At 42.6% G+C, this 71503-nt stretch overlaps 4 protein-coding genes and 1 long non-coding RNA gene across 5 annotated transcripts in view; 4 read left to right on the top strand and 1 right to left on the bottom strand.

Annotated features, from left to right (window-relative positions):
* Positions 1–3674, top strand: part of LOC308384716 (uncharacterized protein) — a 4970-nt gene extending 1296 nt beyond the window's left edge. Inside the window, exons 2-7 of the mRNA XM_080863305.1 lie at positions 1–58; positions 621–710; positions 796–858; positions 1114–1253; positions 1730–1836; positions 2565–3674. The exon at positions 1–58 is cut by the window's left edge and continues 59 nt beyond it. Coding sequence (XP_080719431.1) covers positions 1–58; positions 621–710; positions 796–858; positions 1114–1253; positions 1730–1836; positions 2565–2685 — 579 coding nt within the window. The 3' untranslated portion in view covers positions 2686–3674. The remainder of the gene's footprint in view (positions 59–620; positions 711–795; positions 859–1113; positions 1254–1729; positions 1837–2564) is intronic.
* A 15086-nt stretch (positions 3675–18760) lies between these two features.
* LOC308384722 (snaclec coagulation factor IX-binding protein subunit A-like) lies at positions 18761–21547 on the top strand. The gene is made up of 6 exons (XM_080863312.1): positions 18761–18889; positions 19100–19210; positions 19290–19394; positions 19650–19789; positions 20266–20372; positions 21101–21547. The coding sequence occupies exons 1-6, from the start codon at positions 18832–18834 to the stop codon at positions 21219–21221; spliced, it is 642 nt and encodes a 213-aa protein (XP_080719438.1). The 5' UTR covers positions 18761–18831; the 3' UTR covers positions 21222–21547.
* Positions 21548–45679: 24132 nt separating this feature from the next.
* Positions 45680–46466, bottom strand: LOC308384724. The gene is made up of 3 exons (XR_013969377.1): positions 46248–46466; positions 46004–46174; positions 45680–45924 (listed from the first exon to the last, which is right to left on the bottom strand). It is a non-coding gene; the product is annotated as an uncharacterized lncRNA (long non-coding RNA).
* A 7632-nt stretch (positions 46467–54098) lies between these two features.
* LOC308384715 (CD209 antigen-like protein C) lies at positions 54099–61641 on the top strand (the record flags this gene model as incomplete). Its single annotated transcript, XM_080863304.1, has 7 exons — positions 54099–54255; positions 54581–54697; positions 57627–57665; positions 57746–57850; positions 58782–58921; positions 60408–60514; positions 61243–61641. 7 exons carry the CDS (start codon positions 54099–54101, stop codon positions 61361–61363), a joined length of 786 nt encoding a protein of 261 aa, XP_080719430.1. The 3' UTR covers positions 61364–61641.
* A 2357-nt stretch (positions 61642–63998) lies between these two features.
* LOC308384719 (C-type lectin domain family 4 member E-like) lies at positions 63999–70609 on the top strand (the record flags this gene model as incomplete). The annotated part of the gene is made up of 7 exons (XM_080863309.1): positions 63999–64143; positions 64723–64833; positions 67749–67796; positions 67919–67972; positions 68066–68205; positions 68682–68788; positions 69517–70609. The coding sequence occupies 7 exons, from the start codon at positions 63999–64001 to the stop codon at positions 69635–69637; spliced, it is 726 nt and encodes a 241-aa protein (XP_080719435.1). The 3' UTR covers positions 69638–70609.
* Positions 70610–71503: the final 894 nt, after the last annotated feature.

Here is a 71503-nt window from a genome sequence, read left to right as displayed (position 1 = left end):
GGTCTAAGAGTGCTGTGCCTCCTGATGTTAGCTGGGATCATCATCCTGTCCATATGCTGTAAGATAAGATACAACCTCTGAACTTCTCCTGCAAATGAATGTATGACTGATACTGAATCCCAGCAGCCAACAAACATGCAGCTTCACAACCAGAACGTGTCCTTCTGCCACAGCAAATACAGGAAGTACCTGATCACATGGAAACACCTTTGATATGAGGAAGTGTTGAAGCCTCAGAGCAGCTTTGACTGAATGTAAAAAGACATATTTTCAGTGAGAACAGGCACATGTCACATGAGTCAGAATCTATTCTTTCAAAGCATGTAGATAACATCTCTGACTACAGGTGTAGAAATGCTGTTTGACTCTTCACCTTCTTCCTCCACACTGAAGCACAATTATTCTGAATCTTGTCAGTGGTTTTTGTTCACAGTTGATACGTATTTAGCTCATCAGATTTCCTGTAGTTCTAACACCTCCACCCACAGGACATGTTAAAGAGCAATGGCTGCAAGTTTCTGACTTATTGATATTTGACAAAGCAGAGGAAGAAGATTATTTCTGTTCAACGTTTCACTCATTTTATTTTATTTTATTTTGCTTTCACTGAAATATTTCAGATGCTTTGAACAAGAGTGAATTCAACAAACTTCACTTCAAACACAATAAACTGAACCACAGTTACAACGAGCTACAGACTGAACATCAAGGTAGGAAAGTATTTAAAATTAACAAGAAAATACTAATGTCAGATAAAATTTATATTTACATTTTTTAACATGTTTTTTTCTACAGAGACAAAACGACTCAACAGTCAGCTACAGGAAGAAGTGAAGAAGCTGAAGGAGAAGATAGAAGGTAATAAAGTTTGAATAACTGATAGAAAACATCAGTGTTACACAGTGATAACCTGATTGTGTCTTTGTTTTGAATCCTACATGTTTGATGCTGTGTAACAGTTTCTCTGTATAAATGTAAGTTTCAGTTCATTATGAATAAGAGAGAAAACCTGAGTTTAAATGAAGCATTTACAGGGAAAATGACAGGAACCAAAGATTAATGTGATACAACAGGACACAAAGTCTGTCTTTAAAACATGTGTTTGACTTTAAGAGAAGTGTCCTGATCGATGGAGGAGATTTGGAAGCAGCTGTTACTTTAAATCCACTGAGAAGAAAACTTGGTCTGAGAGTCAAAACCACTGTAAGACCAAAGGAGCTGATCTGGTGATGATAAACAGCAAAGAGGAACAGGTGGGTGTGTTTGTTCATATCTGTGTGATCTTTGATGGAGCTGACAGTCATCTGTTACTTGTGTCTGTGACCTGCTGTCAGTCTGTGACCTGCTTCCTGTCTCCACTCTGATGGATTTCTTGGATTCTCCTTTTTTGTTGCAGACACATTCAAACGTAAAGTTTTTACACATTTGACAAACATTTAATTTACACAGAAATGTTATAAAATGAGAGAAATCCTCATAATCCAGATTATTTTTCTGATTCAATCCAACTGAATCAAATGATTTGTTAACACTGATTCCACTGCAACACTGACTGAGCTACAGGAGGAGCTGATATTCATTGATTCTTTGGCTCTTTCTGATTTCTGCACAATGGAAGAAAAGTTTCATCACAGTTATTCTTCCTTCAGACATGTTCACAAGATGATGTCACTACAACAGAAGTGCTGAATTATGACTGGAGACAATATTTGTGTCTCTTCTCAAACAGGAATTTGTCAGTAATTTCAGAGGACACTCTTGGATTGGTCTGAGAGCCAACCAGACATCAGGAGGATATAAATGGGAATGGGTGGACGGATCAGCGCTGACAGAAACGTGAGACATTAGTTTGTTTCTATTCCAGAGTTATTATTTAGAAGTGAAACACTGATGTTTTGGAAGATAGATCAGCAATACATGAGTTGAGCTATTTTCCAACAGCCCCACAAACTGAATGTAAAGAAAAGCAGAAATCCTCCTTTGAATGAACAGCTGTGCTTGAACTCTCTTCATCTGCAGTCTGTGATGACGTTCAGTTACAACAAGTCAGTTTGAAGGAATCAGGATTGAAACATGTTCAAAGCAGCGACCGACACATTTCACTTTGTTCAATTTGTCTTCATGTTTTTGTGCTGTAATGTTTCTTTTCTCACAGAACAAAAAGTGTTTCAGAGAATTCCTGTCTCTTCTTCTTTGGTGTTTGTAAAACTTCAGAACATATGAAGGAAGAAGCTTCAGTAAATATGACCTGATAGACACACATTTCAAAGTGATGTCTGTAAACAGCTGACAAAACAGTTTCAAACAGCAGAAAGTCAGCTCTGACTTCTTTTTATTCTCCATTTTTACAGCAGGAAGATTTCATATTCATCAAAGCTTGAAAGCTGTTTTAGTGTGCATGATGATTCTCAGAGAAAAGTCTAAAGGAGGGAAAGTGGGCGAGAAACCTGGGAAAGAAATACAGCAAATATTGGAAATATTCCAAAAGAGACGCATATTTATATGAATGTGACAATAGTTATGAGTTTAGTCCAGTTTCATATCAGATTTGATCTCTCTGACAGGTTCTGGGCAGAAGGACCGCAAGAGCCATCGTCAGATGACCAAGCAGTTTACTGTAGTTATGACGGGAAATGCAATCTGTACGTTTCTTATGAATCAAAGACCTTCATCTGTGAGAAATGAGTTTGGTGCTTTGATGTAAATGTTTGAATAATCCAACCAAAGACACCTCACTATGAAATGTCCTGCATGAGCCTCAGACTCAGCTTACAGTCTTTACTTGTTCATTCTGCATCATATATTGATTACATATATTGTCCCTCTGTGCTCTGTGCTGTACAGTAAGGTTGGAAGTCATCCACACAAAACCTTGAAGTACTTCATTACTCTGTAGTTCCAGCAAATTGTTCTAATAAAAGTCAAAGTGCAGCTTGTCTTTACTTTGCTTTACTTGGTTTATTCATCAGCCTGTTGGTCCTAAAACTTCAGTAAATGTCTTCTTCAGTTTCTCTCAAACAGCTGAAAGTTGCTGCTTCTTACTTTTAGCTACAAATCAGGAACCAAGAGACTGAAACCAGCACAAATTCAGTTTGTCAAACTTACAACGTGTGAATAAGTGAAGATGAATCCGTTTAAAACAACTTTCCTTCTTCTTCTTCACTTACATCAAAACACAACTTTACCTTCCTGCTTAGTTTGCAGCGAGCTGCCTGCACAGCGTTAACACACTGAAGGTCAAAGTTCATTTCAGCATGGCAGAAAGGAAAAGTCCAGAAACAACAACCCTCACAGTGGACACGGTTAAAGTCTGTTGATGACTCTGAACGTGACTCGGGTCTTTTTGTAATGTGGGCCTTAGTCGTCTTCATGAATCAGACAGTTTCAGAGCCAGTTTCCATGTGACACACTTCCTGCTTTGGACCCTTTACCTGCAGCCTGTATGTGTCCACATGTGATTGGTGCAAAGCTTTTAACTAATGACCACAGACCCTGGTTGTGTTTCGCTTCAGATGATTTTCAGCATTTCATTGAATTCTAACTGCATCAAAGACATTTCAGCGTTTCAATTCATCAAAATGACTTCAGATCTTGTTGCATGCTGTTAGTTTCTCTGCTGGTAAACTCGAAATAACTGAAGTTCACACTGACGCCATATTTCCTGCATCAGAAACATTCGCTCATTACTAACATTATATATTGTGTGATGACAGCAGCTTCTGAGAAAGCTATTTTTAAGTTGCTGCTGCTAAGTTCAAGCTCAGTGTCTGTGCATTATGACAAACATTTCAAATACATTTGTGTCTTTGCTTGTATTGGTGTACAAGTATCTATGTATTAATGCATGTAATGGAAAAGTTTTCCAAATAAATGGAGAAAAGTATTTAAGCTGTCTGTGTTTGTGCTTTATTCTGCTGTTCGTTTCTGACTCGTTCACATTTGTAATTAATCACAACGGCATCAATGAAATCTCAGTAATTAAACTGATAAATCTGAACTTCAGGTCTTGTTGAAATCTGTTTGTTTGTCTGTTTCCAACTGGAGACGGTGACAGTGACAGAGCGAACCTCTGCAACGCCGTGACGCCCCGTTAGCTTAGTTCACACCGACGTCATATTTCCTGTGTCACAAACTCTTCTTCTCTCTTCTCATTCTGTGGACTTACAACATGTAGAAACTCATGAAAGCAGCATCTAACAAAGGCATTGATGTGCATGTTGCTGCTGCTGAGTTCAGCCTCAGTGTCTCTGAGATATTCAGACAGGAAATGTTCAGAATGTTCTGGAAGTGTTTTAATGACTTTTTGAAGTCTTTGTTGTGTTCGTGGTTTGTTCTGCTGTTTCTGACTCGTTCACATTTGTCATCAATTAAAACTGCATCAGTCAAAGTTTTGCATTTGAAGTGAACTGAACTTCAGATCTTGTTGGATGCTGTTAGTGCTCATAAATAACTCAGCGTTTCACACATCATGACGTGACAGGAAAACTGTGGCTCTCTTCTGGTTTGACTTCCTGGATATTTTCAGTTCAAAGCTGCCTGACTCAAAGAAACAGGCAGACAGTGACGGACGGTCAAATATCTTCTTAGCTTAAGATGTCGACACAAACTCAAGGTGTCCATGACTCCAGGGTGAAATACAGCAGAGGGACCCATGAGGATGGAAGAGGAAGAGAGCAAATCGAGGTGGAGATGTTAGACGATGGAGAGCAGAACCCTGCTGGTGGATTACAAGAAGCTGGTAAGTAGGAACGAACTAAAAATACAAACTACAGATAATAAAAGGGAGGAAGAAGAAGGAGCTCCAGAGCCCCTCATTAGTGCTCCATGAATGGACTCTTTGTGTATTTTCTCTGTAGATGAACACACCCAGAGAAAGCTTCCAGCTGTGGACAGCAGCTGTTTCAGAGCGTTTGAAGTGACCCTGGGAGTGCTGTATCTGCTGATTCTGGCTGGAATCTTAACACGCTGTGAGCAACTTTATTTATCATGTTAGATTTGTGATTTTTTAACATTTTAAGGGAAATTATTTGATGTTGTTGACCTGATTCTGTTCACTTCCTGTTCTCTCTTCATGTTACAGTTAGAAACAATCACTCTGCAGAGTTTTCTTATATATGTTACACTACTGCTGAAATATGTTCACTACCTACAGACTGGTTACAAATGTGCTGGGGCCCAGCTAACTGATGAGATCTACACTAAAGTAAATTAACTTAATACAAGGCTGTCGAGGCTATCGAGGCTATCGTGGCTCAAGAGTTAGGAGTTTGCCTTGTAATCGGAAGGTTGCCAGTTCGAGCCCTGGCTTGGACAGTCTTGGTTGTTGTGTCCTTGGGCAAGACACTTCCCTCTGGTGGTCAGAGGGCCTGGTGGCGCTAGTATCCGGCAGCCTCACCTCTGTCAGTGCGCCCCAGGGTGGCTGTGGCTTCAATGTAGCTGCCATCACCAGTGTGCGAATGTGTGTGTGAATGACTGGTTGTGTAAAGCGCTTTGGGGTCCTTAGGGACTAGTAAAGCGCTATACAAATACAGGCCATTTACCATAACCCTTTAACGTTAGTAGGGATGGGTATCGGTTGGGTTTTATCCGATACCAGTACCAAACTGGTACTTTTGAAACCGGTGCTTAAACGGTGCTTAAAGAATGGAGAACACAAAATATGTCCAAAAACCTCTCATGTTTAACTGTTTCCCTCTTTTTCTTTGGTCATCCTTTTTGGCCAGGGTGAAGGGAGTATCTGCCATCAAACAAGAAGACAGCCGCATGTAGCTATGATGATGTTTGCTAGTTCACCTTACATGCATTAATGTAATAACGTGGTTAGCCTACTCAACGTAAATTACACACGAACAACATTAAGCTACTCACGCAGAGAAGAACGGCTGCTGCTGCATCATCATCCTCATCATTTCTGCTACACTGGCAGGGCTAGGGGCCAGGACTCTCCTCTTCGGGTTCTTGGGGGATGTTGCTAACTCCGGGTCCGATAACAGGCACCACACCCGCAGTAGATGTGCACGGTGTGAGCTCTCGCAGCAAGTGTCATGGTCCTGGGTCATTTTGGCCCAGCGTTTTGTGTTTCCTTGAAGTTCATTTTTGTGCTTTGTGTTTATTCTGATTTTGTATTGGTTTAGGGTTGAACCTGTAGTTTGGTGTGTGTATTCAGCCCTACCTGTGTCTGTCCTTGGTGCTCTGTTCATGTCCCCGTGTTGTGTTGTAAATCAGTCTGTGTGTTCCTGCTTTACTTTGAAGGCTCATGTTCTGGATTTCCTATTCTATTTTGAAGGTCTGTGTCTGTTGTCATTGTGTTCAGCTTGTGTCCTCCGGTCCTCATGTGTATTAGGTTCAGCTGTTCTTCCCTCCTGTGTGTGATTACCTGATTACCTTGTGTGTGTATATTTAGTGGGTGTCGGTCTGTGTTCATTGTCGGCTCGTCTGCATTCATCCGTCTACCTCTGCGTTCTATGGTGTTCCTGTCTCTGCGTCTCTCTGCCCCGCACCCCTTTTGTATGGTCTCAGGTTTGTCACTTAGTTTCTCCCAGTTTAGGTTTCCGTTTGTAAAGTACTCATACCTCGTTGCCTGTTTTTGTCACCACCACCTTTGTAAATAAAACATCACTCGTATCATCAGTTTGCTGCATCTTGGGTCCTCCTTTTCCTCCACACCACACGGCTCCCTCCGCCAGCCGTGACAGTACGAGCCGACCAAACATGGACCCAGCAGCATCCGCACCTTCCCAGGAGTTTCGGGAGGAATTAATTGACTCCGTTTCAAGGTTGGTCAACCTATGGCTCGAGCATGAGGGGGAAGAGTGTCTCCGCGCTGTAGAAGCCAGGCTACAGCAGCTCATCTCTGCTCACTCCTGGCTGCTCGGCTCTCTTCACCCGCTCGCACAGGACTTCATTCTTCATGAACTGCACCTTCACCCTCCAGCTGCTACCGCTTCCCAACCCAGCCCGCCGGAGGTTTTGCCCGGCCCGCCGGAGGTTTTGCCCGGCCCGCCGGAGGTTTTGCCCGGGAGGAAGCGACGATCGCGCCGTCGGCGCGTCTCCACACAGCCGGGGAATAGGACTTCGGTACTGCCGGCTGTGGTGAGTGGGAAAGACGCGCCATCTGTTTCGCCAGCTCGTATGACTGTTTATTCCGGGGCTGTGTTTGTTGAGTCAGCTGCCCAGCAGTCGCTAACTCAGTTAGCCGCTCACTCGTCACCTCCATTACAGTCACAGCCAGACCTATTAGACACTATGTTACAGTCCATAGCCCAGTCAATAGCTCAGTTGGTAGAAGACTCATCAGCCTTATTATCAGCTCAGCCGTCATCTTCACCTACTCCTCCGATACTTCAAGTTAAGTCCATCCAACCTGAAAAGAATTATTTTTCACCTGTTCATGTCAAGCAGAGAGACACACCACATAATGCAGTAGTCAGTCCCCAACAGCTGGCCAGTACAGAGACTGTCACGCACTCCAGGGCCTCCCCAGAGGCTGGGTTCCAGCCCCCAGCCGACTCGGGACCCCTGGAGGTTAAGAAGCCAGCTGAGGACTGCACCGGACTATCGCTGCCTGAGCTGAGTCACTGCTCTGTGCAGCCGCAGTCCGCTTTGTGTTCGCCAGAGGCCCGTGTGCCTGCTGGTTCCGACCTGTCCCTGCCAGAGGCCCGTGCGCCTGCTGGTTCCGACCTGTCCCTGCCAGAGGCCCGTGTGCCTGCTGGTTCTGTTGCGTCCCTGCCAGAGGTCTCCGTGCCTGCTGGTTCTGTTGCGTCCCTGCCAGAGGCCCGCGTGCCTGCTGGTTCTGTTGCGTTCCTGCCAGAGGCCCGTGTGCCTGCTGGTTCTGTTCTGTGTGTGCCAGGGGCTCCAGTGCCCACTGGGTCTGAGACTGTTTTTGCTGGGGGGCCCGAGGAGCCCGTCCAGCCACCAGCTGCAGTCTCATCACCAGCTGCAGTCTCATCACCAGCTGCAGTCTCATCACCCTCGCCTGCTGCGGCCTCAGAGTCTTCGGCCTCGCCTGGTCCGGTTTCAGCATCTGCTTTGGCTTCATCCGGTCCAGCCTCTGCATCCTCATCATCTTCGTCTGGTCCGGCCTCTGCATCCTCATCATCTTCGTCTGGTCCGGCCTCTGCATCCTCATCATCTTCGTCTGGTCCGGCCTCTGCACCCTCCTCGTCTGGTCCGGCCTCTGCACCCTCCTCGTCTGGTCCGGCCTCTGCACCCTCCTCGTCTGGTCCGGCCTTCGTGTCGTCGTCCACGCCTGGTCCGGCCTTCGTGTCGTCGTCCACGCCTGGTCCGGCCTCCGTGTCGTCATCCACGCCGCCGCCTGGTCCGGCCTCGGCTCCGCCTTCGTCTGATCCTGCGGTTGCCACACCGCCGTCGGAGCCAGCTCGACCCGTTCTGCCTCGCCTCTGCCGGCCGTTTTCCGGGCCTCTAAGATGGCATCACGGCCTTCGGGGGCGGCCTCCGGAAAGAGTTCGTCGCCGCCGCTGGCATCGCGGCCGTCCTCCGGACCTGCTCGGTGGCCACCACTACCTTCCAAGTGGTCGGCCTCCAGAATTGTTTGCCCGTCGCCGCCGTTGCCGTGTGCACGGTCGGTCCCCAGAACTGTTTGCCCGTTGCCGTGTGCACGGTCGGTCCCCAGAACTGTTTGCCCGTCGCCGCCGTTGCCGTGTGCACGGTCGGCCCCCTGAACTGCCTCCACTCCGCCACCGCTGCCTTCCGCTCGGTCGGCTTTTGGATCTGTGTCAGCCTCCGGGCCGGCCTCCTGAACTGTGTTTTGTCCTTGTGCTCCGGCATGTGTGTTTGTTTTGGACAGGTCACTTGGTTCGCTGGGGCTTGTTTTTGTTCGGTGTTGGTCCCTCCGTCCTGGGCCCCCGCCGCCCGCCCTGGGTTGGTCATCTGTTTTTGTTTTGGGCTGTCTGGAGTCAGCCCTTGGAGGGGGGGTACTGTCATGGTCCTGGGTCATTTTGGCCCAGCGTTTTGTGTTTCCTTGAAGTTCATTTTTGTGCTTTGTGTTTATTCTGATTTTGTATTGGTTTAGGGTTGAACCTGTAGTTTGGTGTGTGTATTCAGCCCTACCTGTGTCTGTCCTTGGTGCTCTGTTCATGTCCCCGTGTTGTGTTGTAAATCAGTCTGTGTGTTCCTGCTTTACTTTGAAGGCTCATGTTCTGGATTTCCTATTCTATTTTGAAGGTCTGTGTCTGTTGTCATTGTGTTCAGCTTGTGTCCTCCGGTCCTCATGTGTATTAGGTTCAGCTGTTCTTCCCTCCTGTGTGTGATTACCTGATTACCTTGTGTGTGTGTGTATATTTAGTGGGTGTCGGTCTGTGTTCATTGTCGGCTCGTCTGCATTCATCCGTCTACCTCTGCGTTCTATGGTGTTCCTGTCTCTGCGTCTCTCTGCCCCGCACCCCTTTTGTATGGTCTCAGGTTTGTCACTTAGTTTCTCCCAGTTTAGGTTTCCGTTTGTAAAGTACTCATACCTCGTTGCCTGTTTTTGTCACCACCACCTTTGTAAATAAAACATCACTCGTATCATCAGTTTGCTGCATCTTGGGTCCTCCTTTTCCTCCACACCACACGGCTCCCTCCGCCAGCCGTGACAGCAAGCTATCAAATATGGCGCATTTCTCGGCTTTTAACAAAACGCTATGCGTCGCCAGGTGTTTCATTGGATTTGAGGTGTTACCTCCTTTGACAGTATCACAGTATCAGCTTAAAGCACTTGTTGCAGGCTGCTGAGTTTGCATCTTTTGCTGTGAAGTACAGCCAGACTTATGACCGCTTCGCTTTGGGCATTTTTAATCTGTAGCTCTGCTCTAAAAGAACCGACGTACCTGAGCGCGCCTACTATCCTCGGAAACGTAAAATGATTGGCTAGAATCCAAAGTGTATGACATCTTAGGAAAAAAAAGCACCAAAATAAAGCACCGAAATGTGCGCTCCATTTCGTTCTGGTTACTACTGTTTATGTCAGAACTGGTGCCATATTGGCACCGGATACCGGTACCCATCCCTAAACATTAGTGGCTAACCACCAGCAACTAAAGCTGAGGACACACTGGAAAGGATTCACTCGTCACGTATCACTTTGAAGATCACAGCTGGCTCCAGTTTTATGTAACCTAATGTATTTAATACTAAATCATATGTCAGGCTTGATGTGCTCTCATAGGTAGTCGCTTCGATCTCTGTCTCTACCTGGAAGTAGAGAAACATTACTCTTCAGTTCCCATCGTGCTGATTTTGAACATTATGGAATTTCTCCTGATTTTCCAACAAAATTGAAAAACCATATCCCAGAATTCAGAATTCTAGTTTCCAACAATGGATTTACTAAGCAGCTACTTCGTTTTAATATTACTCTTATTACTCTTTCTGGGTCTCAAAATAAACTTTTAACATATTTTCAGGCGATTCAATTCAATTTTATTTATACAGCCCCAAATCACAACAGCAGTCGCCTCAAGGCGCTTTATATTGTACAGTAGATCGTACAATAATACATACAGAGAAAATCCCAACAATCATGTGACCCCCTATGAGCAAGCACTTTGGTAACAGGAAGAAACCTCCGGCAGAACCAGGCTCAGGGAGGGGTGGGGCCATCTGCTGCGACCGGTTGGGGAGAGTATACCTGTGTAAACTTCTAATATCTGAGCCGGCGAGAACAGCAACAACTCCCGGCACATCGTTTTCAGACCCCCGCAGTTTTTCGCTACTCAGGTTAAACATGATATATAAACATGATATATAAGTCACTTAGAAAACTTAAAAATGTTATTGTTTGGCTTTTTCAGTGTTTTATTTGTTTGTGAGTAAATCGGTTTGGCTGACATTAAAGTTATTAGATTAGATTAAACAAAACTTTATTAATCCCTCGGGAGCGTTCCTCTGGGGTTTTCACACAGCTGAATAAACGTCAAACAGAAAACTGATTAAACAGAAGTGTGAGACAGTCAAGAATTTACACCAGCGTCCGGTTACATTTTAGATAGCAAGGAGCAGACGGCTGAGTTTCACTCCACCGAGACAGCGGTGACGTAATTCTGAAGGCTCGACAGTCCAATCTCACAGTCACTCACTTCCGGCCTATCTGGCTTTCGGAGGACCCCGCCCACTTATGCTGGGCATACACTGTGCGACTTTTGGCTCATTTTGAGCCGATTTTTCAGTCGTGCGACCGTTTTGGGGATCAGCCCGAGGTTCAGCCTCGTCGTGTGTCGTGCATCGTGTAGTATACATGGGCTAATGAGAAGCGATTAACACCTCATGACCAGCTCCCGATCATCAATCGTTTGGTCTTAAGAAAATTAAACCTGTTTGAAATCCTGTCAGCCGTTGTGAGAGTGTCACCGCAGCCTCTCACGCTGCACATGTGCAAACACAGAAATGAAAGTGAAAAGACGGAGCAGCATGTGATCTGGACACAAGCGATGGAGGCACAACTTGTAGAACTTTGGCTCATCTGAGCCTTTTCGATGTGGCCTCACAAAATCATGACGACTGCAGCAACTGTGAAAAGAGTTTGATGGACATTGCTGCTCAATCACAGCTGCCTGATCAATGTCTTCCATTAGCAATTTAGAAAAGTTGATGGTGGTGGTGTGTGTGTCTGTGTGAGTGAAAGACAGAAAGGGAGACAGATTTTGTGTTATAAGCTTCATGTTATGGACGCACAGTGTCAGCATCAGCATCAGATCATCGGGCCGTAGAGTGTGAGACCCTGCATCGTGACCTACGAATTTCTAAACTCTGAGAGTCAATTGTACAGTTTGAGCAGAAGCTGAATAACGTGACTGAAAAGAGTCGCACAGTGTTTGCCCAGCTTTGGACCGCGAAAGCCGGGTCCTCAGGTGGATGGAAGCCCCAAACGCAATTTCATTGTTCTTTGACAATGACAATAAATACATACTTGACTACTTGACTATGCAGCCTCTGAATTTGGACACCCTACGTCCAGATGAACAGTATCAAACTTTGGGGATTTTCTAACTGTACGGAGGGCTTTTTTATAAAGCAAGGTCAATTTCTCAAGGTCAAATCAGAATCAGAATCAGAATACTTTATTGATCCCTGGGGGAAATTATTTTTTGTTACAGTGCTCCATTATAAACCAACATTAAGACAAGACAGTGTTGTTAATGACAAGTAGTTAAACATATGCCATTTTATGACCAGTAGTCAAGGTAGTAAATTAGCTTAACAGCTGCAGGCCATATATTATCCTTTAGTTCTAATGGTGTGCTACGTATCTAGTTTAGTCTCTATTATACTCTTGAATAAAAGAAACATAATCATTTGTAGTTCATTAGACAAAATGTGCATTACTCTGTATCCTTGATCAGCTGTGAATGTCTGACACTGTTTTCCTGAGAATGTTTTACTGCTGAATCATGTGAAGAAGGCCATAAGAGGGAGACTAGGTGTCTGGGCAGAAGAGATAAAACACATTCTTTACCCCCCTTCCAGTTTCACACAGAAAGACAGGGAGGCAAGGTCAGGAGCCAGGCTCACTAAGAATTAGAAAAACATGTGAAGATGCAGCTTTTATGACAAAGAGGGGGGCCAGGATTAGCTATAAAAGTCTGTGAAAGTTGCCACCAATATGCTAACTAAGAATAGTACAATATATACATATATATACATATAGTCACTCATAAGTCACTCATAAATAAATAGCTGGAAAAGAAACATGTGTAGCTGTAGCAGCAAACAGTGTGTTAAGTGGATGCGTTGTACAGGGAGATGGCCACAGGCAGGAAAGATTTCCTGTGTCGTTCAGTGGTGCATCATGGGTAATCTCAGTCTCTCACTGAACGAGCTCCTGTGACTGACCAACATGTCATGGAGTGGGTGGGAGGTGTTATCCAACATTGTCTTTATCTTGGGCAGCATCCGCCTCTCCGACACCACCTTGAGGGAGTCCAGCTCCATCCCCACAACATTACTGGCCTTACGGATCAGTTTATTAAGTCTGTTGGCATCTGCGACCCTCAGCCTGCTCCCCCAGCATGCAACAGCATAGAGGATCGCACTGGCCACCACAGACTCATAGAAAATCCTCAGTATTTTCTGGCAGATGTTGAAGGACCTCAGTCGCCTCAAAAAATAGCGTCGCCTCTTGCCCTTCCTGTAAAGTGCTGTGGTGTTTTTAGCCCAGTCCAGTTTATTGTCAATGTGTACTCCAAGGTATTTATAGTCCTCCACAATGTCAACACTGACCCCCTGGATTGAAACAGGGGTCAAGTGTTTCCTGGTCTTCCTGAAGTCCACGATCAGTTCCTTGGTCTTTGCCACATTGAGCTGCAGATGATTCTGCTCACACCACGTGACAAAGGAGTCGACCACAGCCCGGTACTCTGTCTCATCATCCCTGCTGATGCATCCAACCACCGCAGAGTCATCAGAAAACTTCTGAAGATGGAGGTCTCTGTGCAGTGGCTGAAGTCTGTGGTGTAGAGGGTGAAGAGGAAGGGGGAGAGGACAGTCCCCTGTGGTGCCCCTGTGTTGCTGATCACCTTGTCAGACACACACTGTGGGAGACGTACATATTGTGGTCTTCCTGTCAGGTAAGCAACAATCCAGGACACCAGAGAAGCATCCACCTGCATCGCTGCTAACTTATCACCCAGGAGGGTCGGCCTGATGGTGTTGAAAGCACTGGAAAAGTCAAAAAACATGACCCTCACAGTGCTCGCCGGCTGGTCCAGATGGGTGTAGACACGATTGAGCAGGTAGATGATGGCGTCCTCAGTCGAGACGAGGCTGAGGGGAAGGGCTGAGGATCCCCAGACGAGGCATCACCCAGTAGCCACCGAGCAGAAGCTAGAGGGGGCTGCACCGGCGTGCCTGACCGGCTCTGCCGGCAGCCAGCTGTGCCAGAGTGAACCGAGCCGCAGGCCCGGAGGCCGGAGGCCCGAGGGCCCCCCGCACCCCGGAGGAGGCCTGACCGAGCAACAGGCCCCAGGCCCCGCCAGGTAGCCATCGGGAGTGAGCCGGTACATACCTGAGTGCCCAGCCCCGGAAACCAAGAACCACCAATGCACCGACCCCTGAGGGCATCAGTCACCGGCAGGGAGTGTGGTGAGGGGAGATAAGCCTTGGAGGGCCTGGGAGTTCCCAGAGAGGTGGAGTCTAAGACCCGACCTGACATATAGACACAGACAAACAGGCACACACAGACACAAACATGCATTCCCACCCTCATGCACACATATACAAACACTCAGGGTGGACGAGGCTAAGCATCAGGCTTTCAAATTAATTAAAAGTCTGTCTGGGTCTTTGGTTGATTAATAGGCTGGTGTGAAAAATTGCTGCCACACCGCCCCCTCGGCCTCTGCTTCGAGGTTTCTGGTAGTTAGAATGACTCGGGGGTGTTGATTCATTTAAACTAACATAATCATCCTGCTGCAACCAGGTTTCTGTAAGGCAGAGTAAATCGATTTGTTGATCAATTATTAAGTCATGTACTAACAGAGACTTGGAGGAGAGAGACCTAATATTTAATAATCCACATTTCACTGTTTTACTCTTTGGTTCAGATGTGGATACTGTATTGTTCTTTCTTTGTGATTTTTTGTTTAAATTGTTTATTGCTGGTTTTTAGTTTGTTTTTTGTCTGTTTGGGAGCTGACACAGTCTCTATGGAGATGGGTTTTTCGGGGGGGTAACAGGAGGAGGGAAGCTGCAGAGAGGCGTGTAACATTGCAACTCTGCTTCCTGGTCCCAAATCTGGATAGCCATGGTCTGGGGCATTTACTAAATTTGTCTATATTTCTAGAAATGGGAGCTGCTCCATCCAAAGTGGAGGACTGGGAACAAGACCAGGTTTCCTCCAGAATCACCAATTACCAGAGTTTGACCCCTGCTGGGTGTTTTGCTGAGTGGGGAAAAACCGTTAGACACAGAAAAGGCTGGTGGTGTACCTGGGTATTCTATTTAGGACTACACTTCCTCCTCACCGTCACCCAGCCATCTTGTTTCCCCAGCTGCTCAGGGCAGTCTGCCGTGGGACAGCTAGTAGGGCCTACGCTACCTGCTGCTGCATCGACTACATGGCCATGTCTAGCTACAGATTTTTCAAGGGTGTGAAGCCGAATCTCCAATTCAAGGATCCTGGCCTCCAGAGCTGCAAATAGGCTACAGTTATTAGAGGTATCATTACTGCTAAAGGAGGTTGAGGAGTAACTAAAATTCTGACATAATGAGCAGGAAAGTGCAGCAGGGACGGGTGAAGAGGCCATGCTGGTAGCGAGTTGGCTACGAGCTAAGCTACACTAAACAGTAAAGATACAGTGAGTGAATACTGTAAATATAATTAGTGAGTGAACACATAGAGTGTACTGTTGATGAAGCACACCCTCTGACGACTTATCTGAAATAAGTTGTCATCTATAAATTGTTAATGAAATTGGCTATGCAGATAAGCTACACAAAAACACAAGTATGTGTTATAACAGGAACAGGAAGTGATACTCAGAGAGGGCGAACACCAAGTGAAGGACAACCCAGAGGAACCTTCCGTGGTTCTTGATTTAAGTGGTTGTAATTTTTTTTCCTATTCATTACACATGTCCCAAAATTTAGTACATGAAGAATAAACCAATTTCAGGAAAAGAATAAATTTGAGATGTGTTAATTTAGCAGTTGCATTCAAAGGAGCTTGCAAAGAAAAGCGTCTGGACTTCTTTAAGTTGCTTGAAGACGTTTCACCTCTCATTTGAGAAGCTTCTTCAGTTCTAAGGTCAAATGGTGGAGAGTCCCAGATATAAACCTAGTGGGAGTATCCCCCCACAGAGGGACAAAAGGACCCCCTGATGATCCTCTAATCGCCTGAGCCAAGGTGTGAAACTGGGTGTGGGTCCCAATCAGCCAGGGTTTCAGGTGAGCTCATTGTGAAACCTGGCCCCACCTTATCATGCGAATTCCTGAGGTCAGATGGCCCAGGATGTGAGTGGGCGTTAAGGCGTCTGGGAAGGATCTCAAAACTGGATTATAGATGGCAGAGAGTTGGTGTCGTAAACCCCGCCTCTGTTCAAAGATGGTCGCTCACAGTGGACATAGATGACTTCATTCACTCCTCTTTCAAACCATCTGTCCTCTCTGTCCAAAATGTGAACATTGGCATCCTCAAAAGAGTGTCCTTTATCCTTAAGATGCAGATGGACTGCTGAGTCTTGTCCTGTGGAGGTGGCTCTTCTGTGTTGTGCCATGCGCTTGTGAAGTGGCTGTTTGGTCTCTCCAATGTAGAGGTCTGAGCATTCCTCGCTGCACTGTACAGCATACACCACATTGTTAAGTTTGTGTTTTGGCGTTTTGTCTTTCGGGTGAACCAGTTTTTGTCTGAGCGTGTTGCTTGGTCTGAAATGCACCGGGATGTCATGCTTGGAGAAAACCCTCCTGAGTTTCTCTGATACACCGGCTACATAGGGGATGACAATGTTGTTGCGTCTGTCCTTCTTATCCTCCCTCGCTGGTGTCTGTTCTTCTTTTCTGTGCCTCTTTGCTGACTTTAAGAACGCCCATTTAGGATAGCCGCACGTTTTGAGTGCTTCCTTTACATGCGTGTGTTCGTTCTTTTTTCCTTCAAGCTTAGAGGGAACCTGTTTGGCCCGGTGGTGTAGGGTCCTAATTACTCCAAGTTTGTGTTCCAGAGGGTGATGGGAGTCAAACCTCAGACCTTAGAACTGAAGAAGCTTCTCGGATGAGAGGTGAAACGTCTTCAAGTAACTTAAAGAAGTCCAGACGCTTTTTCTTTGCAAGCTCCTTTGACTACGATGACCTGGATGACTGAGAACCTTCACAGACACTTAGCAGTTGCATGATTTTTAACTTGTAAAATGGTCAAAATCACAGACTTGTTTGTTCTAGAGGTCATTCTGTGTTTGTGGTTAGAAACATCCACACTGATTTCTAACAGGACCACAGACTCAGAATCCTCCTTCACTCCAGAAGGGCTCTTTCAGATGTGCTACACTGGGTCGAAGAGTGCTGTGCCTCCTCAAAAACACCGGCGGTGTCATGAGCAGGCAGCGGCTGATCTTTTTGTTTTGTTTAGTTTTTTTTCAAGACCGAGGCACGATGCGTACCACCTACAATAAACAATTTCTAATCAGAATCAGTGAAAAGAGCACAATTTCCATGACTAATCTGCCGACAGAGAAACTTTGGAGTCTGGGTTTGTTAACTCCCCCACCGCCCACCGAGGCAGCGAGGCGCTTTGCACGTAAACGAAAGCGAGGAAAGCGTGTCGGTGCTAGCGCTAGGCTAAAGGCTAACCTGTTCCGCCGGGCACTTCCATCCATCCCGCTCTCCAGCGTTCACTCCCTGGACAGTTAAATCGATTATCTTTTGTTACAGCCCTAGCAGGGCCTCTCTCCTCCTGAAGGTGCCTGTGTGGGCGTGTCACACTACCTCTTCTGCCTGAGGTGCCACCTTTCCCTTTTACACAGCTGACTCACGTCAGTAATTAAGGAGATTTAAGCCCAGGGAAAGGTGAGCCCTGGGCCAGAGTGCCAGTAGAGTGGTTACAGCTAGTGAGCTGTGTTATTGTGGTTTGCAGCTAGTGAGCTGCTCTCTTTCTTTTTGACTTACGTTTTACTTTATTGACCAACGCCTGAGTTTTGTTTGTTTTCTTAAATGGTGATAGCGGCTTGTCCGTCTCTTTTAGTTAGTATAAATTGAAACTTTAATAAAACTCTTTAATTTAACCCTTTTGCCTCCTTTACTCCTTTTTCTGACCCAGTCACTTTTGTTACTTCCCCCCTCCCCGCCTAGACCCCTCAGGGGAACGTAACACTTTGGCTCCAGCATTCGACCCAGCACAAAGTTAAGAACTTTTGTGTTTTCATCCTCACGGATACCTGGTTTCCTGAGGAGCTGAACAAGTTATACGCATGGTTTGATGCACTGAACAAACCACAGGCAAAGAAAGCCATGCCCACCACCACCGACCATACCATCTCTCTGCCTGCAGCTGACCTGAGGAGAACTTTCACCAAGGTCAACCCACGGAAAGTTGCTGGACCAGACAACATCCCAGGTTGCGTGCTGAGAGACTGCGCTGATGAGCTGGTCGATGTCTTCACAGACATTTTCAATTCATCTCTGAGCCAGATGATTGTCCCAGCATGCTTTAAGTCCACCACCATTATCCCGGTGCCAAAGAAATCCTCAGCATCCTGCCTGAATTTTATCGCCCTGACCCTCATCATCATGAAGTGCTTCGAGAGACTTGTCATGGCACATGTGAAAAGCAACCTCCCCTGCTCACTGGATCCACTGCAGTTTGCATACTGGCCGAACAGGTCGACCGAGGATACTATTTCCACTCCACTTCACCTCTCCTTCTCCCACCGGGACAAGAAAGACACCTATGTCAGAATGGTGTTCATGGACTTGAGCTCAGCATTCAGCACCATTATTCCCCAAAAAATGTTTGACAAACTCAGCAAGTTGGGACTGAGCAGCTCTCTCTGCTACTGGATACTAGATTTCCTGTCAGAGAGGCCTCAGTCCGTCCGAATCGGCAACAACACCTCCAGCACCATCAGACTGAGCACAGGAGCTCCTCAGGGCTGTGTTCTCAGCCCACTGTTGTTCACGCTACTGACACACGATTGCACCGCCCTACACAGCTCCAACCAATCATCAAGTTTGATGATGACACAACCGTGGTTGGACTCATCAGCAGGAAGTGTTGAAGTGTTGAAGCCTCAGAGCAGCTTTGACTGAATGTAAAAAGACATATTTTCAGTGAGAACAGGCACATGTCACATGAGTCAGAATCTATTCTTTCAAAGCATATAGATAACATCTCTGACTACAGGTGTAGAAATGCTGTTTGACTCTTCACCTTCTTCCTCCACACTGAAGCACAATTATTCTGAATCTTGTCAGTGGTTTTTGTTCACAGTTGATACGTATTTAGCTCATCAGATTTCCTGTAGTTCTAACACCTCCACCCACAGGACATGTTAAAGAACAATGGCTGCAAGTTTCTGACTCTTATTGATATTTGACAAAGCAGAGGAAGAAGATTATTTCTGTTCAACGTTTCACTCATTTTATTTTATTTTATTTTGGTTTCACTAAAATATTTCAGATGCTTTGAACAAGAGTGAAAACAAAAGACTTCATGCTAAATGTGACAAACTGAACCACGTTTACAATGACACCAAAAAGAATCACACTGAGCTCCAGGATGAACTTCAAGGTAAGCAAACACCAAGTTCTTATATCACAGATATATTTGTAGAACATTTTAACTTAATTTGAATCTTTTTTCTCTAAAGGCACAAAAACCAGCCTGACTCAGTTACAGAGCCGTTATGATGAACTGAGTAAAAACCACAGTCAGTTACAGGAAGAAGTGAAGAAGCTGAAGGAGAAGATAGAAGGTAATAAAGTTTGAATAACTGATAGAAAACATCAGTGTTACACAGTGATAACCTGATTGTGTCTTTGTTTTGAATCCTAAATGTTTGATGCTGTGTAACAGTTTCTCTGTATAAATGTAAGTTTCAGTTCATTATGAATAAGAGAGAAAACCTGAGTTTAAATGAAGCATTTACAGGGAAAATGACAGGAACCAAAGATTAATGTGATACAACAGGACACAAAGTCTGACTTTAAAACATGTGTTTGACTTTAAGAGAAGTGTCCTGGAGGATGGAGGAGATTTGGAAGCAGCTGTTACTTTAAATCCACTGAGTGGAAAACTTGGTCTGACAGCAGGAGAGCCTGTCAGGATAAAGGAGCTGATCTGGTGATGATAAACAGCAAAGAGGAACAGGTGGGTGTGTTTGTTCATGTCTGTGTGATCTTTGATGGAGCTGACAGTCATCTGTTACTTGTGTCTGTGACCTGCTGTCAGTCTGTGACCTGCTTCCTGTCTCCACTCTGATGGATTTCTTGGATTCTCCTTTTTTGTTGCAGACACATTCAAACGTAAAGTTTTTACACATTTGACAAACATTTAATTTACACAGAAATGTTATAAAATGAGAGAAATCCTCATAATCCAGATTATTTTTCTGATTCAATCCAACTGAATCAAATGATTTGTTAACACTGATTCCACTGCAACACTGACTGAGCTACAGGAGGAGCTGATATTCATCGATTCTTTGGCTCTTTCTGATTTCTGCACAATGGAAGAAAAGTTTCATCACAGTTATTCTTCCTTCAGACATGTTCACAAGATGCTGTCACTACAACAGAAGTGCTGAATTATGACTGGAGACAATATTTGTGTCTCTTCTCAAACAGGAATTTATCAGTAATTTCAGAGGACACTCTTGGATTGGTCTGAGAGCCAAACAGACATCAGGAGGATATGAATGGGAATGGGTGGACGGATCAGCGCTGACAGAAACGTGAGACATTAGTTTGTTTCTATTCCAGAGTTATTATTTAGAAGTGAAACACTGATGTTTTGGAAGATAGATCAGCAATACATGAGCTGAGCTATTTTCCAACAGCCCCACAAACTGAATGTAAAGAAAAGCAGAAATCCTCCTTTGAATGAACAGCTGTGCTTGAACTCTCTTCATCTGCAGTCTGTGATGACGTTCAGTTACAACAAGTCAGTTTGAAGGAATCAGGATTGAAACATGTTCAAAGCAGCGACCGACACATTTCACTTTGTTCAATTTGTCTTCATGTTTTTGTGCTGTAATGTTTCTTTTCTCACAGAACAAAAAGTGTTTCAGAGAATTCCTGTCTCTTCTTCTTTGGTGTTTGTAAAACTTCAGAACATATGAAGGAAGAAGCTTCAGTAAATATGACCTGATAGACACACATTTCAAAGTGATGTCTGTAAACAGCTGACAAAACAGTTTCAAACAGCAGAAAGTCAGCTCTGACTTCTTTTTATTCTCCATTTTTACAGCAGGAAGATTTCATATTCATCAAAGCTTGAAAGCTGTTTTAGTGTGCATGATGATTCTCAGAGAAAAGTCTAAAGGAGGGAAAGTGGGCGAGAAACCTGGGAAAGAAATACAGCAAATATTGGAAATATTCCAAAAGAGACGCATATTTATATGAATGTGACAATAGTTATGAGTTTAGTCCAGTTTCATATCAGATTTGATCTCTCTGACAGGTTCTGGGCAGAAGGATGGTCAGATCCTTATTCTGGATACCGTGGAGTCTGCTGTGACCGTGATGGGAGATGGACACAGTTATATTATTCTAATTCAATGACCTTCATCTGTGAGAAATGAGTTTGGTGCTTTGATGTAAATGTTTGAATAATCCAACCAAAGACACCTCACTATGAAATGTCCTGCATGAGCCTCAGACTCAGCTTACAGTCTTTACTTGTTCATTCTGCATCATATATTGATTACATATATTGTCCCTCTGTGCTCTGTGCTGTACAGTAAGGTTGGAAGTCATCCACACAAAACCTTGAAGTACTTCATTACTCTGTAGTTCCAGCAAATTGTTCTAATAAAAGTCAAAGTGCAGCTTGTCTTTACTTTGCTTTACTTGGTTTATTCATCAGTCTGTTGGTCCTAAAACTACAGTAAATGTCTTCTTCAGTTTCTCTCAAACAGCTGAAAGTAGCTGCTTCTTTTTATAGTTAAAAAATAGGAACTTTAAAAGAGATTGAAATGCAGAAAAAGCATGTTCGGCAAATCTAAATTTAATTCTTTATTAAATTTAGATTTAATATTGCATTCAATATGGAAGTTGTTTTTCAATTTTTTTGTAAGATGGATATGGAAGCCAAATATTTCGCATGAGGTTTTTTGTCTTGATGACTTTGTATAGTTGTTGTTGCACTGCAGCATTAGGTCAGACCACAAGTGTGTTGTTCTTTTACAATAAACAGCAACAATCAGAAAGTGTGTTTGGATTGACAACAACTGTGATGACACATTATAACCTGTTATTAAAGTTCTGCCCCTGCTTTGATCAAATGTGGGTTACTGCTGGTTAGTTAGTGTGACTTCATACAAACCTGTGTGTTACACCAGTGGAAGAAGCTTTTCCTTCATCAGTCTTCTTGTTTCTTACTATAGGGCTGAACAGCTACACTAACACTCTCTGGCTCTATGCTGCCCCCCTGTGGTCACAGTTGTAGTCAGTGTTGGTATGAAATGTTTGAAAGCTTCAGCACCACAGACAGCTACAGGCAGCTCCACCCTCTCTGTACTATGTCTTTCTTAGATGTGAATAAGAAAATAAAAACAGTGGAAGAAAACTATAAAAGGTCTATTCAAATATGAAATAGACTCAGCGGTCTGCAGCATCAGAAGTGACACAAACAGGTGCTGAGATGAAGTGAACATAGAGCAGCATCATTATTTTTCAGACTAGTGGATTTTCAATAATACATACAAATATTTAGATGTTTATTTCACTACATGTTCACCACACACACACACACACACACACACACACACACACATATACACATATATATACATTAGTGGTGCAGCGGATCACGGTTGATCCATAATCCGAACTGATCCCACTCCACGGTTCGGCACGCACGTGATCCAAAGATTTGAAAAAGAAGGAAAAAAACTTTGTGTATGATGTGCGTTGTCAGTCTGTCTGGACCCACACCAATTCACATACTAACAGATCGAGACCGAGGACGCTATAACCAAAGGTGAGCTCTGGCCCAGGGCTCACCTTTCCCTGGGCTTAAATCTCCTTAATTACTGACATGAGTCAGCTGTGTAAAAGGGAAAGGTGGCACCTCAGGCAGAAGAGGTAGTGTGACACGCCCACACAGGCACCTTCAGGAAGAGAGAGGCCCTGCTAGGGCCGTAACAAAAGATAATCGATTTAACTGTCCAGGGAGTGAACGCTGGAGAGCGGGATGGATGGAAGTGCCCGGCGGAGAATGGTGTGCATCAAACAACCTGGCACTTAACACCATCAAGACGAAGGAACTCATCCTGGACTTCAGGTGGAACAGAAGTGCCCCTGCCCCCCTGCATATCAACAGAGAATGTATCGTGTGAGTGGAGTCCTTCAAATTCCTTGGCGTCCACATCTCTGCAGACCTCTCCTGGGCAGCTAACACCAGGGCCCTAGTCAAGGAAGCCCAGCAGCGGCCACTCTTCCTAAGGGAGCTCAGGACGGAGCAACTAAACACCCCGTGTTTGGTGACCTACAGATCCACCATCGAGAGCCTGCTGACCTATGCAGTGACAGTGTGGCACGCCAGCTGCACGGAGGCAAACAAGACATCTTTTCAACCTAATGCCCTCTATAGATCCATAAGGGCCACAACAAACAAACTCAGGGATTCTTCTTCCCCCAAAGCCATCACCATACTCAACACAAACTTGTACAAAAGTAATCTGCTCTGAAATATCATCACTTCTCTGCCTGTCTGTCTGTCTCTGTGTCAGCACTGTACTGTGTATTTATATTTATAGTAAGTGTATAGTTAAATTATTGTATAGTTTTTATGATATGCTATAACCCCTAACCCCTAGGTAACCCTTTGCTTTGCCTTCTGACAATAGGTCACAACATGGTCAAAGGTCACACATTAGTACAGCAAATAGTATAGTTTTTTGTGATAACCTTATGATATACATGTGAATAATACTTGACCTAACTACATCAAATATATGGGTTAATTGCATTATAAACACTCCAGTGTAGGTTAATAGCAATATTAACAACAGCTCCCCAAAAATGAAGCCAAAACGTCTCTATCGCCCCCTGGTGACTGGCTGCTGTATAGGTCATAAACCCCGCCTCCTCCCTCTTAGCGGATGGGACTGGGGTCAGACTAAAATTAATTAATTCTCCACAGATAATATTTTCCAGAGATTCTTTTTTTTGTTATCAATAGTTCTCATTACGCCGATTTATGTCCAACGGTCTCCTTTCCCATAAGTTTGATTCTACTTCCTACCACAGTGATGTTAAATTGGGGTGTAACGTCATCATAACAGCTTTGACTGGCAGCTGCAGTCACGGAGAAACTTGCGTATCTCTGTTCGGGAATAGCAGATAGAGCGTAAGCTCTGAAAGGCGGGCCAGCGTTCATGCTACGAAAACATGACCGACTGTTTTAACCTGACAGCCTGAGGTGTTCTTCAGTAAACTGGACTACCGACAGAAGGACCCGAGGCCCCGCTGCACGTTTTCGGTAAGTTAAACGTGTTTGTAAGCTAATCTGTAACTACCGTCCTTAGCTAGCTCCTGAGACCTAGCTAGCTAAGATGAGCACTTAGCTATTTGGAAACTTGTTTTGCAAAGTTCGTTTAGCTAATCTGTGCAGGTGAATGAATTTACCCTGACTAAAGAAATCAAGACGGGCTGCTCAGTCACCGTTACTGTACTTTTATTACAAGTGTTTTACTGTAAAAGCAACAGGCTGCATCCTGCTTCAGCTCCTGTGCAGAGCTGATTATTAAATATGTGCAAACAACAGCATGTTTTCAGTCTCCACATGTGTAAAGACAGTAACACCATTTTTTAAGCTTGTATTTCAGTACCTCCTCATTAATCTGTAACGATGGATTAAACTGTAGAACTGAAAAAATGTAAGAGAAGAGCTTCAGATCCTGAGTGTGTGGGACAGAGAAGGATCAGCTTTATTTCAGATTTGAGAGTAGGGCTGGGCGATATATCGAGTTTTTTTTTAAATATCGATATATTTTCATACAAGATATAAGATGTGACAATATCCTTTTTTATCGATATAGTCTATGTTACATTATAATTATACTTGTGGAGCCTTAAGTTTGCCTCCCTTCCGTCCACTTTTGTCTCTACGCAAGGTTACTCGGCCTCGCCTCTCCTTCACTGAACACGACTCCCCCTCCCCCATAGCTTCACCTGCAGGCAACTACAAGATGAACACGGCAAATATCGAGCTACCGCGGATCACCCAGTGTTGCCAACTCCTCAGTAAGGAAAATCGCTGTCCTAAAAGTCGCTAGAAGTCGCTAAATGAAGTCATCGCCTAATTTGCATAACTGGTCATGCTAATGTAATTGTAACCTATGTTGTTGGAGAGAGAAATAACATCGTGGAAGAGACATAAAGTGAGTAAAAAACGTCCTAAATGCATTTAGAGTTTATTTAGAACTACAAATTACATTTCTTTTAGCAATTATTGCTTTTTTTAATGCCACAATTCCAACCCTGCTCCTTTACCCGGGCTTGGACCGGCAAAAGTGACCCGAAATAGGCACTCTGGTGGAGTTACTTTGTGTGTGTGTTTATAAGTAGTTTTAAACCTTGTGATCCACAAAACAACATAAGAGTAAAAGAAGAACTGACTGCGTTACAGCACCCGCTGCTTTTTGAGAGTAAAAGCGATACGCGCTTTCACGTCTTTTTTAGCGACTTTATTTTAGAAAAAAAGTTGCTAAGGGGTCTGAAAACTCGCTAAATATAGCGACAAAGTCGCTAAGTTGGCAACACTGGGATCGCCCCGTGTGTGGGGCTGGACGGCGTCAATGTGTTAGCGAGCTAACCGCGCTAACGAGCTAACCGTACTAACGACATGCAGGGGCTGCATGGCCTAAAATCCTTTCATTTTCAGCAAACCTTATGTATGAATTCTGGTTGTGCTTACTGACCGCGAACCGATTTTATGTGGTACACGGCGCTCAGCAATCTGTCAAAAAATTTTTAGTAAGGCAAGGCAAGCCAAGTTTATTTGTATAGCACAATTCAACAACAAGGTGATTCAAAGTGCTTTGCAGAGACATTAGAAACAAGAACAAATAAAAAGCATGATTTTAAATTGATTAAAACTAACTAGCTTACTAACAAACAAACAAACAAAACAGTATATAAAATCAAAAATCAAAACAGATAAAATCAGAACAATAGATAAAATCAGTAGTTAAAATGTAAGTTTTGAAATTTAAGCTTAAAAGTGCAGATTTGGTGCTTTATTCAAATGCAGCTGAGAACAGGTGAGTCTTCAACCTGGATTTAAATAAACTGAGTGTTTCAGCTGATCTGAGGCTTTCTGGGAGTTTGTTCCAGATATAAGGAGCATAAAAGCTGAATGCAGCTTCTCCGTGTCTGGTTCTGACTCTGGGAACTGATAAAAGACCGGATCCAGATGACCTGAGGGATCTGGAAGGTTCATACTGGGTTAGGAGGTCACTGATGTATTTTGTAGGGGTGCAACAATATTCGTATCGATATTGAACCGTTCGATACAGTGCTTTCGGTTCGGTACGCATATGTATCGAACAATACAAAATTTTTAATTTATTTTATCAACTTTCCTTCTGACGATGCTGTCTGTGTTGAGCGCTCAGTGAATCTGCGTTCGACTACTCCGCCTAGGCTCGACAGTGCAGCCTAGGCGGAGTAGTCGAACGCAGATTCACTGAGCGCTCAACACAGACAGCATCGTCAGAAGGAAGAGCGCAGGGCAAGCTAGCGAGACAGAAGTTAAGCTCTCCTTGCAACATGGACCTCCCCCACCCTCATTCAGATCTGGCGTTTGGAATTATTTTGGTTTTCATGTGACGTATGACCCTGAAGGTAAGCGAGTCATGCACTAAAGTAAAACAGTATGTTGGATGTGCCATGCAATGCTCAATTACATGGGTGGGAACTAGTGTGTTAGCGCAGTTAGCTCGTTAACGTGTTGGCTGTCTAGCCCCATGCACGGGGCGATCGACGGTAGCTCGTTAACGGAGATTTGCCGTGTTGTGGCGTTAAGGTCATTTCAACGAGATTAACCTGAAAGCACTAGTGGGAACACAACGAATATGACTGCACATTTACGCCGACATCATCCTAGTGCAAAGACAAGTGGAAGCAGAAAAAAAACAAGCAAGCATGCTACTAACTTTAGCCGAGTCATTTAGACAGCTGTTAGCACATGATTCTCCTTATATGTTTAATATGCTGCTAAGAATATAGCCCAGAAGAAGCGGATAGTATAGCTTTTATTTTGGAAAGAGACATTTCTCTGTAATAAACTCTCTTTTCCAAAGATGAGTGATTCCTCAATCAGATACAGGGCTCGCAATATCGCTAGCCCGACGTCCCGGGGCTAGCGATCTTTTCAGTCGGGCTACCAAAATCTATCTCTGCCCTGCCCGTCGGGCTATTGTAGGAAGGAAAAATATATGTCAATGCTTTTGCATTCTTTCAGAAATGTAGCTGGGTAATTATGTCATTGGCATCGGTGAGACACTGTCAATATGTGACATATTGAAATCGCGTTTGAATTTGCGCTTGTTTTTTTGCTTTCACTTTGCAATGACAGCACTGATCTGTGAGTGATGATAATTTGTGCACCAATTCCTCTGACATCGTCTTATCAATCATTAGCTTACTATGCAAACATGACAAGTGAAATCTCCCGCAGCTTAAACATGTGAGAGGTTGATCGCGCAGAGAATCGCTGAGCTTATGTGAGTGTGTGTAAAAGCAGCAGGATATATATTTGACTACGATGACCTTCACAGACAGATATATATTTTAGTTCTGCTGAGCCAAATAAGACAGGTCAGGGTGAAGAAGTGACAGCCAAAGAAAAGCTTACCACAAAACGGAGAAGTTATGACAAATCAGACTATAAGGCAAAAAGAAAGTGCAGCTTTATGGTTTCATGGACAAAAGAATTTCTGTGGCTGCAATATGATGAGCTAAATAACCAGGGCTGCACATAAGTGGTCCGCAGGTGCGCATTCGCTGTCAAAATAAAAAACATGCACAAGGGTTAGGGTTAAATTTAAAAACTGTACTTTTGAGTTAAAATATATATTTATAATTTTAATAAATGACAAATTAAAAAGGCATGAACATTTTTTTTGTATCGAAAAAATATCGAACCATGACACCAAAGTATCGAACCGAACCGAACCGTGAATTTTGTGTATCGTTGCACCCCTAGTATTTTGGTCCTAAACCATTCAGAGCTTTATAGACCAGCATCAGGACTTTAAAGTCTATCCTCTGACGGACAGGCAGCCAGTGTAAAGACCTCAGAGCTGGACTGATGTGGTCCACTTTTTTGGTCTTAGTGACAACAACAACAACAACAATCTTTATTTATAGAGCACATTTAAAAGCCTTGGGCATACCAAAGTGCTTTACATAAAACAATAACAGGTTCAAACATTGATAACGGATAAATAAAAATAACGAGTTATGTTCATAGATAAAAGCTACCAATAAGAATGACTACAGCACATGGTAATAGCAAGATAAAAGCTGTACCACCATAATAAAAGACACCAATAGAAAGATAAGAGGGAATTAATACAAGAGGTCAATAGGTCACAGCAACCAAACAAACAAACAAACAAACCAGCAATTAAAAGGTGGAGAAGGCAAGTTTAAAAAGATATGTTTTAAGCTGAGATTTAAAAGAATGAATAGAATCAGATGCCCGGATGCCAATCGGGAGATTGTTCCACAGCACAGGTGCGACAAGAGCAAACGATCGATCACCTCTAGTCTTAAGTCGAGATCTGGGCTGAGCCAGCAGTAACTGTGACGATGACCTTAAAGCCCTAGCAGGAGCATAAGGGTTTAAAAGGTCCTTAAGGTAGCTGGGTGCAGTGTTGTTAGTAATTTTAAAAGTAAACAACAAAATTTTAAATTGAATACGATATTTGACAGGCAACCAGTGCAGATCGGCAAGGACAGGAGTAATGTGGGCAAACTTGCTGGTTTTAGTTAGAATGCGAGCTGCAGCATTCTGAACTGTCTGTAATCTCTGTAAAAGGGAAGAGTGGAGACCACAATAAAGTGAATTACAATAGTCTAGCCTCGACGTTACAAAGGCGTGGATGAGCTTTTCGAGATCTTTATGCGGGATGTAGCGCCTAGCCTTAGAGATAAGACGAAGCTGGTAAAAACTAGATCTGACAACAGCAGACACTTGTTTGTCAAATGAAAAGGAGCTGTCAAATAAGACACCCAGATTCCTGACAGTATCAGAGAGAGAACAACTAAGAAAACCAAAGGCATCCCGGAGTTTGGCACGAAGGGCGTTACTACCAAAAATCATAATCTCGGGTTTCTTCTCATTAAGGATAAGAGAATTCGACAACAACCACTTCTTGGCCTCAGACATGCATTCTCGGAGGCTATTCAGAGACAGAGCAAGATCGTCGTTTAGCTCAAAATAGAGCTGGATATCATCTGCATAATAGTGATAAGCAATATGGTATTTCTCAAAGATGGCACTTAAGGGAAGCAAGTATAATGAGAAAAGGGTAGGGCCCAGCACAGATCCCTGGGGGACACCACAGCAAACAGGTACAGCCGAGGAAGAGGATGTAGCCAGATGTACCGTAGAGAGCCGATTGGAGAGATAGGATTTAAACCAATCCAGGGCAGCGCCCTTGATGCCTACAGTGTGCTCAAGTCTCGCTAATAAGATATTATGGTCAACCATGTCAAATGCCGATGATAGATCCAAAAGCACTAAGACTGAGGGGCGTCCGTTGTCAGCCATTAGTAGGAGATCATTGAAAACACGAAGCAATGCTGATTCTGTGCTGTGATGTTGTTTGAAGGCCGATTGAAATTTATCATTTATATTATTCTCATCAAGGTAGGTCTGCAGTTGGAGCAGAACCACCTTCTCAAGTATTTTAGCCAGAAAGGGAAGCTTAGAAATTGGCCTAAAAGTGGCAAAATCACTAAGCTCAAGGTTCCTTTTTTTTTTAGAACAGGTTGGATTATGGCATGCTTGAGAGCTGAAGGTACATAGCCAGAAAGCAAGGAGAAGTTCAATATGGACAATAAACAAGGTCCAATTACACTGAAACAATCCTTAACAATACGGGATGGGAGAGCATCATGTACACAGTTAGTGTTGTTCAATTTATCAATTAGACGCTTCAGAGTGGAGAGAGAAACGGGTTCAAATTGATAAAAAGTGGCCGAACAATCAGGGGTAGACATACAATCAGTCACCAGAGGAAGAGTAGATCTAAGGGATAAAACTTTATCTAAAAAATAGTTTGAGAATTTTCCACAAAGACCCGGGGAAGACAGCAGTGGCATAGAGGGACGGGGGTTCACCACAGAGTTAAAAATTTTAAATAGAATTCGTGGATTATCACCATTAGTGGAAATAATTTTAGAGAGAAAAGCCGCTTTAGCCGTTCTGGCAGCAGTTTGGAACTTCGAGCGGCTAATACGTAAAATATCATAAGAAGACTGAAGTCTATCACTCCTCCACTTCCTCTCATCACGCCGACATATACGTCGAAGGGCACAAACAGAATCATTTAACCAGCATTGTGAGAAAGTTCTAGGGCGTTTCATTTTGATGGGTGCAACAATGTTAAGAATCGAGGAACAGGTGGTTAAAAGAGTATTAGTAGAGTTCTCAAGTGTGTGTGGGGAAGAACAATCCAGCATACTAAATGGGGAGTTAACAAAAGACGTAATAAAGTTGACCACAGTATTGGCATTAATAGTGCGCGTAGGATAAAGAGGAGAGTTTAGGTATTGTCCAGTATCACCCAGGTCTACATCGAAAATGACCGGGGAATGATCAGAGAGACCAGTATTCCTGATTTCCTTAATGCAAATGTCCACATTGAATGAAAAAACCAAATCAAGGGTGTGGCCTTGAACATGGGTAGGCTCATTCACCCACTGAATAAGATTAAAGGAATCCGTCAGCACAAGAAAATCTTTAGCCAATTGGTCATTCATACAGCAAACATGAATGTTAAAATCTCCAGAAACAATAACAGCATCATATTTAAAAAGAACGGATCCCAAAAAATCAGCAAATTCAGAGATAAACATCTTATGATATTTAGGCGGGCGATAAACCACGACACACAAAGTGGTCCGAGAGCCCGTCAGTTCCAATAGCTGAACTTCAAAACTGGAATAGGTTGGAGAGGATAGCAGCCGTGCATCATGTTTATTTTTGAAAACCGAGGCTAAGCCACCACCTCTACCAGTTAGCCTAGGTGAGCTAAAGAAGGCACAGTCAGGAGGTAGAAGCTCAGAGAAGGGGATGAACTCACCCGGAGAAGTCCAGGTCTCCGTTAGAAATAGGACATCCAGTCCCGAGGTGAGAAAAAAGTCATTTAGGAGGAAGGCCTTATTTGAAAGAGACCTGACATTAAATAAGGCCAACCGAATCCGGGGGGCCAGGACCTTAGTAGTAGCCCGTCGCAAGGAGCAAAGGTTGTTATGTTGAACACCGCGGCCAGGCGGTGTTATCCAAAATCGGGCAGAGTGGTAAGCCACTGGGCGAGCAGGGTAGGTTTGAAGGCCGACGGAGCAAATCCAACGGTGGGTTAGCAGTCTAGCCGCAGAGTGGCTGCTGAGATAGTGGAAGAAACGGGATAGCTCACGGCCTGTAGAAGGGAAGTCCATAGCCATGCCTCTGATATAAGCCTTAACGCGGACACGGACGCCGCTCCTCCTACCTCCTGGGTTTTAATTGCACCTTAGAACACACATGCATCAACACTACAATGAGCGGGTGGAGGGAGGCTTGGAGTCTTCTCTCACCCCCATTCTCTGCGGCCTACTGGAGCGGGGGGGCTAGGAGGAGTGGGCCGTCCGACTGCGGTCTGGGGCCTCCCTGCTGCTGCGGAGTCGGGGCGGTCTGCCTCTCCCCACCGCAGGGAAAAGGGTAACACCACCTGGGTCTGGGTGCAGTTCCCCCCTCCAGGGGCAAGGGTATCTAGACCCGGTTAGTAGAGTACGCTTGGGGAGTGTGATCGTCCCTTTATGTCTGTCTCCACGTCGGTTGAGTGTGAAGTACATATGAGAGCATGAGGGTGGGAATGGATGTTTGTGTCTGTGTGTGCCTGTATGTCTGTGTCTATATGTCAGGTTGGGTATCAGACGCCACCTCTCTGGGGACATCTCGGGCCCTCCAAGGTTTGGAGGCCTATCTCCACCCACCACCACTTCCCCTGCCGGTGGCGGACTCCCTCAGGTATCGGTGCGTTGGTGGTTCTTTGTATCTGGGGGTGGGCGTCCGGGTACACACCGGCTCACTCCTTGGCGGCCGCTTATTGGGGCTCGCTCGGGCCACTTTGGAGGTGGGGTGCCCCCGGCCTCTCGGCCTGGGGCTCGGTCACTCAGGCACAGCTGGCTGCCGGTGGAGCTCACGGGCGCGTCACTGCAACTCCCCCTGGCTTCTGCTCCGCGGCTGCTGAATGAGCTCTCATCTGGGACTCTCCTTAGCTCTTACTGGGACAGTGGCGCGGCTGCCCCTCTGTGGGTCTTCCTTGGTCTCTTGTGTTCTGGGGGCCTCTGGATGTCTGGAGTTTTGATCTCCTCCATACCTGCTTGATACCATAGAGGACAGGGCTGTGGCTCCCCACACTCTCTAGCAGATCATTACATGGAGAAACCTTTGGAATGCAAGCATGCTGATCCACACAGGTATGCACACAGGTGTACACATGGGTATTCACAGATGCGGACTACAGCTTTCTTGGCTGCTGCCTCAAAGCACACTGTGCGCTGTCTATCTTGCGTGCTGCACAATATCGTTTACTATTTAGTAACTATTGATATCTATGACTAGCTAGTTTATTGTGATGGTGCTTTTTTTTTTTTTTTTTATTATGTTGCTCTTTGTTGTTTGCTGTCTCTCCTGTTTTTTTTGTTTTTCTTTCTCTCCATACAGGTGACCCAGGAGTTTTTTTTTTTTTTTTTTTTTCTCTCTTCCCCCCCTTCTCACCGTCTCTTCTCCCCTTTGGTTTTCTTTCTTCCTCTCCCCCTCTTTCTTTCATTCTTTCCCCCTTTCCCCCTGTCCTATTAATAATAAAATAAAAAAAAGTAGTAGCCCGTCGCAAGGAGCAAAGGTTGTTATGTTGAACACCGCGGCCAGGCGGTGTTATCCAAAATCGGGCAGAGTGGTAAGCCACTGGGCGAGCAGGGTAGGTTTGAAGGCCGACGGAGCAAATCCAACGGTGGGTTAGCAGTCTAGCCGCAGAGTGGCTGCTGAGATAGTGGAAGAAACGGGATAGCTCACGGCCTGTAGAAGGGAAGTCCATAGCCATGGCTCTGATATAAGCCTTAACGCGGACACGGACGCCGCTCCTCCTACCCCGTTTCCTGAGGCGTTTCCTACGGAGCATGGGAAGAGGAGGATAGGTCACATAGGTAGGGGAGACAGGCATCAGGGGGATAGCGGCACCGGCTGTAACGCAGTCAGGTCGTTGAGAACAGGAAAACCGAAGATTCAGGAGCGTGTCTCTGTCATAAGTTATTAGTGTACAATCACCTAGAGAACATAAAACCAAAGATAAAACAACGAGAAGTACAACGCCAAGGTGAAGACGTGGTCGGAGACGGTCAGCCATGCACACCGGCGCCATCTTGCTTCCACTGTACATACGGTAAAGTGGAAGCAAGTGAGGACTCGAGCAGCAGAGTTCTGAATGAGCTGTAGTTGTCTGACTGATTTTTTAGGTAGACCTGTAAAGATGCTGTTACAGTAATCAAGCCTACTAAAGATGAAAGCATGGACTAGTTTTTCCAGGTCCTGTTGAGACATCAGATCTTTTATCCTTGAAATATTCTTGAGGTGATAGTAAGCTGATTTTGTTATTGTCTTAATGTGTTTTTCTAAGTTTAGGTCTGCATCCATCACTACACCCAAATTTCTCGCCTGGTTTGTGGTTTTTAGATGTATAGATTGAAGTTCTCTGGTGACCTGTAATCGTTTTTCTTTGGCGCCAAAGACTATTACCTCAGTTTTGTTTTTGTGTAGCTGGAGAAAATTGTGGCACAACCAGTCATTAATTTCCTCAATGCATTTACCAAGAGCCTGTACAGGGCCTCGGTCTCCTGGTGACATTGTGATATATATTTGTGTGTCATCTGCATAGCTGTGGTAGTTTATTTTGTTGTTCTTTATAATCAGTGCCAGTGGGAGCATGTAAATGTTAAACAGAAGGGGTCCCAAGATGGAACCTTGGGGAACTCCACATGTGATACTTGTCTGCTCAGATGTGAAGTTACCCATTGATACAAAATATTTCCTGTTTTCTAAGTATGTTTTGAACCAGTTTAGTACAGTTCCTGAAAGACCTGCCCAGTTCTCCAGTCGTTTGAGTAATATGTTGTAGTTTACTGTATCAAATGCTGCACTGAGATCCAGTAAAACTAAGGCTGACATTTTTCCACTGTCTGTATTCAGACGTTTGTCATTGAACACTTTGGTCAGCACTTTGGTAGTACGACTTTGCTAAGCTACAGAGCTGCCCCGCTTGATGGATTGTCGGAGCATTACAGCTACCGTAGTCAGGAGCCTCGCGGAGTGATACGTACTGTGCTTCAACGTAATATTACAGTATTGTGTGTGTGTGTGTATAAGGACCATAAATGGCACCTGTAAGAGACGTGGTTACGAAGCGGATTTCAAACTCCAGGCTGTCAGTCACGCAGTAGAAGTTCGGAACAGTGCAGCTATGAAATCTGTCTCTTTGTTGTTGTGCTCAGCATCTTTTAGTTTACATTTTGACTGCACAATTGTGAGCTTTTTGCTATGCACAAAAACAACATAGTTTTCTTTTATTTATGGAGCATTATTATTTAATAAATGCTGATAATTTATTTTTGAGTAATGTCTTCATGTACATCTATGCTGTATGTTAAGTGCCTGTGTGACATCTGGGACACAGCTTTGGCTAACAGGGCTCTAGACTAATGGGCGCACTCAAATTTTTCAACTGCATCGCTTAACACCGCAGTTTTATATGTGCACTTTTTTTTTGGGGGGGGGGAAGTTGAAGTCCATACAGACAATATTCATTTCTAAATGATTAACTAACAATCTTGTTCTTAAAGTACTTTGTCAATATTGTAGAAAATGTTAATCATCATCTCGGCCTCCTCTGATGACCTGTTTGCTGTTGCATGCTGCTGAAAGGCAGTGGGGAGAGGGGACACTTGGGCAGTGCATTTATTGCAGCATATAATGTGTTTTCTGGATACACTGTGCTTTTTCAGCATTCAAAGATTGATGGCTCCGTGTCAGAGCTGGCTATGAATTTCAGACAGATCAGGCCTTAACTTAACAAAAAAGTTATCAATAGTTCTTTTCATCTTTTCTTATTACCCACAGCTACATCCACTTCTGTCAGGCCTAGGCTGCTCACTACGGCTGGGTATCATCACTGATCTCTATAATCCATTCGATTCCGGTTCTCAAAGTCCTGATTCGATTCAATTTAGCCTCAGACAGTCAGAAATTTTATAATTCTGATCATTTATCAGTACTGACACATGTGAGACTTCATCAGAATTGTGAACATCACAGCAGATCGCTTTGTGTCAAAGTAACTGAGAATAAAACACAGAAAAACATGAAGGAGATTGAAAGTTTAAATTTCTTCAGTATTGAACAGCAGAAAATAGTCTTTCTTGTCCAAGGTCATTTAAGGGGAAAAAAAAAAAAGAAAAGAAAAAGACAGCGGCTGACAGCGCTGTAAACAACGGTAGACTGGTGGGTAATAAGTGAATGAATAATGCAGAAAACAGATTAGAGACGGGAAACTGTTCTTGAAGTACAGAGAGAGAGAGAGCTAGCTGTGCATGAAGTGTGATTTTTATCATGGTGGAAGCAAAACAGCAAAACTCAGAAGGAATTCATGACGATGTTCATCAAATGTGAAGCGTAGTTTGCTGCTTCTTTTGCTGCTGGCTCGCCGAATTTTGGTTGCACAGCTTCTATTTTAAACACTTGATGTACTCAGCTGCATGAAGAGCACGTTTGAGTTTCTCTGACACAATTAAATAAAACCTGATGAAGGTCAAAGGTCGCCACTTGTATGTTGAACTACAAACTTGTCATCTGGAATTCTTTCACAATTTTTTGCAGATAGTGTGTTATTTATCATAAAGTGATTCAGAGTTATTCATACCAGAGTAACCAGAGAGGATCATATATTTTTAAATATATAACTTTCTACAGGACTGAATATAATATCTTTATGTAAAAGTCTGGAGCCTCTGGGGAGTATCCGAGTATTTATAACATTACACAAACCAAGGGTCTCATCACAGTCTTCATGAAATGCTGGGTTTATCCATCTTCTGAGGCGGGCCTGCAGAGGAGCTCTGAAGATTTCCCTGTGAGGGAGCTGCTGGTGACGATGATGAGTCCTGCTTGATCAGTATGATGAGCTTCAGTGTTCCTGTTTCTTAAATGAAGCCTCTCTCAGTGGATCAACAGAACTTGTTGATCAGAAACAGAAAGTGTTTGCTGTTGATATAATATGGACTCTATTATTAAATGAAAAGAACAAATCACACTACACTACTGAAACATTCTGCTGATGCTTTTAAAGTTTCCATGTTACCAGGCTGTAGAGGGCTCTGAAAATGTAAACAGTTTTAGATCCATTACACTCACAGTCTTATGTTAAAATCTCAAAGGACAGCGTTATATTTTTGATATTAACAGTAACTCTTGGCCTCCTTGGAGTGTGTAGCTGATCTCATCGCTGTCTAAGAATGTATAATAAGACCTAAGGAGTGCTGAATCCTTCAATAATACAGACTATTAGAGTAACAGGTGTGTAGCATCGCTAACACAGCTAGCAACAAGCCCCCAACACATTGCGTATGCTAGCGGCTAATCTAGCAAACAAATTAACAGTGGTTTTAGATGTTGATAAGCTGTGTGTCTTTTTCATAACAGTGACGTGGTTGCATTTACCTTAATTAAACGAGTCGTCAGTCGCGGTAAACCAGCTAAAAACTGGAGCAGCCGGGCTACGTAAAAAGTGTAGGGGTGTGTGTTTGCGGTCACGTCCAGCGGGTGTGTGGGCGGGAGCATTACACAGTCGCTCCACCTCAAGTCACTACTGCGCAGACTCCTCCAAAAATGCAAGATGGCAGCCTCCACAAGCAGGATATTTTGGCTTCATTTTTGCACAATGGGAGGAGGCGGTGTCGCTTCGTCCATGTTTTCTATAGTCATTGGTTTATAGTATGTGTGTGTGCATGGCAGTAATTTTATTATGTTGTTTTCTGTATCTCTGTTATCATGTTACTATTTTTAAGTTTCATGAATGTGCTGCATGAAAAACGTTTAGTGTGTGTGTGTGTGTGTGTGTGTGTGTGTGTGAGAAACACCCTGTGCCTAAAACTATGTGAAAGTTACCGTATATATGTTCAGTGCAGATAGACATATACTGCATATAGTTATATATGTCATACAAAAATCCACCACAGCATGGAACAAAAAACACCCACATGTAACAGTAATAGCTAAAAATGTAGCAAAAGAAACCATAACAGACAAAACAAAACCTTTCCATTGCCCAAATACTGATGTCATCCACCCCTCCAGAGGATTGTCAATTTCAGAATGCTCATGCATTTCTTTGGATAATGTTTGGAGGCCTTCCAGGGCTGTGGTTACAGAGCCGTCTGCGGCCATATTGTTGGGAATGAAAGTGCAACACATACCTCCAAACATTACACAAACACACCCTTTTTCCGTCAAGAGCCAGTCTATTCTGAACTGCCATGAGTGATGAGGGACCCAGCTGTTCGGCCAATCCCTCCACTGCATCCCGAGTCAGATTGGCCAACCTCAGAACATTGTAATGGACGTAATTAATTTGTTCAACATTCTTATTTTTAGTCACTGGGAAAAGAGCATTATAGGCATGTTTTTAAACCCTGCTGCAACCTGATCTAGTAATTTTGTGATGGTGGGCTGAGTGGCAGGCAGGAAAAAGCACCCAAAATGCAGGACTCTCAAAACAGGACTGGAACTCCAAATGCAGCTTTATTGCGGGCAAAACTTACTCGTGAAATAAAACTCAGAAAAGAGTCACTGGAGGACTGGACATAACGAACACACAGCATGTTGAGGGTACAACACGACAGAGAGCACAGGAAAACACAGGGCTTACATACACAGGGGAGTAATCAGGGAATGAGAAACAGGAGGGAGACACAGCTTGGAGAAATTAGGCTAACGAGACGGGAGAAGTAAAACTGAACACATTGACATGAGACATGAACTTTCAAAGTAAAACAGGAAACAAGAAGCAATTTACTAAGACACAGACTTGACAGAGAGACAGAATTGACAGAAAATATGAACTGTAATACAAAATCAGATCAGCCCAACTCAAGAATCAGAACATAAATCATAATCTAGAAAAACACCAAAATACAAGACAGAGAAAGCTGGGTCAAAATGACCCAGAACCGTGACAGATGTATGATCACTCAGGACTCACCTAGGGACCCTATGGCATCTATATATGTTGGAGACTCAACAGATAAATCAAATGAGGAAGTGGACCTTTTAAACAGCACATGGCGTCTACGCCGAGCGGTAAGCTGTCGTACCCTGTCTCCTGAGACTCTCACCCTCTTTTCACCCACAAGTATCAGCGGCGCTCCTAGGCGCACCATGCAACACAACTCAATGTTCCTCTGGTAATTCTAGCATATAGTCTGTATTCCCCACAATAATAATAGAAACCCGATCCGGCCCAGGGGTCAATATAAGTTCCATTTTCCCAAGAGGAATTAGCTTCTTGCAACCAAATCTGTGTGTGTGTATATGTGTGTATGCAGCATTTTGCATATCAGCATAAACACTTGTTAGCACCAGCGTGTGCATATGTATTCGTGCGTGCATCACTTTTAACTGAGTCAGCGTGTAGGTGTTCATCACTTTCCTGTTCTGGTGTCTTGGGTAAACCACAGTCTGAAGCGTGCCCTGGGGTCCTGCCCTCCTCCTTTTCAGTCTGTTTGCGACCACTGCTACTGCTGCTCACAGTGCTGTCCACCCTGGTTCTGACTCCAATTGGGGCAGTCCTTTCTTCAGTGTCCATGCTCGCCGCAGGTGAAACCTACATCATTGCTCCTTCTGTCTCTGCCACGCCCTTTTCCTGTGCTGCCCAATCCTCCGTGTTGGTCTGTCACCGCCCTGCACAGTGTTAATGCAAAGTTATGGAGGTCAGCATTCTGTTGCTAGACCTCACTTTTCATTGGAGCTTGATGGGCGTGTCGTCACAGCTCTGTCAGCTGAGGTCTTCTGGGGATCTCCTCCTGTCTAGTGAAGCGGGCCTTGGGTTTAGTGCCCTCTGTCTCTGCTGGGTGAGGCGCCCCTCCTGCAGCTCAGTTGGGATTTTCAGGTTGTTGTTGTGGGTCAAGCTGCTGCAGAGGTTAGTCAGGGTCACGTCGAAGAGGGTAGAGGGGAGAGCAGGAGTCCAGGTCAGCTTTGGCTTCCAGGGCTTGCAGAGCAGCCTGTAATGGGGCATAAGTAGAAGAACAGACAGGGGTGGACAAACAGGAAAATGATGCACTATCTGGTGTATTATACCGAGAGTGGAGAAGCGCCGGCCCAGGCTCTGTGTCAGCTCTCTCTCCCTCCCCTCTTTCCTCCTTCTCTCCTATCTCACTTTTAGGCGTTTCTTTAGGCGGTTCTTCTGAAGTTGCTTCCCCCACCCCCCACTGCCTCTTCTATCCACATCGTCAGATACCTTTTTAAAAATATAATCATCTCATCTTTTCTCTAATCTAATTCAACTAATTTCCATATCAATTTATAACTCACTCATGTTGGTCAGTCAGCGGAAAACATCCCACATTTTTACTATCTTAACAACTAAATTATCTGATCATTGGTTGGTCATACCAGTCTCTTTTACAAAAGTCACATTGTTGTCCTGCAACCTGGAGAGTTATCTGTCAGCAGTAAACAAATCTAACATTTAATAACAAGTGTTCAGTTTCCCTGCTTTAGTATTGCTGAGAGATATTGACGTGTTCTTAAGTGTAAGGTGATCTTCATTGCATGTGTGTGCGTTAGTTGGCAGGTTAATAGTATGTGTTCAGTGGAACTACTCTCCCCTTGCTCGTTTTTTTTCCCCCAAAAAATGCATCTCCTTAAAAGGTGCCTTTCTTTTGTTCAATAACACTTTTGATCCGTCTATCCACATTTTAACACGTCTCTTTCATCACTCATTCTACTCACATCAGCTGAGTTCCTTCAGGCTGCCACACACACTCTTCACATCACTGCATTCCTCAGCATAATGATTCATAATGATTTTACTTAATGATACTATTTTTCCCCCTTTCTATTTTTCAGCATTTCTTTTACTTCCCTTTTTGCCTCTTCACCCTGTGTTTTAGGCACTTTTCCCCGTGCAGTCACGCAGACTTCCTCCCCTAACTTGTCTTCCACCCAGAGCCAATCTCCACTTCCTCTCTCGCCTTCATGGCCGACTGCCTTCTCCTCTCCAAGAATGTGACATGATGCCTGTCAAATTCTACTCGACACACACACAGCTGCGGAGATCAACCATGCCAATCTAATCTGCCTCTTTTTCTCAACGCAGCTGCTATTAAACAACACAAAATAATTCACTCGCCTGTGGGACGGGTCACAACATATCGGGCTCTTAAAATCCTTTTAATTTAAACAGTCACCGTAAGTTTTACACTGTTTGGCAAGCAGACATCAACCTGTGGTTATTAACAAACGACTCTTGCTCTGTGCTATTCTAGAATGGTTTGAGGGTTCTCAATTCTCAGGTTATAAACCTAGACCTGCAGACGCCGCTGGTCTGACACTACATCCAGATGCCAGGCCCCTGTAGCTGGTGCAGCCGAAGATAGCGTAGGCCCTGCCAGCTGTTCCCCGGCAGACCCCAAGCAGCTGGGGAAAGAGGGCGGCTGGGCGACGGTGTGGAGGAAGTGTAGTCTTAAACAGAAGCCCCAGGTACACCACCAACCCGTTCATGTGTCTAACCGTTTTTCCCCACTCGGCGACACACCCACTGGGGGTCAAACTCTGGTAATTGGTGATTCTGTTCTCAGACATGTGAAGCTAGAGACACCGGCAACCATAGTCAGTTGTCTTCCAGGGGCCAGAGCAGGCGACATTGAAGGAAATTTAAAACTGCTGACTAAAGGTAAACGTAAATACAGTAAAATCATAATTCACGTCGGCAGTAATGACACCCGGTTACGCCAATCGGAGGTCACTAAAATCAATATCGAATCGGTGTGTAACTTTGCACAACAATGTGGGACTCTGTAGCTTTCTCTGGTCCCCTCCCCAATCAGACCAGCAGTGACATGTTTAGCCGCATGTTCTCCTTAAATTGCTGGCTGTCTGAGTGGTGTCCCAGAAACGATGTGGGCTTCATAAAAAATTGGCAAACCTTCTGGAGGAAACCTGGTCTTGTTAGGAGAGACGGCATCCATCCCACTTTGGATGGAGCAGCTCTCATTTCTAGAAATATGGACAAATTTATTAAACCCCCCAAAATATGACTATCCAGAGTTGGGACCAGGAAGCAGAGTTGCAGTCTTACACGCCTCTCTGCAGCTTCTCTCCTCCTGCTACCCCCCCCAAAAACCCATCTCCATAGAGATTGTGTCAGCTCCCAAACAGACAAAAAACAAACTAAAAACCAGCAACAAACAACTTAAACATAAACAATCACAAAGAAAGAACAATACAGTATCCACATCTGAACCAAAGAGTAAAACAGTGAAATGTGGATTATTAAATATTAGGTCTCTCTTCTCCAAGTCTCTGTACATGACTGAATAATTGATCAACAAATTGATTTACTCTGCCTTACAGAAACCTGGTTGCAGCAGGATGATTATGTTAGTTTAAATGAATCAACACCCCCGAGTCATTCTAACTACCAGAAACCTCGAAGCACAGGCCGAGGGGGCGGTGTGGCAGCAATTTTTCACACCAGCCTATTAATCAACCAAAGACCCAGACAGACTTTTAATTCATTTGAAAGCCTGATGCTTCGCCTCGTCCACCTGGGCCTTACACAGAGTTTCTGTCTGATTTCTCAGACTTTATATCTAATTTAGTTCTGAGCTCAGATAAAATAATTATTGTGGGTGATTTTAACATCCATGTAGATGCTAAAAATGACAGCCTCAACATGGCATTTAATCTGTTATTAGACTCAATTGGTTTCTCTCAAAATGTAAAAGAACCCACCCACCACTTTAATCACACTCTAGATCTTGTTTTAACATATGGCATAGAAACGGAACATTTAACAGTGTTTCCTGAAAACCCTCTCCTGTCTGATCATTTCCTGATAACATTTACATTTACAATAATTGATTACACAGCGGTGGAGAGTAGACTTTATCACAGTAGATGTCTTTCTGAAAGTGCTGTAACTAAGTTTAAGAATATAATCCACCCACTGTTATCATCTTGAATGCCCTGTACCAACACAGAGCAGAGCAGCTATCTGAACGCTGCTCCAACAGAGGTCGATTATCGTGTTAATAATTTTACCTCCTCACTACGTACGACTCTGGATACTGTAGCTCCTGTGAAAACTAAGGTCTCTAATCAGAAGTACCTGACTCTGTGGTATAATTCTCAAACACGTAGCCTAAAGCAGATGACTCGTTTGCTGCTTTATAAGAAAGCCCTCCGCAAAGCCAGAACATATTACTGATCGTCATTTTAATCTTAAATACAGGGCTCTAGACTAACTTTTTGACATGGGCGCACCGGTACACCTAACTTTAAAAATTTAGGCGTACCGGCACAAAAGTTAGGCGCACTCAAATTTTTCAACCGCATCGCTTAACACCGCAGTTTTACATGTGCACTTTCTTTGGGGGGGGGAGTCCATACAGACAATATTCATTTCTAAATTATTAACTAACAAACTTGTGCTTAAAGTGCTTTGTCAATATTGTAGAAAATGTTAAAAACTTAATCATCATCTTGGCCTCCTCTGACGACCTGTTTGCTGCTGTCTGCTGCTGAAAGGCCGTGGGGAGAGGGGACACTTGGGCAGTGCATTTACTGCAGCATATAATGTGTTTTCTGGATACACTGTGCTTTTTCAGCATTCAAATATTGATGGCACCGTGTCAGAGCACTGGCTATGAATTTCAGACAGATCAGGCCTTAACTTAACAAAAAAGTTATCAATAGTTCTTTTCATCTTTTCTTATTACCCACAGCTACAGTACATCCACTTCTCTCAGGCCTAGGCTGCTCACTAGGGCTGAGTATCATCACTGATTTCTATAATCCATTCAATTCCGGTTCTCAAAGTCCTGATTTGATTCAATTTAGCCTCAGACAGTCAGAAATATTATAATTCTGATCATTTATCAGTACTGATACACATGAGACTTCATCAGAATTGTGAAAATCACAGCAGATGCCTTTGTGTGAAAGTAACTGAGAATAAAACACAGGAAAACATGAAGGAGATTTTCCTGGTCTGGCTTTTTATAGCAGATAACCTTAAAAATATTCTGCAATTTTGCATAATTTTAAGAAATTTAAATTTCTTCAGTATTGAACAGCAGAAATTAGGCTTTCTTGTCCGAGGTCATTTAAGTGAAAAAAGAAAAAGCGCTGTAAACAACGCTAGACTGGTGGGTAATAAGCGAATGAATAATGCAGAAAACAGATTTGAGACGGGAAACTGTTCCTGAAGTACAGAGAGAGAGAGAGCTGTGCAGGAAGTGTGATTTTTATCGTGGTGGAAGCAAAACAGCAAAAGTCAGAGGGAATTCATGACGACATTGATCAAATGTGAAGCGCAGTTTGCTGCTTCTTTTGCTGCAGGCTCGGTGAATTTTGGTTGGAGAGAGGCAAAACCTGCAGCTCAGAATCAGCGCAAAAAGACGTAAACACAGCGCGGACCCGAAGAATCGCTAAGCTCCGACAGCGTGTCCGTGTTCAGGCCGTCGGGTGAGAAAGCCGAGAAAGACGAAGCTGATTCTGATGTGTTGGGTCCGCTCCGTGTTTAGGTCTTTGTGTGGAATCCGTTAATGAATTGATATCGCTTTATTCAAGCTACTCACCTCTCTCTTCCACCTGCACTTTCAACTGGACCACGGCCAATCAGAGAGGTCCCGCCCCTGACTATCTCTGATTGGTTTAGTCCACGATAGGGGCATAATGTGTGTCTGTTGTTGACCACACGGAGAGTTACAGAGATTTTTTTTTTGTTACCGGAACAGTTGGTCGCACCTGTGCGACCAAATATTTATTTTTAGTCGCACCACTGAAAAATTTGGTCGCATTTGCGACCAAATTGGTCGCACTCTAGAGCCCTGAAATATGATCAACCTATCTCTAATAATCAGCTATGTACCACAGGCCTTCAAGCTGGCTGTAGTTAAACCTTTACTCAAAAAGCATCTCTAGACCCAGCAGTCTTAGCTAATTATAGGCCAATCTCCAACCTTCCTTTATATCAAACATCCTTGAAAGAGTAGTTGTCAAACAGCTAACAGATCATCTGCAGAGGAATGGTTTATTTGAAGAGTTTCAGTCAGGTTTCAGAGCTCATCACAGCACAGAAACAGCTTTAGTGAAGGTTACAAATGATCTTCTTATGGCCTCTGACAGTGGACTCATCTCTGTGCTTGTCCTGCTAGACCTCAGTGCAGCGTTCGATACTGTCGACCATAATATCCTATTAGAGCGATTAGAACATGCTGTAGGTATTACAGGTACTGTGCTGCAGTGGTTTGTATCATATCTATCTAATAGACTCCAGTTTGTGCATGTAAATGGAGAGTCCTCTTCACACACTGAGGTTAGTTATGGAGTTCCACAGGGTTCAGTGCTAGGACCAATTCTGTTTACACTATACATGCTTCCCTTAGGCAGCATCATTAGAAGACATAGCATAAATTATCACTGCTATGCAGATGACACCCAGCTCTATCTGTCCATGAAGCCAGATAACACACACCAATTAGTTAACCAATTAACAATTAACTAATTGCATTAGTTAAATTGTCTTACATACCTAAAGACCTGGATGGCCGCTAACTTTCTGCTTCTTAATTCAGATCAAACTGAGGTTATTGTACTCGGCCCTGAAAATCTTAGAAATATGGTATTTCGAAAGTTTTAAGAGACATCGTTGACTGGAAAAGTTCTCCGCCAGTTTCTTCATCCCACAGGGATTCTGTTAGGCTATGCCCATTGTGGACCTGCATAATGCCAGCAAGGACAGGAATCCTAAAGTAAGCATCCAAATACTCTTCTTCCTTCTAAATTGGTGCAATTGAGGATGATTTTCTTGATAGGGTATGGCATGAAAAGGTCAAAAGAAGACTTGATGTGTTGTGCATGAGTAACTGCCAAGCGTGTAGGTCCTAGGGTCATCCAAATCACATTGGCAGCCATGAGGGGGGGGGGGGGTTCATTTCTTGAGCAGGAAGACTATTCAGTTTTTGCCTTGTTTTGACATCCATACAGTGTTATTTGCAAGCTGCTGAGAGTCTGGCCCTATAGCTGGGTGCTCACAGGCTCATCCTGAGGCTCTCTGACTCTTCCAATATCAACTGTAACACAGTCTGAACAGAGAATCACTTTGCCATCTTGATCAGTTGTGGTATGGAACCACAATGACAGAGATATTTGTAGTTTCATGCCTCCAAGATTCGTTCCTGCAAGACAGAGGGTGAAATGTGCGGGAATGTGGGTGCAGACAGTGTTGGTTGCTCCAATTTTGCAGCAATGTTGTAACTAGGGATGGGTATCGTTTAGGTTTTATCCGATACCGGTGCCAAATCGGTACTTTTGAAACGGTGCCGGTGCTCAAATGGTGCTCAAACCGGTGCTTAAAGAATGGAGAACACAAAATTGGTCCAAAAACCTCTCATGCTCAGCTGTTTTTTGTAAAAAGATAACAATGTTAGCCTTTTCTGCAGCTATGGGGCATATATGGTATCACTCTTGGCTGGAAGCTGTCACGGCTCAACGGCACGAGGGAACAGGGATGGACACAGGCGCAGAAACCAACCCGGAAGCGAGGTGACAGAAAACAAATGATTTATTTCCGCCCACAGGTAAACAAAGGTGAAACACAAAGCGACGCCACCACACTAGTGGCGCGTAGGATTCGTCGGTGATAATGAGGGCGACCTAGACACCTCTAGGAGACGGCTGAACAGCGGGGACAGCGGGGAGGTAGAAACAGGACTAGGTAGGGGCCGGGGGCACTGGAACAAGAGGAGATCACGATCAGAGGGATCCAGCAGACAACCAATAATCCTCTGCAGTTGAATTGAATTGCCTTACTTGGTTTCAGATGGAGGGGACAGGTGGAGCGGAAAACCCGGAAGCGGTCGAGGCGTGGGGAGGCAGGCAGGTGAGCGGTGGGCCGGCAGGCCACGTTGTGTAAGCAGCTGGCGGCCCAGGTCCAGGAGGACGGGAGCGAGGGGAACAAGATCTCCACTCCGGGTGCTATCGCTGAGGACAAGAAAAGACAGGTCAGTCATCACACGGCGTTAAGACAAGGTTTAGGATGCTCCACTGAACTAACATGGGAATAGCAGATACTCAGGCGATGAGTGGTTGAGAGCGCAGGTCTGATATACCGCTGGCACGATTGCTCACAGGTGGTCAGCCAGGGAGGGGCAACCGGACTCCGCCTAAAGGAGGAGGAGCCGCTGTCTGAGACCTGCAGGTGCCCAACCAGACCATGACAGAAGCAGTGCTTAAACAATGGAAAAAACACAAACTTTGTCCAAAAACCTCTCATGTTTAACTGTTTTCCACTTTTTCTTTGGTCATTTTAGCCTTTTTGTCCAGGGTGAAGGGAGTATCTGCCATCAAACAGGAAGACAGCCGCATGTAGCTATGATGAGGTTTGCTAGTTCACCTTACATGCATTAATGTAATAACGTGGTTAGCCTACTCAACGTAAATTACACACGAACAACATTAAGCTCCTCACGCAGAGAAGAACGGCTGCTGCTGCATCATCATCCGTCATCATTTCTGCTAGGGGGCCAGGACTCTCCTCTTCGTGTTTTTGGGGGATGTTGCATAACAGGCAACCCACCCGCAGTAGATGCGCTCGGTGTGAGGTCTCGCAGCAAGCTATCAAATACGGCGCATTTCTGGGCTTTTAAAAAAAACGCTATGCGTCGCCAGGTGTTTCATCGGATTTGAGGTGTTACCTCCTTTGACAGTATCACAGTATCAGCTTAAAGCACTTGTTGCTGTTGAGTTTGCATATTTTGCTGTGAAGTACAGCCAGACTTTTGACCGCTTCGCCTTGGACATTTTTAATCTGTAGCTCTGCGCTAACAGAACGTACGTACCTGGGCCCGCCTACTATTCTCGGAAACGTAAAATGATTGGCTAGAAGTGTATCACAGCTCAGGGAAAAAAAGCACCGAAATAAAGCACCGAAATGTGCGCTGCTTTTCGGTCTGGTTACTACCGTTTATGTCAGAACCGGTGCCATCATGGCACCGGACACCGGTACCCATCCCTAGTTGTAACCTTGTGTGGGAACAGCACTGATGGGTCACACCTGGGTCAATTCACATGCTTTTCTCTCTCTCTCACACTCACACACACAGATCATTTTCACTAGCCACGGGTCCAGTGGACCTGAAGACCCTGTATGTGGTGCAAATGTGAAAGGGACGGGAGGTCAATGTGAATGTTTTCTGAGTTATGTTCCTCACTGAAAATGAGTCACAGCCAATTAATCTTAATTTGAGAAAATAATTATTTCTATAATTTTTCTTAAGCTAAAAACTGAAAACGGTTCATGTGGACCCAAAGCCCTTATAAGGGGTAAGTCAGACAGCTTTGAAGAGAAAATGCAGAGGAAGTAAAACTAGAAGAGAGACACAGTTCTTCTGACACGTCACAATGTGTGAAACTGTGAGTTATGTACAAATGAAAACAGCATTCAACAAGATCTGAAGTTCAGTTTCATGAATTTAAAACACTGAAATTAAACTGAGACATTATAATAACATAAAAATATAAATGACAGAAACAGTTCATTAAAATACCTCCAGAAAGTTTCTATTTTTAATATTGTCTATAATATCACAGAGATAATAAGGGTTAACTCAGCAGTTGCAATATGTACATAATAACATGGCCTTGTTGTCATGTGTGGCTGTGTGGCAGGATGTAGGACCTGAACGCAAGACTCAAACATGGGAAGTTAACTGAAAACGGCAGCTTTATTCCTGGAAATAATTCTACACTTTTGCAGAAAACCAAACCGAAATAAAGGAACTAGAAATGAGAAACTCAAACCAAAAAACAAAGGAACTAAGAAACTAAGAAACTACATTGGGAAACAGAGTGCTAGCAAATTACTAGGAGCATGGAGGTAACACACAGCAAAGAGGGTGTACACTGAAAAAAAGAATATGTTGGATTTACTTAATTCAGTAGTGGCCAGTATTTGCAGACAGATGTTTTGCATGGGCAGTTATTCATAGGGCTGCTCAATTAATCGAATTTTAATCACGATGACGATCTGGGCTTTCAACTATCATTAAAAATGACTGAGCCGATTATTAGCCCCTCCCTCATGCTTTACTCTCGCACTGCTCCGTGTGGCAAATCCAGCGCACCTCTCTGCATTTCGAACAAGCGTCACAACAATTAAGAGCAGCGGTCCCCAACCCCCGGGCCTCGGACCGGTACTGGTCCGTGAGTCGTTTGGTACCGGGCCGCGAGAGTAGAGGCTCAGGTGTGAAATGTGTGGTTTTCAGGGTTTTTATCGGTTTTCAGCGTTATTTTGTTATCGTTTTTATCGTTAACTCTGTTTTCCTGGGTCTTTTGACGTGTGTTATGAATAAATCTTCATTTTTTCGGTACCGGTACTGGTTTTATTTTGTTGCATTTATCCGCAACACCTTAAAGGCCGGTCCGTGAAAATACTGTCGGGCATAAACCGTCCGTGGCGCAAAAAAGGTTGGAGACCGCTGATTAAGAGGACCCGAGAGAAGCTCGGAAAGCTAAGCAGAAGTTATTTGGAGAGGAGAGTGACTGCTGTTGGTTGAAAAGAGAGGTAAAAAAACTTCAGTGGTGTTGCACACTATTTTATATTATTTTTTTAAAGTCATTATTCAATACATTGTTATTGTTAACCCTTTAAAGCCGGTCAGAGCAGCACGCTCTGTTTTGTGTAACTATTTTTAAATCCCTGTAGAACCAGAACCGTGTAAGCTAGCGCAATAATTTGTTTTGCATATGAAACCGGAGGAGTTGTACTTACATCTGATGCCATCAGCTTGTCCTCGGTCACGGTTTCCTTCCACATAAAGCTTTGCAAAAACTGCATAAAAAGCACTTGCAGGAACAAAAACATAATATTCCAGAAACACGCTTTGCCAATCCGATCAGCTGTTCCTAACACTTCCCACAGTGAAACAGACGTCAGCGCGAACGATCGCATGTCCGCCATTTCCTGCCCGAAACCGGAAGTGGCGTCATTTTCGCAGAAAATGTAGTTTTTTACTTGTAGGCCGTAAAAGCCTTTCCTTGTCATGTTTGACTTTTCTGAATAGTTTCTGGGATGCTTAGAACTCGAATTGCACTGCTGGAAATAGTTTATTTTGATGCTGTTTTCTTTGCAAATTTGCATCATAGGATTGTTTTTTCGTTTTTCCTGCAGTATATAAAAATTGCTCCAAATCTCCAAAATAAAACTATGAAGACACTCAAAATAAATTTCCTGTTGTTGTAAACTATTGTTTGCAACTTTTTTGTATTTAAAGTTTTGAAAGATAAGCCTCTTAAATTTCTCCAAGTAGAAATATATGTAAAAAAACCCAAAACGATTTTAAATTTTTTACTATGTTTACTATGGACTTAATGCATACATATTATTAAAATATGGGCTATAACAGTTGTATAGCAACTTGAAATGCTCCCACAAATGGCACTACAACATGTAAAAAAAAAAAAATACAAGCTCTGGCGGACTTGGTTCTATAGTAGGTCTTAAAGGGTTAAATAAATATCGTCAAATAATCGAGATCTCAATTTGAGTGAAAATAATCGTGATTATCATTTTTGCCATAATCGAGCAGCCCTAGTTATTCATATTCTATAAACCTGGGCATTTTCTGTTGATAAAATGTGATTGAAACATGTTTAGATGAAGTAAGTTGAGCTCTTGGAATATGTTAACCTTCAAAATTTTCTTTATTCCAACACTATTCAATAACCTTTAACCCAATACTACTTTTTCACTTAAATACTACATGTTATCTTCATATTACATAATGTTCAACAAAATCTAGAGTCTGGTTAGCATACATTTTCAATTGGTTTACTATAACTTCCACTCCATCCATCCTCTTATCATTTTCAGGGTTGGGGGGGGGGGAGGAGGGTGGGACCTATCACAGATGTGATAGGAATAGAGGCAGGGCTATCACATTTGCACTCACATTCACACATAGTTTAGAATCTTCAGTTAACCTAACCCTAATAACTACATGACTTCAAATGTGGAAGGACTCCTGAGTACCAAGAGAGAACCCAGGGGATTTGAACCCAGGACCTTTTTGCTGGAAGGAAACAACGTTAACTACGGCACCACCTTGCTGTCAACCCAGACTTACCAAAATTAGGAAAGCTACGATTACAAGGCTTGATGCAGAATTTTCATTACGTTTTTGTCCTTGACAGGTTGAACCAAATATAAACAGCAAACACATGTGGTGTGTGTATAGTTGTCTGCCTCTTATAATTCCAGTGATTTTCCTTTGGAAAATCCCGTGTGACCTTGTAAATTTCGTGAGTCCAGGCAACCAACCACTCTTGCAGGATTGTATAATGTCATCTCAATAAGAACAAATAACTAAATATGGGAGGCACAGGAGCAAACCCTAAGAACTCAAAATCACAAAACACTGAAGGACTTAGAGAGCTAGAAAATGCAAAAGACTAAACCATGAAAAAAAAACCAGACTAAAATCACAGAATAGAAAATAATCAAAACATAAACATTGAATACCCAGACTCAGGACCATGATATTTGTTAGACGCTGCCTTCTACAAACTGTAAGTACATCGAAGCAGCAGAGAGAAGAAGTGTTTGTGACACAGGAAATATGTCAGAGTGAACTATTTATTCATCTTTATTTTTACCAGCACAGAAACTAACAGGGCAGCGTGGTGCTGCAGTGGTGAGCACCATCACTTCTCAGAAAGAGAGTTCCTGTTTTGGGTGGAGTCTTTCTGTGTGGAGGCTCATGGTCCTGGTCTGTGAGCCAGCGTTTGTGTTTGACGTCTGATTCTGGTTCATTTCATGTTCTGAGGTGAAGTTTTGGTTATGATTGTTGTGTCTCTGTTTGTGTCCCAGGTCTTAGTTTGTTATCTAGCCTCAGGTTTTGTGTTATCATCCCCCCTCTGTGTCCCCGCCCTCTTCCTGTGTTAGTATCTCTCTGTGAAGTCAGTCTTGTCTCCATGTTGATTGGCCTGTTCCCCAGTCGTGTCTCTGTTTCTCTCACTAGTTCTCTCTTGTCTCTTGTCCTGTGTGCATCTTGTTCGGTTTTGCTTCCCAGTCTCATTAGTTAGATTATGTTCAGCTGTGTTCGCATCTATGGCCTTTTGCCTCGTTCGCCCTAGTGTATGTTTATTGTCTGCATTTTTCCTTGTGTTCTTTGTTGTGTTGCGGAGTAACGGAGTACATGTACCAGTGTTGCATATTTAAAATACAAAATATGAGTAACTGTATTCCGTTACAGTTTCCCTTGAAGAAAGTGATATTCAGAGTACAGTTGCTTTGTTGAAATAAATGGATAACATGGCGGCCTTTTCCTGTTTCATATGTTATGCTATGCCCTCTCTATTTTTTGGTAATTCCACGCCGGTGTAAACCCAAACAAAAGACGTATTAGCAGGCTCTAATCCCTGGGTCTCAATCTTGCGGCCCGCATAATGAAGTGATGAAATATTTGTAACAATTATTATTAAAAAATGATTTAATATGAAGGCATAGCTCTAAAGAATGCAGCCTCATGGGCAGTGTACTCCGTGCTGCAGGGAGAATGGACTGCCATTAGTGGTGTGCGATACTACATATTTTGGTATCGATCCAATACCAAGTAAATATGGGCCAGTATTGCTGATATCGAAAATAAGGTGGATGCTCTTTGAATTGCTAAATCTCAATAAATTTTCATGACCTCAAGTGTTTTTTGTGATGTTGCGTTTTTTTTATTATTAAATAGTTAAAACCCAGGACTGTGCTCTGCTTGTGTTGTTGTTTTTGGTGGTAAAGTGTACGGCTGGCAGTGGGAGAACTGCAGACATTGAATGTAGTGTTACAGCAACCGTGTGATTATTGTAAGGGTGGGACCTCCCAAGCTGGAGACAGAGGTCGAGGTGTGTGGGGGTCCTACCACGCCCGAGGGTGGCATGCTGAGGTGAGGGCTCGGGGAACCACCTCGTCACCAGCGCCGCTTGATGCGTGCGTGATCGCCAGAGTGGACACTTCCCTGGGTCGGAGCATGGGGCGCCGATCGTTCGGGTCACTTCTCTCGCCTGTTTGCGGAGTGGAGAGTAGGTTTGGTCGGGGCTCACAGCCTTGGTGGTTTATAGTTACCAATTTTTATTTATTTATTTCCTTTTTTTTTTTCTTTTAGAAAGATCTTACATAAAAAGTGTGCAAAAAACAGTAAAAAATTAAAACAAACAAGTACTGTTGAGAAACTATAATACAGAAATTACAATTAAAATTCTCAACAACAAAAATAACAACTGGTGAAAATATAAATAATATGTAAACAACTTAACAACCCCCAAAGCGTCTTAAGTCACGTCACGTCACGGCGCAACATCTAAACACAAGAGGGGGGAGGGGGAGCAAAGTGTGCCTGCTGTGCGCTGACACAGGAGCAGCGAGTCCAGTGACCCGGCTGTTTCGTCTTTGCTGGAACCGCAGCATAGAAAACAAGAGCGGAACTTTACCCTCCTGTTATGTTGGTGTCCAGGAACACCAATTATGTTCCTGGGTCAATTTGACCCGGGACATGTTTACTCGTCTAAAAGTGTCAGAAACACTGGCATTGATTATTTTACAATTTTCTTGTATAATTTTAATTTTTTTTCGTTTTCTGTAGTTATGCAGATGGGGATAGGTTAATTGGATAATCCAAATTGCCATTAGGTGTGAATGTGAGTGCGAATGGTTGTCTGTCTCTGTGTGTTGGCCCTGCGACAAACTGCCGACCTGTCCAGGGTCTACCCCGCCTCTCGCCCTACGACAGCTGGGATAGGCTCCAGCGCCCCCTGCGACCCTGAAAAGGATAAGCGGAAGTGAATGGATGGATGGATGGATGGAAGATAATTAATTAACATGCATGACTGAATAACTGAGCTGCTGGAATACACGGGCTGAGAGATCAGACTGGGAATTTGAGCTTGTGATGTGGAGTAGCTGAGAGAGGCAAGTATAAACTGATTTGAAATATACTGTGCCTGGATTTATTGTTAACTGGAGAAAATTCCAGGCACACTTAGATGACTGTTAAATAGCGAGAGAAAAAAGAATGACAGCCAGAGACAACTGAAATTGGATTTTACCCTGGCAATACTCTTCTGCAAACATTAAAGACACATGGAAGCCCAGGGATGGATGAATTTGTTTGCGCTGCTGTACGTGGCATGAATGCTGATTGGCCTGGAGAAGGCCAGGAAAAGGTCATTGGACTAGACCAGTGATAACACAAACAGCTTGACAGTGTGGGAAAGTGGAAGTGATACAGCTTAGATTTAGTCAGCAGCGCCTGGCAGTGGACAGATGTGAGGCCATAGATCTTCCTTACTGAACTTGTGCATAAGTTTCATTTTGATGTTAATTTACGAGCTAAAAAATGATCGTATACTTTAAAAACAACTTGGTAACTTTAGTCACATGAAATCTTAAACAGTTTAACAGTTTGTTTTCTATCAGGAAATAGAAAAACGTATTACTGACAAAGAGACATTTCCTGCTTTGTGCACATGAGGTGCACATGTGTGAGCATGACGTATGTGTGTTTTTTTTTCACCACAAGCTCACCTTTTGTTAAACAAAGAAAATGCATTTATTCCTGTTTCATGCAAATGTTTTCACATGTTTCTGAGGGGCTTTGCAAATATAAATACCATGAAATGTTCCATTTGTGTGTTCAAGCACACTCGAGGTTTTTATGCAATCAAATGAAAGTGTTGGTCTGTGGTCCTTTGCATGATGTCACTTCCTCAGAGTTTCTTCCTGTCTGAAAGCAGACAGAAGGCTGGACAAGAACAGTACAGCATAACACCATATATACAAGGGTTAGTACTGCAGAACTGTTAAAGTATAGTTTAAACTCTGTAAGTGCAGCTTCTGCTCAGCTGTCTCAGTCCTCTCACGATGTCCTCAGATATTTATGCTGAACCAGATCTATCAAAGAAGGTGAGATACAGCAGAAAGGAGGACGGAGCAGAGTGGGAGCAGAGGGAGGTGGATACCTACGAGAGTACAGATGAGATCAGAGATAGTTATGATCATTTTCAGTCGCAGGAAGGAGGTAAGTCAATTATACAAATAAATGTACTTCCAGTTTGTTACAGTCAGCTTTTAATGCCAAATAACTGCAGCTCATCAAACATCTGTTTCTCCATGTGCTGTATGAACCTTTGTAGTTTACGTTTTTTTCCCACGTTGGTTTGTAGAGCTCTGTGAACAGCAAATTGATTCAGGCACTTTAGTTACAGTGCAGATGTTATATTTCCTTGTTTTTTGGCAACCGACCCTTTTATGAAGCTAAGTTGATACAACCACAACCACAGGTCTATTAAACACAGAGTGACAGGAAATAAGCACAGACCAACATCCACACTGCTTTCTAACAGGACCACAGACTCTGAATCCTCCTTCAGTCCTGAAGGGCTCTTTCAGATGTGCTACACTGGGTCTAAGAGTGCTGTGCCTCCTGATGTTAGCTGGGATCATCATCCTGTCCATATGCTGTAAGATAAGATACAACCTCTGAACTTCTCCTGCAAATGAATGTATGACTGATACTGAATCCCAGCAGCCAACAAACATGCAGCTTCACAACCAGAACGTCTCCTTCTGCCACAGCAAATACAGGAAGTACCTGATCACATGGAAACACCTTTGATATGAGGAAGTGTTGAAGCCTCAGAGCAGCTTTGACTGAATGCAAAAAGACATATTTTCAGTGAGAACAGGCACATGTCACATGAGTCAGAATCTATTCTTTCAAAGCATGTAGGGCTTTGGAGTTGACGTCACGCCGCAATGCATTGTGGGAGCGCGGCACCATTTTCGGGGTCTACGAATCAAAACAAACACACTGTTGGAACGACGATTACAAGATGCTTAAAAGCAGCTCAAAAGAGAACGGACTGTATAGAGACCGATTGCGTCCAGAGGCGAAGCAGCTGTACTTGCAGAAAAGAGCCTGCATTGGAAATGTGGACCCGTATGAAATACGGCAGTGGAGTAGAAACCCTGGAGACCAACCGCTACTGACGTAGCCTGACATAGTTCATACCTTATCTGTGGAGTCAGCGCGTACAAGTCGTCATTCAAACAAAGGTAAGTCAGCTCGAGTACTGCGAGTGAAATGCGTTAGATTTTCCTGCAAACATTCACATTAGTGCAGCATAAATTCATTCATGAGGGGAAATTACAGTGAGAACATGTGGAGGCTGTTAGAGGGATAACATAGTGAGTTCAGTGCATTTATGAGACATTGTCCTGAAGGATTTAGTTATTCTTTATGGTTAAAGAAATTACAATGATTTATTCATATTTATTATAAATAATCCTAATTATACATCTTGCTTCCATATTTGTATCTTGTGTCACTAAAAATACATTTTATTTTAGTTTTATACATTGATCAATGACCTGCAGAATCTCATATCATATTAAGTGATTCATAACTGTCAATTTATGCTTTCTCCATCTCTACAGTGATGACATCCTTGCATTACATACTTTAGGTTCATTTTCTGCAGGCAGGTTTCTGACAGAGAACAGGCAGATTTACACTATAACCTGCAGCGATGGACACATAAAGAAATGAAAAATGACATGTATGTGCTAACTTTCTAAACACTTTGTTACATTTATGATAAAGTAGATTAAACACATTTGTGTCGGCCTTGGCTCATAGTTCTTGTCTTTAAATGAACTTTGTGTGTGTTTCAGGTCCTGCACTCTCAAAGACTGAATGAACCAGCATTGCAGCCATGGGTCACTGTGAGCATCACAGGGAAGGTTGAAGCCGCCCACTGCACCTGTAAGGCCGGAGTCACGGAGACCTGCACCCACGTCACTGCTCTTCTGTTTAAAGTAGAAGCAACAGTGTTGATCTGTGGCACAAGGACTGTTACAGATGAACCTGCATACTGGGTTTTGCTGGGTAATATGACCAAGATACAGCCAGAGGTTGGCCATAAGATAGACTTCTCCTCTTCAGCTGCCCAAAAAAGGCTCTTGATCAAAACATAAACAGACCATCTGTAGTGACGGGGAAAAGGAGCCTCAAAACAGAAAAATCCCACCTGCTACTGTGGAGGAGTCGTCACTGCTATAATGCCATAATGTTTTATCTAGGGGTCTAGATTTATGCCTGTAGTGCACTGCCGTGTAAATAATTTGCATTTACTGAATATGTACTGACTGAGTCCCGCTGTTCAAAAGTTGAATAAAGAAACAAACTAATTTTTGCCTCTTTTTTTTTTTTTTAATTAAAACCACTTTATAGAACATCACATTACATGTAGAATCCATGTCATTTACAGTTTACAAATGACAAAATGTTTACACAAAATCATGACAGTGTTTACATGATATCACCCACTACTAACATTACTTTATTTACTGTATCTTTTGAAAAAATACAGCTATTTATACAGCAAAAGACTAAAGAATATTTAACAGGAGCAGGTTTCATTCTTCCCTGGTTTTATTATCACACTGTTCACCAAACGCAGCAAACCTTCACCATCTTATCCAGGAGGGTCACCTCTTCACCCTCACATGGAAGAAGTAATCTGATTGGCATGGTGGTATGTTTGAAGCAGGTTCCTTGTGTAGCGCTGGAACTCAGTCACGATGTTTCATCCATTTCATTGGCTGGTTTGCTGCAATAATGCCAAATAATTAGCAACTCTATAAATAGAAGGTAGTTCTGCAAAATCACTCAGTAGGATGTTTGTTCTAATTTGCTATGACCTCAGAGCGCATCAAAAATAAAACTAATAGGCTATAAAGAGTGATATGACCATATTTAGAACTTACCAGATTTAGAACCAACAGATATTTGGAGATGGAAGAGAACTGGATATCAGCTCACGGCTGCTATCCAGGCTACACGCCTTCGTTTGGTAACATCGACACACGAGCTGCTTCATGTTGCTTCCAGGTTGGGAAAGAATGAAAAGATAAACCATTTTCAAGCTTATTCTCTTGCCGGTTGTGCGATTGAACATTGCAGCGGACCACACAGCAAGAATGAACTGTTGTGTGTGACTACTTTTTCGCTTGCGCTTTGTTTAGACCCCCAAAATGGCGGATCGGGACAAAATCCTTTCCACGCCCACCCCCGTGACATCACGTTCCAAAGCCCTACATAACATCTCTGACTACAGGTGTAGAAATGCTGTTTGACTCTTCACCTTCTTCCTCCACACTGAAGCACAATTATTCTGAATCTTGTCAGTGGTTTTTGTTCACAGTTGATACGTATTTAGCTCATCAGATTTCCTGTAGTTCTAACACCTCCACCCACAGGACATGTTAAAGAACAATGGCTGCAAGTTTCTGACTCTTATTGATATTTGACAAAGCAGAGGAAGAAGATTATTTCTGTTCAATGTTTCACTCATTTTATTTTATTTTGATTTCACTGAACTATTTCAGATGCTTTGAACAAGAGTGAGCTGCAGGATGAACTTCAAGGTAAGCAAACACCAAGTTCTTATATCACAGATATATTTGTAGAACATTTTAACTTAATTTTAATCTGTTTTACTCTAAAGGCACAAAAACCAGCCTGACTCAGTTACAGAGCCGTTATGATGAACTGAGTAAAAACCACAGTCAGCTACAGGAAGAAGTGAAGAAGCTGAAGGAGAAGATAGAAGGTAATAAAGTTTGAATAACTGATAGAAAACATCAGTGTTACACAGTGATAACCTGATTGTGTCTTTGTTTTGAATCCTACATGTTTGATGCTGTGTAACAGTTTCTCTGTATAAATGTAAGTTTATGAATAAGAGAGAAAACCTGAGTTTAATAATAGTAAAAATAATAAACTAAGTGCTGCACATAAGATAACAAGTCATGAAAAGTTTTTTCTTTTTAAAAAGACAATATAAAACAGGCAAAAATTAACCAAAAGCAGTTCTGAGTTTTTTTAAAATCAACTACTGAGTCCACAGTTGTTAATGTTTGGGGGAGAGAGTTCCACAGCTGAGGGGACACAGTGGCAAAAGCTCTACCACCCTGTGCCTCACCCTCTTAATATTTTTCATAGCAAGTAAGCCCTGATCAGATGACCCTAGGGACCTTCTGGGGACATAGTGCTGTAGCAGATCAGAGATTTAGGCTGGTGCCAGTCCATGCACAGCTCTGTATGTCAAGATCAGGATCTTAAAATGGCCTCTAAATTCAACAGGAAGTCAGTGTAACCGAGCAACAGTGTCACATGTGAATACTAGGAAGGTTTTGTCAAACGTCTGTCTGCAGCGTTTTGCACAACCTGCAGACTGTCCACAGAACCTTTGCTTAGACACATAAACAGCGAGTTACATTAGTCCAACCGTGAAGAAATGCATGCATAACAATCTCCAGCTCAGAGCCACATTTCTTAAATGATTAAAAACAAGACCAAACCAGAGATTTCAATGACCATCCAACGCGAGAGTCGAGTCAAAAGTGACACCTAAATTCCTGATAGAGGATTTAATATAAACAGACAAATGAAGCATTTACAGGGAAAATGACAGGGACCAAAGATTAATGTGATACAACAGGACACAAAGTCTGACTTTAAAACATGTGTTTGACTTTAAGAGAAGTGTCCTGATCGATGGACGAGATTTGGAAGCAGCTGTTACTTTAAATCCACTGAGAACAAAACTTGGTCTGAGAGCAGGAGAGCCTGTCAGGAGAAAGGAGCTGATCTGGTGATGATAACCAGCAAAGAGGAACAGGTGGGTGTGTTTGTTCATGTCTGTGTGATCTTTGATGGAGTTGACAGTGATCTGTTACTTGTGTCTTTGACCTGCTGTCAGTCTGTGACCTGCTTCCTGTCTCCACTCTGATGGATTTCTTGGATTCTCCATTTTTGTTACAGACACTCACATTCAAATGTAAAGTTTTTGCACATTTGACAAATTCGAAGCAAAAATTTTAATTACACAGAAATTGTATAAAATCAGAGCAATCTTCATAATCCAGATTTTTTTTCTGATTACTATATTTTCCACACTATAAGGCGCACTTAAAATCCCTTCATTTTCTCCAAAATCGACAGTCCGCCTTATGTATGAATTCTGGTTGTGCTCACTGACCTCGAACCAATTTTATGTGGTACACGGCGCACAGAAATCTGTCAAAAAATGTTTTAGTGTGACTTTGGTAAGCTATGAAGGCGCACTGTTTGATGGATTGTTGGAGCATTACGGCTGCCGTAGTCAGGAGCCTCACGGAGTAATCTGGGTCCAAAACTCCGTCTTCTTCAGGTCCCAAAGTCAAACAAACACTGTGGCATCACTGAGAGTTAAAAAGTGTCTAAATTCTTTCATCTTTAATAAAATGATCAGCGTTGCTGCTTTACCAGGTGTAACAATTAAGTTTAACATCCAGGCATCCATGAAAACAGAATTTATTACATTTAACAGAGTTAGAAGTTAGCAGGGAGTTAGCTCACTAGTTTCCACCTAAACATGATATAGCATGTTCTGACTGAGAGATTTCTGAAATAATTCAAACGTACAGCTCTGCTATCACTTCCAACATAAATGAAGACAGAAAACTAAACAGCAGTGACGTTTGTAGGGTTACTGAAGTTGGGCTAGCTGGTATATAATGATGTGCTACGTGATCGCTAGCAAAACAGCTACGTTAGCATAACATTAGCACAGTGAAGCTGGAGGATGAACGCTGGACAAAAGTTAACGTGAAGGTTCCTGATGGTTAGGGACAAATGCAATTACATGGGAGGATGATGTAAACGGAACAAACTGCAGTCAGGAGAACAACTGAGATAATCCATCCACAATACGAAGTTAGTCATTAACATACTGCAACAACATGGGAACAGAGCAGCTGCAGAGAATTCAGCATTAATGAATCAATGGTAGGGAAGTGGAGGAAGCAAGAAGAATAAGTTGAGTAAAATATGACTTATCTGACTGTTTTGTTTTCACCTTATAATCTGGTGCGTCTTATGGTGTGAAAAATACGGTAAATCCAACTGAATCAAATGATTTGTTAACACTGATTCCACTGCAACACTGACTGAGCTACAGGAGGAGCTGATATTCATTGATTCTTTGGCTCTTTCTGATTTCTGCACAATGGAAGAAAAGTTTCATCACAGTTATTCTTCCTTCAGACATGTTCACAAGATGATGTCACTACAACAGAAGTGCTGAATTATGACTGGAGACAATATTTGTGTCTCTTCTCAAACAGGAATTTGTCAGTAAATTTGGAGGAGAGTCCTGGATTGGTCTGAGATCCAAACAGACATCAGGAGGATATGAATGGGAATGGGTGGACGGATCAGCGCTGACAGAAAGGTGAGACATTAGTTTGTTTCTATTCCAGAGTTATTATTTAGAAGTGAAACACTGATGTTTTGGAAGATAGATCAGCAATACATGAGTTGAGCTATTTTCCAACAGCCCCACAAACTGAATGTAAAGAAAAGCAGAAATCCTCCTTTGAATGAACAGCTGTGCTTGAACTCTCTTCATCTGCAGTCTGTGATGACGTTCAGTTACAACAAGTCAGTTTGAAGGAATCAGGATTGAAACATGTTCAAAGCAGCGACCGACACATTTCACTTTGTTCAATTTGTCTTCATGTTTTTGTGCTGTAATGTTTCTTTTCTCACAGAACAAAAAGTGTTTCAGAGAATTCCTGTCTCTTCTTCTTTGGTGTTTGTAAAACTTCAGAACATATGAAGGAAGAAGCTTCAGTAAATATGACCTGATAGACACACATTTCAAAGTGATGTCTGTAAACAGCTGACAAAACAGTTTCAAACAGCAGAAAGTCAGCTCTGACTTCTTTTTATTCTCCATTTTTACAGCAGGAAGATTTCATATTCATCAAAGCTTGAAAGCTGTTTTAGTGTGCATGATGATTCTCAGAGAAAAGTCTAAAGGAGGGAAAGTGGGCGAGAAACCTGGGAAAGAAATACAGCAAATATTGGAAATATTCCAAAAGAGACGCATATTTATATGAATGTGACAATAGTTATGAGTTTAGTCCAGTTTCATATCAGATTTGATCTCTCTGACAGGTTCTGGGCAGAAGGATGGTCAGATCCTTATTCTGGATACCGTGGAGTCTGCTGTGACTATAATAGGAAATGGACGGGGTCATATGATCCTGAATCAAAGACCTTCATCTGTGAGAAATGAGTTTGGTGCTTTGATGTAAATGTTTGAATAATCCAACCAAAGACACCTCACTATGAAATGTCCTGCATGAGCCTCAGACTCAGCTTACAGTCTTTACTTGTTCATTCTGCATCATATATTGATTACATATATTGTCCCTCTGTGCTCTGTGCTGTACAGTAAGGTTGGAAGTCATCCACACAAAACCTTGAAGTACTTCATTACTCTGTAGTTCCAGCAAATTGTTCTAATAAAAGTCAAAGTGCAGCTTGTCTTTACTTTGCTTTACTTGGTTTATTCATCAGCCTGTTGGTCCTAAAACTTCAGTAAATGTCTTCTTCAGTTTCTCTCAAACAGCTGAAAGTAGCTGCTTCTTTTTATAGTTACAAATTAGGAACTTTAAAACAGATTGAAATGCAGAAAAAGCATGTTCGGCAAATTTCAATTGTGTGAATTAGTGAAGAATATTGATTTCTGATGTAAAGTAAAGTAGTAAAGTAATCATGTTGAAATCTGATTCCCTCATGTAATACCACTTTGAACCACAAGATGGTACAGTAAGGCAGCATCTAGTCTGAACTGAGCTCAAATTTGTACTGTTGCTTTTGCACTACAGCAAACTCTGGTTTTGTGCTGCCCGAACAGTTTTATGTAATATTGGCATGAAATATTAATACTGACAGGAATGGAAGCAATGTCAGATTTAAAAAGCCTGAACTCTTAAATGTACCCCTACATTTAAAATAGATAAATAATACAATAAAAATGGCAATTAACATAAATGGTATTTTGTTGAGTCAAGTCTGTGTCTTAGATCAGTGGTTCTCAAACTTTTCACAATAAATACCCCCTCGTAAAATATGTCTCTTGAAGTACCACCCTTATGACCGACATTAAAGTACAGTAGTGTAGGTCTATTTAACACCATATACTGCTTACACCAGACAATTGTATTTCTCATAAGAGTGTTATTTATTTTAACTGTGATAAACAGGATGTGACAACTCATAATGATAACAACTGTACTGCATTAAAACATTCACAGCAGGTGGGATGTCCGGTCTTTAGGTGATGACCTATGAACCCTGCTACTGGGTTCAAACTACTCTGAATTCATCAAGGCTTCTTTTCTTTTTAACAGATTTTAATACTTTGTATCTTGTTTAATTTAATCTGAACAAGCCCCTAAAAACAATCAGTGATCACTGTCAGCCTCTCTCGGTTTTTATTACCACTGTTCATTTTAAAGCTCAGTTTTTAAAACTACAGCCCAGCCCATGTAGCAGTGTATTGATGACTAACCTCGTATTATGGATGGAAGTTTGGTCCGTTTACAGCATCCTGCCATGTCATTGCATTTGTCCCTAACCATCAGTTACTGAGTGGAAAAAGTTGGCGTTCATCCTGAACACGGTATATTATTTAATCTTAAACATTTGGAGACTCCCCACATACCACTAGAGGGAGCCCATGTATGGCCAGTGGTACATGTACAACAGTTTGAGCACCACTGTCTTAGATGATACAATGAATATACTGGGCATGTATCTGTTACTGTCTGATGTGGGTGTAGTAATTTTTTGTCAATAATCTAAATCTAAACTCTTGATCAAATACAAAATGCACTAATGTAAAGGAATGTACACAGAAAAGGTTAATCAGCAGCTTATCTAGGTTCAGATCGCAGAGGGGTCACTTCTTTCAGGTGACACAGAGGTGATACCAAGCCAGCTCAGGATTTCGGTTACATCCACACTAGCCCGGATAGATTTAAAAATGGCGTTTTTCTCTGAAAATGCTCCGCGTCCACACCAGCGTTTTCAGTGTTTTCACAGAGTTGTGCGTCCATATTGAAACGGCCCAAAACACTTACGTTCCAGTCCTGTGCATGTGTGAGACACAAGAAGATTCAAACTGCCTCATTTCTGTCTGCCATTTACTTACCCTCCGGCTCTTTGAAACATCATGGCCACCAATCTATGAAGGAAGCTAATTTCTGCCACATATATGCACAGCCTCACTCTTTCCGGCTGTTTGCTGAGCTCCAGTTCAAATCACTCCTCAAACAGGCCTACCTTTATCTATATGATCACGCACTGTCACACTGTTTGATTTGATGTAAAAGCTCGAGTAGGAAAAGTGCCATATGACCTCTGGTTTTTGTGAAGAAAGTGAAATTTTTCAAACTGCATGAGGAAGTAAACACCAATGGCATGAAACACAGATTTAAAATGAGTTGAGGGCATTCTTCAGTTGGCCACTAGCTGAAAGAATCTCCTTTGTCTCACTGAAGCTCTGTTAGACATGTGAGGTGTTCCCGTGTTGGAAAAACTCTGAAATTGGTGTGCTTCTGTCTATTCACAGTATGTACTAATTCAAGACAAAGGTATTCTTGTTTGTACATGTATGTATTTCTGTTAGTTTCAAAGTTCCGTGTTGCAACAGCCAGTAAAAATGACAATGTTTGTTTGTTTTTTATTTGACATGTGCTCTCACTCAAAGGTCTGCGAACCACATTGTAAAGTACCAATGAAGTTAGCCTCTCTTTGTTTGTGGTTTGGTCTGCTGCTACTTCCTGTTTGATGCTGATGATTAAAACCTGCCTGACTGACAGAAACAGACAGTGAAAGCTGCTCAAATACTTTCACCCACCAAGATGTCTGCAGACAGTCAGACTGCAGCCGATTTTAGAGTGAAATACAGCAGAAGGATCGACAGTGATGGACGAGAGCAAGAGCACAGTGAGGTTGAGATGCTAGATGATGGAGAACAACATCCTGATGTTGGGCTGCAGGCAGCTGGTAAGCAGGAAATAAATAAACTATTGTACTATTGCAAGGTCTTGACCTCACAAAACAAAGTGCCTTGAGCCAACTGTTGTTGCGATTCTGCGCTATATAAATAAAACTGAATATGAGGGAATTTAAGTTGGTTTAATATGTTTAAAAACTGTTCAGTCGTCAAAAAATTACAGAAAAGGAGGGAAGTTCCACAAGACTCTTATCTGACAGATCCGAGGCAAAGGTAGAAATATTAAAAACAAGGAAGTCTTCTTAGACACTGTGTGGTGCAAGTGAAACCACAGGAAACAACTCGAGAGTGGTCTTCATGTCTACAGAGCTAATTGTATTTTTAAGCTTATTTTCGACCATACTGACAGATATACTGGCCTTTTTCTGGCCCCCATGCTCTAAGAATCACCTAGAAATATTTCTCCTTCTCAAACACTGTTTCTCTGTTTTCTATATGTTAAACATTTTCCTGTAAATATGAGACTAACACGATGAACTTGTTCAGCTCATTCTCAAGATGAGTGCAGTCTGATTACGACGTATTAATTAAAATAATACAATAATTAAATCTCAATTTTGTCTCTGTAGAATTAAACATCCAGATGAAGCTTTTAGCTGTGAAAAGAAGATGGTTCAGAGCTTTTGAAGTGAATCTTGGGCTGCTGTATCTTTTGATTCTGTCTGGAATCACCACACGATGTGAGTAATTTTATTAAAATATAGCCTGGTGGATGTAATATTTTACAGATTAGATGTTGATGTAGACTTGCTTTTGTTTGGCTCCTATTCTTATTCATATTTTAGTTAGAAACAGTCACCTGGGTGATATTTGACACTACTGGTCAAATATGACCAGTAGTGTTTTATTGTTTATTTATTATTGTTTTCTTTTCTTTTTATTGTTTTTAAATAGAAAGGTCTGCAAGAAGAAGAATGAAAAGGAAAGTTTTCAGCCTTCATTAGTAAAGTAATCAATGCTGATCCCAGATGTAACTTTATTTAAGGCATATGTGATGAAAGCTATGACACAGTTTCTCTATAAGGCAAAACAGTGTTGCCCTTTAAAAGCATTTCCTGGTTTGTATGCACCGTGAGAGTGAGGTGTGAATGTGTTTTTCCTCTCTCTCTTTAAGAGCTCCTCTTTGGTTGAACAATGAAAAATAATTTATTCTTGCCTCGCAAATTGTTTGATAGTCTAATGGGCTTTACAAATATAAAGAAAAGGGAATTCTCCGTCTAGCGTTCAGCACACTGGAGGTTATCACTCATATTAATCACATTCATTTATAGGCCTGTGTTTCTTTGCATGCTGTCACTTCCTCAAAGCCATTTCCTGTCTGAAACAGATAAGAAACAGAAAGCCAGCACAGATCCAAAAACTGCAGTTCCTTTAATGACCACTAAAGGCTGATTCTGAAAGCGAGTCAGTCCCCACAGACTACCATGTTATGATGAGCACCTTTCCAGCATTAAAAGCATGTTTCCATTCAGGACAAAATGAGTTTTGGTCTCTGAGATTAGTTTCCCTCTTCATAAATGGCTTTTAGTGGATTCTATTTAAATGCATTTTAAATAGAATTCTCTGATCAGTAATATTCACAGAGTGAATGGGTCAAATGCAGAGAAAAACAAGTAATTTCCCCATGGGGATCAATAAAGTATCCATTATTATTATTATTATTATTATTATTATTATTATGAGCTGCTGTGTGGTACAGCCTGACCAACAAGTTTGTTTTGCTGACTGAGCTTCTAGTATTTCATGAGTCTCTTACTTAGCATTGAATGCACTGATTGATTGAGCGGTTAAGAGATGGCCCAGTGTGTGTGACGAGTTATCTACTGCTCTCTCTGTTGTTAGTCCTGTGCATCTTTCATCATGTCAGCTTATTAGTAATCTATGATTGCCAAGCTCTCTCCTCCCTTCATCCGTCTACCGCAAAATTTCTGCACTGCCATCAAGAAAGACTTGATTTCTTACCCCTGCTCTTGGCTGGAGTACCAGCTTACCTTTGCCAAGAACCACAACCATCTCGCTGGAGAAGGCGCCACTGATGTCGTGGCGAGCGGCTGGTGAGGGTCCTAGACTTTTTACATCTTGGTGTTCCCTGGACCCTTTTGGACCCGGTCCCCTTCACCTGGTGTCAACCTTGGGTATCTGCGGCATCATGCACAGATTTCACCTACTTCTCCCACTGCTGCTTCTACAGACGTGGTGCCCATTAGAATAGGTCTGGTGAATTTAAGGTCCATCGTGAATAAAACTTTTATCCTTAAGGAATGTTTCATGTCCCAGAGTTTGGACCTTCTCAGCGTTACTTAAACACAGACCTCTCCGGGTGAGTCCAGTGTTTTTTCAGAATTATTACCCCACTGTCACTCATACTTTAATACTCTGAGGTCCTTGGGTCATGGAGGAGTTTTGCCGACTGTTTTCTGCAGCTTTGAACCGAGCCTTTTACGAGTTGAGACTCTTCCGTCCGCTGCTGTGCACAGCGATCTATTGGTCACCAAAGTATACAACAAAGATTTTTTGTGGGAATTTTCAGACTTCTTGGATGAAATTATGTCAAAATATGAGCAAGTTTTAATTGTTAGGCGGAGTTAAAATTCACATGTGCTACTCTGGAAAGCCTCTGGTAAAAGACTTCTTAGACTTATTGGACTCCTTTGGCCTCACTCAGTTGGTGAACGGCCCAACCCATGAATGTACCCACACACTGGATCTTGCTTTATCTTAAGGTTTACCCATTTCTAATTTATTCAAACTCTTTGCTCTTGCTCGGTGCTGACATGTTTTTACTCTTCAACGGCTGCTCATGTCTCCACTGTTTTTAATAATTTAGACTTGCAGCCCTCTGTGTCTTCCAGCACTGAGGAGCTTTCCCTGTAATTTAATTCCTTGTGCCGTACGCCATAATACTGTTGTAAATTCTGTGGCTCCAATTAAAACCAGGCGATCAAAGCCCAGATCAGACCCTTGGTTAAGTGATCATACCCGTGCCATCAGATGGGAGTGCAGGAGAAATGAAAGCTGAAGATGGACAAACTGCAAGTCTCTTCTGAGACTGAGAGCTGGTGTTGTTTTCAAAGAGCTGTGGAAACTGCAAGAGCAAAACATTTTTCCGACATCATTGCTGCTAACGCTCACAACCCCCTTGTCCTTTATAATACATTAACACTGCTTTTAATGCCCACGTCCCTCTGAAAGCTTACAGAGAACTCTGATAATTTTGTTAACACGGAGCTTGTATTTCTCTTGCCTCCCATCATCGGTCCATCTTGCTCCCCTGCCTGGCTGTCTTTGATCACTTAGAGCTTATTTCCCTTTCCTCTCTTGAGAAACTGGTTACCAGTATGAAACCAACTGTGATGTCGTTCCTCCACATCTTCTTAAGGTTGTTTTTTTTTTTTTGTTTTTTTTTTTTTTTTGCCTGTCCCGTTTGGCTCTTTTGCCATCAGAATTGTTGTCTAAAGGCAAAGAAAGATGCCCAACGGATGAGCAGCATGCAGCTCAGCATGTGTTAGTTCCATTCATGTGATGGGAATAATAAAAACTTCATTGATAAAATGCTTTAAACTTTAAATCAGTTTCCTGTTTTGTTTCTAACCAGATATTTTAGTCACTTTGGAAAAAGAGCATCTCCAGGCTAATTGTTCAAGTAAGAAATATTTCAAAACAAATATAAATAAATATTCATGAACTAACTTTGCAGTCATTTTTCCTTTTTTATTCCTGTTTTATTTTTATTTTATTATAATTATGTTTGTTCTCAACATGCAGCAAAAATAATTCAACTACAGCAAGAAATCAAGTTGCTAAAGGAGAAGATCAAAGGTAACAAGCTGTTAAAAACTAAAAATCTTTATTACACAACAAAAACTATGAGCAGTAAATAAATACCGCCTTTAAAACGTGTTTGACTTTAAGAGAAGTGTCCTGATCCATGGACGAGATTTGGAAGCAGCTGTTACTTTAAATCCACTGAGAAGAAAACTTGGTCTGACAGCATGAGAGCCTGTCAGGATAAAGGAGCTGATCTGGTGATGATAAACAGCAAAGAGGAACAGGTGGGTGTGTTTGTTCATGTCTGTGTGATCTTTGATGGAGCTGACAGTCATCTGTTACTTGTGTCTTTGACCTGCTGTCAGTCTGTGACCTGCTTCCTGTCTCCACTCTGATGGATTTCTTGGATTCTCCTTTTTTGTTGCAGACACATTCAAACGTAAAGTTTTTACACATTTGACAAACATTTAATTTACACAGAAATGTTATAAAATGAGAGAAATCCTCATAATCCAGATTATTTTTCTGATTCAATCCAACTGAATCAAATGATTTGTTAACACTGATTCCACTGCAACACTGACTGAGCTACAGGAGGAGCTGATATTCATCGATTCTTTGGCTCTTTCTGATTTCTGCACAATGGAAGAAAAGTTTCATCACAGTTATTCTTCCTTCAGACATGTTCACAAGATGATGTCACTACAACAGAAGTGCTGAATTATGACTGGAGACAATATTTGTGTCTCTTCTCAAACAGGAATTTGTCAGTAAATTTGGAGGAGAGTCCTGGATTGGTCTGTATGTTAAATACACATCAGGAAGATCTAAATGGGAATGGGTGGACGGATCAGCGCTGACAGAAACGTGAGACATTAGTTTGTTTCTATTCCAGAGTTATTATTTAGAAGTGAAACACTGATGTTTTGGAAGATAGATCAGCAATACATGAGTTGAGCTATTTTCCAACAGCCCCACAAACTGAATGTAAAGAAAAGCAGAAATCCTCCTTTGAATGAACAGCTGTGCTTGAACTCTCTTCATCTGCAGTCTGTGATGACGTTCAGTTACAACAAGTCAGTTTGAAGGAATCAGGATTGAAACATGTTCAAAGCAGCGACCGACACATTTCACTTTGTTCAATTTGTCTTCATGTTTTTGTGCTGTAATGTTTCTTTTCTCACAGAACAAAAAGTGTTTCAGAGAATTCCTGTCTCTTCTTCTTTGGTGTTTGTAAAACTTCAGAACATATGAAGGAAGAAGCTTCAGTAAATATGACCTGATAGACACACATTTCAAAGTGATGTCTGTAAACAGCTGACAAAACAGTTTCAAACAGCAGAAAGTCAGCTCTGACTTCTTTTTATTCTCCATTTTTACAGCAGGAAGATTTCATATTCATCAAAGCTTGAAAGCTGTTTTAGTGTGCATGATGATTCTCAGAGAAAAGTCTAAAGGAGGGAAAGTGGGCGAGAAACCTGGGAAAGAAATACAGCAAATATTGGAAATATTCCAAAAGAGACGCATATTTATATGAATGTGACAATAGTTATGAGTTTAGTCCAGTTTCTTATCAGATTTGATCTCTCTGACAGGTTCTGGGCAGAAGTACATGGGAATGCCAAATATGGTCACTTTGGAGTCTGCTGTGACAGTGATGGGAGATGGATGCCGTCTTATTATTCTTATTCAATGACCTTCATCTGTGAGAAATGAGTTTGGTGCTTTGATGTGTCACTGATGATTAAGTGCTGGCCATTCTGTGTCACGATCCTGGGTCTTATGACCCAGTGTTTTCAGTTTTAGTTCTTTTGATGTTCATAGTGTATGTTTAAGCTTTTTAGGTTTCCTTTGTTCATTTGCTTATTAGCTCCCCTTTGTGTTTTCAACCCCTGTGAAGTCTCCCTTGCCCTTCGTGTGTTTCATGTCTGTTGTCTTATGTTGTCATGTCTGCCTCTCATGTTTCCTGTTTTATTTTGAAGAGATCTCGTGTTTTTATATTATGGATTATGTTTTGAGTCCTTTGTTGTACTGTTTCTTGTTTCCCTAGGTCTCAGTTATGGTTATCATAAGTTTAGTTCTTTGGCTTTGTAATATGGCTTCCCTGTGTTCAATGTGTCTACTGTGACCTCTTTGTACCATGTTTCTGGTCCCTATATTCTGTCTTCTCAGTTGCTGTTAAGTTTGCATGTTTAGAGTTCAGTCAGTGTGTTTCCTGTTTTACTTTGAAGGTCCATGTCTCATGTGAGTGTTTCTAGTTTTGCTTCCCTTGTCTCGTCCAGCGTGATTACTCCCAGCTGTGCTCTCCTTCTGTGTCTTGTTCCCTCGTTATCCCTCTGTTTATTTAAGCCCTGTGTTTCTCTTTGTCAGGGTCGCAGTCTCCCTCATGCTGTGTGTGATTCTCCCCGTGTCTCCTGGTATACTTTATGATTAGCTTTCCCAGTTTAGTTTTGCATTGCCTGTGTTCTATTTTTCCAGCAATTAAAGCTGTGCTTTTGAGTTCAAGTTCTGTCCCCGTGAGTTTGCGTTTGGGTCCTCTCCTGCCTGCCACACAGCCGAAACATGACATGATGTAAATGTTTGAATAATCCAACCAAAGACACCTCACTATGAAATGTCCTGCATGAGCCTCAGACTCAGCTTACAGTCTTTACTTGTTCATTCTGCATCATATATTGATTACATATATTGTCCCTCTGTGCTCTGTGCTGTACAGTAAGGTTGGAAGTCATCCACACAAAAAGTACTTCATTACTCTGTAGTTCCAGCAAATTGTTCTAATAAAAGTCAAAGTGCAGCTTGTCTTTACTTTGCTTTACTTGGTTTATTCATCAGTCTGTTGGTCCTAAAACTTCAGTAAATGTCTTCTTCAGTTTCTCTCAAACAGCTGAAAGTAGCTGCTGCTTCTTATAATTACAAATTAGGAACTTTAAAACAGATTGAAATGCAGAAAAAGCATGTTTGGCAAATTTCAATTGTGTGAATTAGTGAAGAATATTGATTTCTGATGTAAAGTAAAGTAGTAAAGTAATCATGTTGAAATCTGATTCCCTCATGTAATACCACTTTGAACCACAAGATGGTACAGTAAGGCAGCATCTAGTCTGAACTGAGCTCAAATTTGTACTGTTGCTTTTGCACTACAGCAAACTCTGGTTGTGTGCTGCCCGAACAGTTTTATGTAATATTGGCATGAAATATTAATACTGACAGGAATGGAAGCAATGTCAGATTTAAAAAGCCTGAACTCTTAAATGTACCCCTACATTTAAAATAGATAAATAATACAATAAAAATGGCAATTAACATAAATGGTATTTTGTTGAGTCAAGTCTGTGTCTTAGATCAGTGGTTCTCAAACTTTTCACAATAAATACCCCCTCGTAAAATATGGCTCTTGAAGTACCACCCTTATGACCGACATTAAAGTACAGTAGTGTAGGTCTATTTAACACCATATACTGCTTACACCAGACAATTGTATTTCTCATAAGAGTGTTATTTATTTTCATTCATTCATTCATTTCATTTATTTATTCATTTTCAGGCACAACAAATACCTATATTGAACATAAAACAAAA

The sequence above is a fragment of the Rhamphochromis sp. 'chilingali' genome, assembly GCF_963969265.1.
Source record: "Rhamphochromis sp. 'chilingali' genome assembly, chromosome: 17".
NCBI classification, from domain to species: Eukaryota; Metazoa; Chordata; class Actinopteri; order Cichliformes; family Cichlidae; genus Rhamphochromis; species Rhamphochromis sp. 'chilingali'.
The sequence above is the reverse complement of the archived record's forward strand: the minus strand, read 5'-3'. Positions and strand labels throughout refer to the sequence as shown.

Coding starts and splice junctions, on each gene's coding strand:
- LOC308384722 (XM_080863312.1), top strand. CDS start 18,832: ATGCTGTTTGACTCTTCACCTTCTTCCTCCACACTGAAGCACAATTAT. Junction 19,211..19,289: donor GCTCCAGGATGAACTTCAAG/GTAAGCAAACAC, acceptor TTTTCTCTAAAG/GCACAAAAACCAGCCTGACT. Junction 19,790..20,265: donor TAAACAGCAAAGAGGAACAG/GTGGGTGTGTTT, acceptor CTTCTCAAACAG/GAATTTATCAGTAATTTCAG.